The 62,031-nt window shown below is 40.4% G+C and overlaps 2 protein-coding genes across 2 annotated transcripts; both read left to right on the top strand.

The window, feature by feature from the left end:
- Positions 1-2,352: 2,352 nt before the first annotated feature.
- NUP107 (nucleoporin 107) lies at positions 2,353-35,650 on the top strand (the record flags this gene model as incomplete). The annotated part of the gene is made up of 28 exons (XM_082482063.1): positions 2,353-2,543; positions 3,037-3,122; positions 4,888-4,977; positions 9,309-9,424; positions 11,361-11,496; positions 12,040-12,143; positions 14,029-14,156; positions 14,483-14,531; positions 15,714-15,785; positions 16,341-16,429; positions 17,344-17,422; positions 18,402-18,515; positions 20,714-20,804; positions 21,940-22,016; positions 22,544-22,603; positions 24,000-24,145; positions 24,267-24,315; positions 25,401-25,470; positions 25,910-26,028; positions 27,716-27,754; positions 28,108-28,258; positions 31,200-31,306; positions 32,296-32,398; positions 32,577-32,737; positions 32,909-33,034; positions 33,776-33,889; positions 34,186-34,353; positions 35,318-35,650. The coding sequence occupies 28 exons, from the start codon at positions 2,353-2,355 to the stop codon at positions 35,423-35,425; spliced, it is 2,943 nt and encodes a 980-aa protein (XP_082338189.1). The 3' UTR covers positions 35,426-35,650.
- A 1,619-nt stretch (positions 35,651-37,269) lies between these two features.
- On the top strand, positions 37,270-41,627 carry SLC35E3 (solute carrier family 35 member E3; the record flags this gene model as incomplete). The annotated part of the gene is made up of 5 exons (XM_082484733.1): positions 37,270-37,659; positions 37,850-37,960; positions 39,572-39,730; positions 40,676-40,758; positions 41,231-41,627. 5 exons carry the CDS (start codon positions 37,270-37,272, stop codon positions 41,415-41,417), a joined length of 930 nt encoding a protein of 309 aa, XP_082340859.1. The 3' UTR covers positions 41,418-41,627.
- Positions 41,628-62,031: the final 20,404 nt, after the last annotated feature.

Genomic DNA, 62,031 nt, shown 5'->3' on the forward strand with positions numbered 1-62,031 from the left:
CATGGCACAAGAACTTTGGGCTCTTTCTTTTGATAGTTCCAAATTAAGCCTACAATTTTCTATATTCAGATGTCGTGTATGCAGCTTAGCAATGCATTAGGGAGATTTATTTATGAGATGTCTATATTAAAACAGATTTTCTAAAGTGTAATTGGAGTTTTGAGTTAGTTTACTTGTTTAATTTTAATCTAGTATATCCTGAACTTTAATCTAGTAGATCCTGTAAACCCCGCTAACTTCACAGAAAGCTAGTAGGAAGAAGAGGAATCTTAGGCGTTGGCGGTAAACTTGCCACATTTCTGTGTTAGTTGTGCTAGCTGCTGAATTGCCTTTGCTTGTCCTGCCTGCCTGTCCTGCGTTAGTACTCCTTGTGAGATTCTGGTATCATGGCTGTAGTTATGATCAGTGTTGATGCAAATGCGTGAAACTTAAAATGGGGTTACAAAATTTAAATTCAGACTCCTTTACATCATGCTAAAGGAACATTATATGTAAGAACTGACTGAAAAATTTGTGTTCCTTTCTGCTTCTTGGAAGTGTAGGATGCTTCCATGAGACTTCCAGTTCTTTTTTTCTCCTTTTTTTCCTCCTCTTTTCCCCCCTGCTGGATAAATATGAAGTAGGATGCTATTCAAAAAATACTGCCTGAAAACACACCTCAGGGTTTTTGCCCTGTTCTTCCCCTTTGTCCCCTTACTGGAGCCAATTTTTGAAGCCTCTAAGGTGCTCCCCCCCCCCCAGCCTGCATTTAAAGGAGTTGTATGTACCAAGGCAAGTTATCTTAAGGGCCTCAAATCCAGGTTTGTTGGTGTGGGGTTTTTGTTTGGGTTTGATTATTTTGAATTAAAAAAAAAACAACAGTATGTTGTCCTCTTAATTTCTCTTCAGCTTTATTTCTTTTGCTTTCTTCTCAACTGTCATTGCTTTGAATAAACTTGAGGCAGCACACAACGGAAGCATTTTGTCTGTCATTACATCTCTTTTGTTTATGCTTTTCTGCCCTGAGAAAGGGCTAGCCTGAGAGCGCGAGCTGTTGGCAAAGAATTGAATCGGGTATTAATTTGTGCATTACTCTGAATTTCCCACTGCACTAGACACGGAGACAGTAATGCTACACTGTTTTGTGAAGTTGTGTTGAGAGGTAAATTCTATTAAATATGTAGCAGTGAATTAGGATATAATAGTTCCTTTAACATTCTTTTAGTGTTTTGCTGTAATGGAGGTGGTTGCCTTCACTTGTGCTTTCATGATAGTCTATGTGATAGAAGGACAACTTTTGCTTTTTAATATTCCAAACTACGTTTCCTGAGTTGACTAATCTACTCTCTAAGGGCCTTCTGTGTACCTGTGTTCTTGCATACCTGCTCTTCATCAGGCTTCTCAGCTTTCCTCTTCTTAGGAAGCCTTCTCAGGTTAGGCTGTCCAACAGCTTCAGCGAGCCACCAAGGTTGGGTGCCATGGCATTTTATCAGCATCTTAAGCAGGCTATGGGACTCCAGAGGATGCCTTGCAATTCTGCTGCCTTTTGCAGCTGTATCCCTCTGCGTGAGGAATTTAAATGCCTAATTTGCTCAAAGCACCCTCTTGTAGCTGTAGCCCCAAATACACCCGAGTACTTGCAAGTGTTTTTCAGAATTTGCCTGTCTGTGCTAAAACTGCACTTTGGACAGTTTTCCTTGTGCTAGAGCACAAGTAAATGAACTGCTGCGGCTAGCACAGTCATTTGTCCTCGTAGGGTAGTAACAATATTTTCCTGTAGTTAAAAAGCGTGCAAAATCCATTTGGGGGAGGAAGAGTGGTAGCTTTGTAACATTTTTTTAAGTTTGTCCAGGGAGATAAGGACAGGCTCATCCTGCACGGCGGTTCCTACTTTACCTCCTGCTGCCGCACTCCGAGTCGCACCGAGAGCGACGGCAAAGGAAGAGAAACGGGCACGAATCTGCAAACTGCTGGAAACGGCCTCATCCCGGTAAAGCAAAGGGCAGGAGGCACGCTGATAAGAACGCATTCTGAGCACTGGGTTAGTTCTTCTCTGTGGAATGAGACAGCCTGAACAGCATCTGACAGGTTTAAACTACTTGATATATATAGGCGCTGTGTATATATATATATACGCTTTGCCGCTTCACGCGGGGTCGCTCGGCGGCGGCTGACAGAGGAGAGCGGCCTTCGGCCGGCGGCAGCTGCCGCCCGGGCAGAGGAGGGGGGGCAGGTCAGGCTCTTCCCCCCCATCATCGCCACCACGGCGGCCCTGGGTCTGCCTGCCCGGCCGCTACCTGTCCGTCCTTCCCCACGATCCGGTCCCGTCCCGGGGCCGTGCTACCGGCGCTTCCGGGTCGCCGCGCAGGCGCAATGCGGCGGCCCCGCCTGGGGCGGGCGGAAGTTCGCCCTTCTCCTTCCGGGTGGCGGGGCCGGGCACTGGCGGAGGCGGGAACACCTGAGCCTGGGCTGCGGCGGGCCGGAGGCCGCTATGGACAGGTGGGGGGCGGGCCGGCTGTCGCCGGTACTGGTGTGGTGTCCCGGGGGATCGCGGGCCTCCGCGGGTGTGATAGGATGTGACAGGTCCCCCTGTCGTGGCGGCGGAGCGGGCAGCGGTGTACTCGCGGTGCGGGCTGGAAACGGCAGCGAGGCTTGGAACGGCCTCTTGAGGGGTATCGGAGGCTTTTATGTCACCGGGAGCTTTAAATCTGTTTGATTTCTTCTGGAATATCATTATCATTTAAACTGAAGTTGTAAGTTACAGGGGAATCATTGAGCCGGGCCTTTGCGGGGTGCTGTGCGGACAGGCCTGCTCAGGCAGTCACAGCTGCGGCCTTCGCACTCCACCTGTAGCTTCTCCTGGGCCTCTTAGTAATTGTTAACGATTTTTTTTTTTTTTCGCCTTCTGCAAGACACGTGAACTTTCTCAATCTGTGTGGATTTAGTGTATCTGGGGCGAAATCACGTCATTCTTTCAATTGAATTTTTCTGTTCAAAATTGAATGTTCTGCTATGATTCACTTGCTTAGTTTGTGTCTCTCTGTTGCTGTTCTCTAGAAATGGTTTTGGAGACACGTCATCCCCCCGCAATCTAGAGATGGACAGACCTGGACGGAAGCAAAGCTCTCAGAAAAGAGTTTCTAGTATCCTTTCTGTTTGAAGACTTCATCTTCTCTTTAGTCATTGTTTGCTGTGTTCATAAGGTGTGTGTATTTTTACCACTGCTTTGATTTTGAGCATGTTGAGAATGGTTTTCAAACATATAGCAAGTTTCTCTTTGTTTTATATCTGTTCAAAGTGAAGACTGTATGAATATAATGTGAAATTGCTATCTGACGTGTGAGGTATTCTGCAGTCAAAATTTTCCTATTGAACTGTCTCATATTTTACCGTCCTGTAGTCTGTTTTCTTTTCTGTGTGGTATTTTCATGCATTAAGAAGGAGAAAAGTTCAAAAACAAAACTATGATTGGAGTATCTAAAAACTAGTAGGGAGGAATATTAGGGACTGACTAAAAGCATGACTATGAAATGATGAGTTTAATTTAGAAAAATACTGAGTTTTCAGCAACATGTTACATTACTTGGCCTTTACAGAAGAATTCAGGAGGGGTCAGCCAAAAGATGCAATTCTTTGCCTTTTCACAGAATAGTATTTCCTCTGAATGGAATTTTCTCTCTCCCCTCCTTTTCCCCCCGTTGTATTCTCAAACCATGTCAAAGCTGTTGATTGCTCAGAACGGATTATTCAGTAGGCTTCAGGAAAAGTAGGAGACTGTCACAAATCCTTCTATAGTCAGTTCTTGACTACATTTAGACTGATTATTTCAGTTGTGGATTCAGTGTGATTGCAGGGATGTTGCATTGCCTATCTCCTAAACTTATGCTGTCACGTTTGTGTACTGTGGTGTTTTACAGTTTTTCATGGGATTATGAACTCAGGTTGATGTCAACCCAGAGAACTATGTGAGCTATAGCTGACTCCATCTCAGTTTTTGAAAAAATAAAGTTTTCTTCACTACATTATATCTTAATTTGATGGGTTTGTGCTCTTTTGCTTATATTGTGTTATCAGAGTATTGTGATTATTCAGTGTATCTTAACTTCCCATCCACAGTAATAGAAAGAGGAGTACACGGACATACATTTATATTTCCACAGGATTTTCCCCCCTACTTATTTACAATAAGAAAAAAAATGCCATGTAATTTGACAGTTAATATAATGGTATTTTTCTGGTTTTGATAGCAAAGGAATCCAGTACATTTGCTCGTCCTTCTGGTTTTTTGCAAGCAGAAAAAAAGTAGTGAGATATTGGCCCTAATTATATTGTCCCTAAGAATCATGATGTTCTTGGACACTGACATGAGACACTGACATGACATAGGATACTGAAACTTTTACACAACTACTTCTTAGTAAACCTTACCTAGAGCACTGAACCTTGTTGCTGACAGTAAGAAGCAAAGTAGAGCAACAGAGACTATTTTGTTAGTCATCAGCATCCTGGAACTGAGAGATAGAGAAGTTGTTTTTTTTTTAAATGCATTCAGTCTCAGGTTTTCTTGTTATGGTTTATGTAGCATAAAGCAGCTCCTCATGGGGCAAAAGTATTCTCTTTGATCTGAGCAGTTATGAGGAGTCCCAGACCTGTCGTGCTCATGTTTCTAAACTTTACTTTGCAGTGTCCCTTTTACCCCTCCAGCTTTTAAGCTTCTGATGAAACGTTTTGTGACCTAACTCAGGCTTATGAATGGGACTTTCTGCTTTAATCTGAAAGACAAGATGTGTAATCTTCATAATATTTGAGCTACAGCAAAATATTTTTCCTTTCCAAGTATTCACAATCATTTTTAATAGAGCTGAAAGTGTGTTTAGGAGAGTGTTTCTTAACTTGTTTATTAATCAGTTCTTACATCCCTGGATGACACTATTGGAAACATGACGCCCAGAGGCCAGTTGATTTCCCGAACTCCTAGTTCATTGCTTCGCCAGCCAGGTAAGACTACTTTCTTTCTTTAGTATTTAGTTAAAGGAATAATAGGCTTGGACTTCATCATTTATAACAATTCATAAGGAGAAATACATGGATGCACTGTAGTGGGTCCAGCAAGGGGCTGCAGACTCAATTACGGTATTGGAGCATCTGACATGTGAGGGAGAGGCTGAGAAGAGCTGGGATTGTTTAGCCTGGGAAAGAGAAGGCTCAGTGGGATCTTGTCAAGGTATATAAATGCCTGACGGGAGGGAGTAAAAAGATAGCCAGGTTCTTCTTGGTGGTGCCCAGTGAAAAGACAAGAGGCAGTAGGCACAACAGGATATGCAGGGAATTCTGTTTAAAGAGAAGAAAAACTTTTTTACTGTAAGGGTGATTGAGTGCCAGAACTGGTTTCCCTGACGGTCTATGGAGTCTCCGTCCTTGGAGCTGACTGGACAAGGTCCTGAGCAACCTTTTCTAGTTGGCACTGCTTTGGGTAGGGTGATTGGAGCAGATGATCTCCACACCTTCCTTCCAGCCTCAACTGCTTGGTGATTCTGAAGTTAAACACAAATACAGGAAAAAAAAACTAGTAGCAGTCAACATATATGTTCCTGTGTTATATATTTATGCTATCGGTGAATGCCAATGGATTTTTGCCTTTCAGTTTTTAGAGGGTGTTTGAGCTTCATTTTCTTTCTTTGGTACAAGAGTACAGCCAGTATCATTTCAGTTTCTCTCAAGTACCACGTTGACACTGATTGTTGCCTTACTAGTCAGCAGTCTAGTTTGTTGTGTTTCCTTCTTTTTTGCAACCTTCTTTTGGTTTTGCAGTAGCTTTTAATTCTTCAAGGTTCTCTGTTGTGTAATGCCTCTTCAGGTATTTTTCCATGCTTGTTTTTGCAGCAGGTTAATTCTGTTGCTGATATTTCTACCAGGTGTATCTATTGGTTGTATCAGTAAAAGATTTCCCTCTCCACTAGCAGAAGAAGAAATTAGATGGCACACCTCACAGAAAGGCTGTGGAACTGCACATGGTGGCTAGGGTCAAGTTGCTCTGAAACCTCCCAATCTCAGCCCCAGCTTACTCATATTAGAGTGTGTTGGGGGTTATTCCCAAACTGGCACTGGTGCGGAGATACTAAGTTCCAGAGAGGCTGATTCTTCATGATTTCTCAGGGCTCCTGGCAAGTTCTCTGTGACCCCTGCTTGCTCTTGTTTAGTGTAATATCTCATGGCTTCTGTTTTGGCAGCCAGCAGCAAAGATAAATGCTGTTAGCATCAGACTTCTCAAGCACCAGCTACTTGTGTGTCAGCATTGACAGCTCTCACAATGGAACTGCAAGTTGTTCTTAGTGTTGACTTGACACTAAACATACTGTGAAAAGGTCTGTAATCCTCTTAGAGCCTCCCTCAGTAATTGCGGCTGAGATAAAGAAACATGCCCATTCCTCACATTTCTATGTCATCACTTGGGCTTGCCTACCTTTTCCTTGTTGGTCTCTTCCTGTAGTCTTTATTTTGTCATCATTCAGGCATTTATATAGGGGATTCCTCTTTTTCGTCATCATCTAGCTAGTGTGTTTTCCAGCAAGTTCCAAGAGGATGGTTGCACCTTTTGCTGCTCCACATCCTCCTTTCAGGACTGCTTGGAGATGGACTATGCGTTAGCTGTTTTAAGAGAGGTGTCGTGTGTCATCCTGTGATAATCAGAGAGCCCTTCAAAATCAAGTAGCTCTTTTCCTACTTGTCAAATCAGAGCATGTGTATACCATTGACCATTTATTTCGATTAGCATGTTGATTTAACAGCCTGCCGTGGTTTTGTCATTATGAAGTTTCTGTTTTATCTATTTTCAGAAAGTTCAACAGTACAGAATTTCAGTAAGAAGTTGTGTACAGTTAGCTTGTGCAACAGCTGCCCCCCAAAGATATAGAGAGTTGATGTCAGGTGAAAGTAGAAATCACAGATGCAAAATACTGTGATCAAGCAGATCAGGAGGTGTTACATCAGGAGATGTTACTAGGCAGCATACACTCCGTAAACCTATCATCTATTTTTTAACAAACTTCAGAAGGAGACTTTCTGGTTTCTGAATAATGATTCTCTCTACAAACTTCCCTAAACACAGCTGACAATTATCCACACGTGTGGTTATGATTTGTGATAAACTTTCTTCCAACAGCATCATGAGTGGGCAGGCAGTCCTTACAACAGGTTTGCTATTTGATGTTCCTGCACTATTTAATCCAAAGATTTTTGTGCTTCTTCATTGCAACCCTGCATTTCTCCTTGGCATCCTGGCTTTCTTCTGTTTTACCCCTCTGCCGCTGCATCGTAGAGATTTTCTGAGAGTCACGAGCATCATCTGCTACATAGGCTAGAGCTACTTCTCTTTCAAACTGTCTGAAGATTCTGCAGCAAACAAAGCATCATCATTTTCGCTCCTGTTTCTGTTCCCGTTGCACAGTCCCATTCCTACAGTGGAACATTTAAAGTGTTTTTAGGAAGTGCATACATTATCTCCTCTTCTGAGGACAAGGTTTTTTGCTTCCTTTGATGTCATTTGCTCCTAATTGTGGATTTGGGGGTATTTGAGGATTATTCAACGTAGTTCTTTTCTGCCACCCTGTAAATTCCTAATCTTGAGTGCACTGTATCTTATGTGGGGGGGGGCAGTTATAGCAGTTATTTTCTGGTACCATGAAGGAGAGAAGGATGAGCCATTAACAGTGTAAATGCTTTGATCTGCAACTTCAGAGTTAGACTGTTAATGTTAGTAGACATAATTCTAGTTCTACAGATTGAAAACTGATTTGTGTCTTTGATCTTCCGTATGCCTGACTTTCACATCTCAAGAGTTTAGGGAGAATTTGTGGTGATTCCAGATATGTGCTGATATAAGGACATAAACCTCGGCACAGAAACCTTTGATTCTTCCGCTTTCTTCATCTGTGTGGAATGATGCATGGCAAACCAAATCTACCTATTGATATGAAGCCTTCTAGAGTCCCTGTACCTGATTGCAATGACCTTGCCCCCTTATAATTTGAGGGTGTCAGGGATCTGATGAGATACACACTTGGCGATCTTCAGGACTGAGGACATTCCAAGAAAGTTCTATTTACCTCAGGTGCTGGAAGTGGGGTGGGGTGGGGGGTGCAAAAGGTGTTTGATCTTCTGCTTCCAAACTGGTTGGAGTCTGATGGAGACCCTAGACATGCTCTTTATTTTGTGGTTTTATATGCTGTTGTAGGCATCTTTGGTGCCTCTGATTCCAGCAGTCCTCAAGTCCAAAAGGAAACATTAATGATCTCAATACTGACTGAAGCTGTCTTGTTGTCAAGAACAGCTATTGAGGGTTGTACAAGCACTTCTCTCTTCAAATTTGCAAACAAAATTTAGGGGCTGTGTGTCATTTCCTCTTTACCTCTGGTGAAACAGCTCCTGATTTAGCTGTCACTGTCTTAATTCAGCCAATGTTTTTGGTGGCTTCCCAGGCTGTTTGTGATTGATAAGGGGACCAAAGCAGCAACTGTCTCAATGCAAATTCTGTGGTCTGTGGGCTGTATGAAGGTATGTTGTAGTGGAGCTCCCTGTTGTCGTAGGATGTGGCATTTATCATCTTACAAAGCAGTGTCTCCTTTTTTAATATGGGTCAGATATTCCTGGGAACACTAGCCACTGCACTAATGTGCAGGACTATCTGGAGCAGATGTAGTGCTTGGTAGAGCAGACTTGTGTTTGCCTTTTGCTTTAAGAGTTTGGAGAGCAATTTCCAGATCATTTATGCTCATAGTGTGTGTTTATCAATGAACTCTAGTAACTGAAGGTGTGTCACATATTTGGGGCATATATACACTTGCGTTCAACCTGGCTTCAGACTTCTATCTGGAATGCTGCTGGACTTGAGGAGGAACTGAAATGATAGTAGATAGGCTTTGTCTTTACATTTATATGTACCCTACTTGAAAAACTAGGGCTTGAGTATGCTCCAGACTTGGTTAACAGGGTGTTTGTATAACTCTAGTTATACAAACTAGATGTGTGGGTTATTAAGTTCCATTATTGATAGTAAACCTCCTTATTTCTAAGTGTTGTTTGGCCTAAGACTTGTTTTTCTTTTATAATTGGCATTTGTGGGTTTGGTACAAGCCTTCTGATGGAAGGAAAATGGAGATGGACAGGAGCAAGTTACTTCTGCATCAGTTTGGTTTATTTGTTTCTTGTGTGACTGAGCAGGATTTCATGAATACTTCTGTCTCTGTTATAAGAGTTCCTTTGGAGCTCCTTGATAAAGCATAGTGGCCTTAAATACTACTTCTTTTCAGAAAAGGCTCTCTGTCTTTCAGTTACTGCACTAACTCGAAGTTCCATGAAGCCATCAGATATGTCTGCCATTCTGGGAACAGGAGGAAAGTCTCCGCTGATTCTACCAACTCCTGGACTCTTCAGCCATCTGTCAATGGTAAGATGGTTAGAGCCCCTTCTTCTTTTTTGTTCCTGTGAAACTTATAAGAAACTCCAAGTTTACAGTGTTTCAGTGTTGTTTGCACCAAGGACAAACTGGGCAGTTTGCTAGTACTATTCCTGCTTGCTACTAGTATTATTTATACTGTGGTGGTCTTTGATATGAGGCAGTGAGGAATAATAGAGGGGTTTAAGGACTTGCTAAATACACCATGTGTGTTAAGCTAGTCCTTATAACACCAGCTTGTGACTACAAAAACCCTGACTTTGCTTGTTTACAAATTCTTCAAAGACAATTGTTCTATGTCAGCAAGTTAAACCTCCAGATTTTTTCTTATTTTATTAGTATTAGGCTTCACTTGGATATTAAAGTTTGGACTTCAAAGAACAAGGTTTTCGGATCTCTCTATCTTCTACTGTAATATCTTTAGAAAAACACTGATTAGAAAAGTTATCAGTAGAGATGTGTGAAGTATTTTATCTCCTTTTATTTTTAAATTAGCTCAAACGACTTGAAGATGTCTTTCTGTATGTGCATTTTAATTCATTCTCCCTTCTGGTCGTTTCTAAAGTTTGTTACAACCCATTTGTTTCTTTAAATTATCAGGTTCTGAGGTCTAGTTGATCAACATGTATACAACTCTTAGCAGTGCCACTTTTCCTCTGTTTCAGAGCCTCTTTTCATTCTGTAACTAGTGTTTTGTGAGTGGAGTCCATTTTAGGTTAGCATTTAGTGCTCTGACTTGAATCTAGTTTAGAGTAGCAAGGGAAAACTTGAGACTAGACAGAGGCTTTCACAGGAGGGTGATGGAAAAAGGACTTGAAATTATGTGTTGTGAAAATTTAGTAGCTGGTAGATAAGAACACTCATCAGCCTTTTTTGTATTTCCCACAGAGACCTGATATGATTTTATTGGAACCGAGTTTCTTGTTACTTTTACTCTGCAGTTGGAGAGCCATAGCATTCTGTTTTGGTTGGCTAGAGGGCAATAATGGCAAAGAGAAATCAGGCAGGAGGAATACTGTGGGTAGAAACTGGGGCATAAAAGGAAGAATAACAGGTATATGTCCACAGTTTTTGGATATGCTTAAGAGACTTCCACAGCAATGTCATCTGGTTCCCTGTTTGTACTTGTTTGGGTGGGACCATTTTAAGAGTCTGGAAAAGGAATGAACGAGTGGCACATCTTTAGGCCTTTGTATAGCAGTAATTACTGCTGAGAAAGCAATTCCTGTCATGGAAACAGCTATAGGAAGCTGTCCTGTCAGTGCAGTATATGTACAGTCTGTTTTCTGTTTTGGCCATTTTACTGCTCTGATGTCCCATATGCTGTCAAATACCTCCCCTGAAATGCCCCCAAAAGGTATAGGTATGTCTTTATTTCCCCCCTTAATATTCTGATACTTGCTATTATTTTAAACATGTATTGCTTCATTCGATCAAATGGGTTTGAACAATGCACCAAGAAGGTTGATAGACTGGTAAATGGTTCTGATTCAAATTTTAACTATTTAGCTTAACTTTTCACAGCTGCTTCACAAATTAGTCAATGTTATTCTGTCTCTTTTTACTTTGAATGACAGAATACTAAGTAAACATTTAGCATAATAGAATATGAAAGTTTAGAGTTATTTGTTTTAAGGTGAAAAGTGATACATGGTGTTCTAAAGTGGAAGGTTTTATTAGATTAGCTTCTACTTAAGTTATTTCCTGAAGAAAACATTGAGATTTTCCTTTTTGCAGGTTAAAATTTATCTTTCCAGAGCTGTTTGTTAAAGGCACAATTGCACCTTACCATATGGCAGTTATTTCACCATTGATTTTTAGAGTTGCTCTGTTTATACCATCCCTATAGAATGAAAAAACTTGGAGCTAGGCTTATAATAGTCTGATATTGCTATTTCTTTTCCTTATGTTCTTGTTATTATTTTAGTTGGATGAAAGTAGCTGGACAATGGCACTCTCACCTCAGCAGACAGGAACGTTGGTAAATCTTGACATGTCCAATATGACAGAAGATGTCACTATGAGCGCTGTACTGTTGCGTGAGGATGATCCTGGGGAAGCTGGTGAGACAATCTGAAGTTTTCATAATAACTGACTGTATTTTTTATTTGTGGGATATGAATATATGTGTCCTTTTTTTTTTTCCTGTGTTATTTGCTGAGATACTTCTTTGTCAAAAACAGTCTAGTTTAAAAGTTCAGAAAGTTAATCTCTTCCAGTTACTAGAGTTTTGAGAGTTTGTGTCTCTGGTGGAACCTGATGGCACAAATGCGATGCTCTAGTGATGTAAGATGCAAACTGGAGTAGTTTTGTGGAGATACACAAATGAGTTTCTTGTTAAAACTTTCTCAGATTACACATTTACAGCAAAAGTTTTGTCATTATTTGACTTACCTTGTAGCTTCTGTGTGTCTTACTGTCTCAGCTGATAAGTTCTTCTGACTTTATGGGATATAGATGGTTCATATCATCATTGTCCTTATTTAGATTTACAAAAGAGGAGATGTCTTGTCATCAGAAGGATCTTTTTGTAGTGTGTTGAGTTTTGCATTTTTTTTTTACCAAGTTGTGTCTAATATGACTGTTTCTTCTTAAATCCGTTCTAGCTACTATGAGCATGTACTCAGATTTTCTGCATTCCTTCCTGAAGCATACATCAACTACCATTTTTGATCTTGTGGATGAGTATGAAAGTATTTGTAACAGTCAGGTAAGTAGTTTGCTTGGTTTTTTATTTGCTGTATTTTGCAGTCCCTTCCCTAAGTAGTATTGCTATTTTTCTTTGAGTTGAGAAGTCACAGTGCTTAATAGAGATAATTTAAATCTTCCAGCTGGTTGCAGTCTTATGAGTCACTGAACACTAGCATTGAATAGCATCTCTCTCTCCTCATACACTACTTTGGCACAGGAATACCCATTGTGTAGCTTGCTGAATACTAAAAATGTCATCTGGCTGCCATTCCGCTGCAAGTGTCAAGGGACAATAAACATGAGCAGATGTATAGATTTTTTGTTAATGATAGTAAACTGAATTAAAAAGTACTTACTTCTCTTGGGTATAAATAGATAAAATAATTGTATTATGATGCTTTAAGAGTTTTCTGCTACATTATTAACAAGCTGGCAGTAGAGAGCTCAACATTAGATTTAAGGTGTCTCTGCTTTTAGACGTGTTTTTTTATTTGATTGGCTGTTGACTGACAGTTTAGGATCAGCAAGGCTTGACAGTTGGAAAGGAAAAAATTATCATGCTTCTGTCAATAAGTGTTGATCAAAAAAGAGGGAGGTGGCCAGGTAATTTTTTTAAGAGACTTCATACCTGTGTCTGTGTTGAGAAAATGTGTTCGTGGTAGAAGGTTGCTAGGCCTGTTTGGTGCAAATTTATTGTTGGGGCCGAGTTGGAGAATGCCGAGATCTTTGATGAGGTGTGTACCACAGTTGCATTCCCAAGTGGGAAACAGACAAGAGAAGGAAAATAAACTTGATTATTTTGTAAGATGGTGGAACTTCCAAGCTGAAATGGAAAAGAAAGTCTCTTCCACTCCTCCTGTTTGAGAATATGGATACCATCTACAAGATCATGGAATATAGAGTGGTTGTTTTAAGCAGTGTGGAACTGGGGGGAGTTAACTGTATGTTGCCAAGGACCTACAAAAGTAGAGTGAAGGATGCTGCTCCAAGGACTGGCTTGGATGTTGCTGACGGAGCTTGGGGTGGGGGTGGAGGGATGGCCCTGAGCTCTCATGCTGCCTCTCAGCTGTACCCTGAGATCAGTCCAGTGTGGCTCCTAGCAGCCATGAACTCTTTTCATATTTTTGGGGAGGTAATAGAAGGAAACAGAAGATCATGCTCCTCTCTTGCATCATGATGGTACACCTCATTCTTTGCTCCAAATCTGTTGTTCACCTCCCACTTGAAAACTGATGAATATAATGATGCCCGAGAAATTGGGTACTCCTAAATTGTAAAAGTTTGAGGCTGTTCTCAGAAGTAGTGGGAGCTCTGGAACTAGCTACTGATGGAGAAGACTTTATTGCCTATAAAGGAAGATATAATAAAATTTCTTTTTGGTGATACTGTAAATTATGTGGTAACTAACAGTTTGGGTTTCCTCATTTAACAGAGCTAGAAAGGAAAAGGGTATCTTTCAGGTACTGATAAATGCATAAATGCTGTCACAGATACCAACAGGGCTGACTTTATGTTTGATATTGATGTATATGGAAAACAAATTGGGGGGTTGGGTGGTTTTGGTTTTTGTTTGGGAGTTTGTGGGATTTTTTTTAGTGGTTGCCTTCTTTTCCAGTCTTTAAGTACTTTTTAATTGATCAACAGCTGTTTTTATCCTGGGTTTGTACAGTGCCTTGCAAAACAAAGCTACTCTCTTGGTTTATGGCCTCTAGGCTGTGTTAATATTATTTTTATTAATAGTTAAGGGAATTTATGGTGTGGAGTATCATTTACCTATTTTGAAGAGGTAGTAATCAAACTTGGTTGTTGAAAGCATTCAGGATAATGAAAAGATTGCTGTAATGGCTTAGAAAAAAAATTACAATGTTGGACAATATTAACTATGTATAAATTATTTACCTCAGGTGAATATACTAGGGAAAATAGTTTATCGGGCAACTCCTGGACAGCAAAAGTTTTCAAAAACTGCCAGTGTCTTGTGGCTTCTCAAGCAGGAGATGGTAACTTGGAGACTGTTGTCCTCGCTTTATAGGTAATTCCTTTGAAAAGCATGTTATGTTTTTGCACAGAGCTGACTTTCTTGGATATATTTTTATGAGTTTATAAATGTGGAGTAAAGTAATTAAGTGCCTATTAATAATCTGTTTATGGAACTAGGTGCTGATATATATGTCTATTTATTATCTGTTTACAGAAATGAAAGTTGTAAATGGGCCTATTCTTATTACCTTTGCAACTTCTAGTATTTTTTTAAAAGAACACTTTTGTAAAGGTATTTTAAAGTGCTTTCACTTATGCATTTTGCTGAATTTTCTTGGCTTAATTTTAATCGTTAACATTTTGCACTTTTATTTCTAGAGACAGAATACAATCTGCACTGGAAGATGAAGCTGCATTTGATATCACAGTAAGCTTGGGCTTTTGGGGGGAGTTAAGCTATATAATAAGTTAAATACAAACGAAATGCTCGTATTTTATTTTTACAGTCTCAATATTGCAGCTACTCAAAGTTCAAAGGTGAAAGAATGTGAACAATGAGACTGATTTGATTTTTATCAAGATAAACATTTCGTATATTGTGAAAAGTGAATTTAAATATTCAGTTCTAAAGAGAAAATGCTAGTGTAAAAAATATTATGAACTATACTTAATGTTTTATTTCCCAAAGTATTCAACATACACTTGGAAAATCCACTGGAAATAACTACTTCTTTTAAAAAGTTGCATCAGTAGTGCTAATGTTCCCATAGGCCAGAGATAATTTTGCTTTGTCTAAAAGAAGAACATGTGGTTTCAAGCTGTCTAGCCTTTGCAATCATGATTCAAATTTATCTCAAGAGAAATCCAAATCTTTTAGCATTCTTGTTTCAGCTGTAGTCTTCTTGTCTATGTCAATACAGTGCTTCCAGCCTTTGCTGCCAGAATATGCTTAGGAAGACAAAACAATAAGTGACATGACTCTGCCTTTGTAAAATTTATGATCGCAGTTGCTTTTTTTCTCAGTCATAAAATAGCTTCCTCTAGGATTCCCACTGCTAAGTTGTCACTATTAAACACTGTTGTGCCAAAAAACAATCCCCCCCTACCTGCATTTTTAGGAAAATGCATTTTCTATTCTCTTTTTGTTGCAAGCCTAATGAAAGCTAAATTAATTCAGGAGAGCAGATAGAAGGATCAGGGTTCTGCAGTTGGGTTTTGTTGTTTTTTTTTTCCACTTGTTCATGTTAAGTGTGCATATGGTCTTGGAAAATGTAATCCTATTTATGTATACAGTAATAAATGGGATTTAGGATGAGTGCAGCCAGTGGAATCAGTGGATCTACTATATAGAATCTTTCTGTGGTCATACATTTGTGAATTATGTTCTGAATCTCATTTTTTACAGTTTTCAGTGTAACTGGATGTAAAAGATCATCCAAATAAAACAAATGTGTAGTGTCATCTTTTTTTAAAAAAGGGGTAGGGGAGAGGTAGCATACTGAACTTGTAGAAAGTTTGTGAGTTAGTATGTGTTCAATTTGGTATTCATGGCTTTGTGTCAAGTTTTTTTTTTTTTCCATGAAGTAATAATCAGCTTTTTCTTAAATAGGTTTTAACTGCTAGTGAAAAGACAAATGTAGACAACTTGTTTCAGAAAGATTCACTTGTTCGACAAAGCCAGGTATGATGGATATTTTTTTAAGAATGAAAATAGATCAGTAGAGACTGAAATGTTTGTAACACTAATGCTCCATGCACTTGATTAAGCTGTTTCTAATACTATTTTCTTTATATTCACTGTTATTCTTTGTGTGCATAAAAATAATACTCTCTAAAGATGAGAAATTTCTAATACTTTTTTTTATACTCTCAGAAGTTTGTTATTCTTTGTATGTGTGAAAATAATGCTTTTTAGTTTCTAAAGATCAGAAATGTTTTTCAGGCTAGCTTGGAGAGTATGGAAGGCTGCGGGCTAGTCCCATTTAGAGCATCTCTCACTGTTGATGGTGATTAATAAACTATTAAGTAGCACTGTAGTAACTGCAGCATCTAGTGAGAAATAGAGATCAAGTGCCTAAACAACCTTTGTATTGGATACTTAAGATGAAAGTGGAATAGTCCTCAGGGTCTGTACGCCACGCCTTTGGTTACCAGTAGATGCAGAGATGATAGAAAGGCAGTTAAGGTATTATTTTTTACATGTTTGTTTTAAAAATGCAATTTAATTTTATTACAGCTGGTGGTAGATTGGCTAGAGAGCATTGCCAAGGATGAAATTGGGGACTTTTCCGATAATATTGAGTTTTATGCAAAATCTGTATACTGGTGAGTTCAGACTTTCTTTGATTGTATACATGCTCCTATCAAGTGTAAGATTCACAGACACAGAATCACTCTTAAAAAAAAATAGATTTTTAAAAATTTTTCCGTTCATTCACTTCTTTTCTTAAAATTCTCAGATGTAAAAATTGAGATCTCCTATCAGTTACTGCTTTTTGGGAGGTGAGGGTAGAAGGAAAACCATCCAAGCAACTTAGTTTAATCTTAACCTGAATGAAGATTTGATTTTGATTTTTCATAATAAGGCACAATAAGAGATGGTCACCTGCTGATCAGCCTGTTAGTTGTGCTGAGTAAACCCATTTTTATTACATGTTTCCCAGGTGGTCACTTCTTTGTGTGGCTTTAATTTTTGCCTGTTTTAAGTTCTTGACATCGCTTTGTGCCATTGACCCTTCACCAGAAGCCACTATTGTCATCTTTATTATCAGTGATGATGGGTTTTACAGCAGAAAAGACCAAAGACTACCTTTGATGCTAGATGCCTAGAATACGTCTGTTTTTAATGGCCAGTGAATACAGGCTTTTGGACACACACATGTGTTCATCCTAATTTGAATTTAGTCTCCTAGGCTGACTCTATAGTGATTGCTAATGGGATATTTTGCTCATGCAGAAATAAATTCATAGTTAAATACATGAATAATTGGATGATTTTGAAAGAAATCAAAGATATGTGAATTGATTATATTGCATTTTCACAACAGTAGTGCAGTCCATTGATAAACCAACCAAACCAAGTGTGTCCCTTCTGTAACCATATTCCACGTAACAAAAAATATCTTTCAATATTTATGTCTTATTAAAAGGTGCTTGCTAAAAAAACAAACAAACAAATAAACAAAAATAAAAAAAAAAAAACCAACACATTTTTCTCAGAAACATTTCACTGCTTTCAGGGAGAACACACTACATATCCTGAAGCAGCGACAGTTGAGTACATACACTGGAAGTTCTCGAGCTCTGGTAACAGAGTTGGTAAGTATTATTTAAAAATAAGCTTTGGTTTTAGAATAGGTCAGAGAGAGTATATATGCTATTTTCACAGCCTTCCACAATTTTTTAGGTAGTTGTACTGTCCAAAAGTAGTTGTATTATCTAAAATTGCAAAACATTTAAGTTGGAAAAGATGAAAATTAGTACAGAAATTGCGAGGCAGGGCACCTCTGGAGTTTTTTTTGGGATATGTGGACTTCTGTTTTCTTTCAGCCATCACTTCCATACCTCCATCATCACCCCGACCCCCATCTCAAGTACCTGTGGTCTATTTGGTGAAGTAAATTACTTTATTAGTACTTTTCATGTCTGAAACAAACTTACGTTCCTAACCAGAAAAGCTTATAAAACTATTTGGAAGCCCTTGTAGATAAGGGCATGCTGTCTTTATGCAGTAACTGCTACAATGAAACCAAGTCCTGATGTGATTCCTTGAGAGCTACTGCAGTAAAAGCTAATAAGAGGGTAGTCAAGAAAAGAAAGGACTGTACAATGGAAGGAGGTAATGAACTGTCTCAGTGACAGCAAAGCAGTTGTAGAAGTTAAATTCAATTGGAGAGTGACCTGAGGTATTGATTGGCTTGAGAAAATCTGTTTGGATTAACTAGAAGCAAGTGCAGCTGTTGTGAAAAGCCACCTCAGAAGGTTGAGGAGGAGAAACAGTCTGGTACGTAGAGAGGCAGAAGGGGAAAGGATGTTTGAAGGTGAGAAGAGTTGGAAGATGAGAAGTTTGGAGCAAAAAACAAGGTGGTGGAGTAAATAAAGAAATAGCAAGGTGTCCTTCTGATAGGAACATTGACAGAGGAGGAATAAAAGAAATGAGAGAGGTGATATTACATGGGTTGGACAGATTGTTGTGCCAACATAAAAAAGTGACTTCAAATTATAAAACAGGGCAGGAAATCATCAGAAGCAGCATATAGACATTGTGTGGATGGATGATGACTTTCTTTCCTTGCAGGATCCAGATGCTCCTATAAGACAGAAACTGCCACTTGATGATTTGGACCGAGAAGATGATGCAAGGTTATTGAAGTATCTCTTCACTCTCATCAGAGCAGGAATGACAGATGAGGTAAGCTGCAGAAAGTTGTAGGATCTTCTTGGTTAACTAGTTTAGCTTTTCATTAGCTTTAATAATATTTAAAATAAGTTATGTACTAAGATGTCTGTTTAAATTTGGCTCGTAGTGATTTAATTTTCAATTTATTATCAATACTGACAGTGATGAATTGCTAAATTAGTATTTTAATAAAATCTTGCATTTAATTAAGTAATTTTGGGTGTAGAATAGATGTTGTGGAAAAAAATGTTGTATCCTTGGTTTTTTTGGTTGTTTCACAATATTTTTTTTACTGTAGTGGCTTGATACTAAATACTGCCAGACAAACACGCAGAATGTTTCAAAGAACTTCCTAACTGCATCTCTAATAATCAGCGGATTATCATACAGGCTTCCTTCTGGGTATATTAGAGTGGAACATGCTTTCAATTTTAACTAGAGAGAGTTTGATGTATGCTTTTCTTAGAAATAGCATTAAATTAAGTAAACTTTACTTGCTCTGCTCCTTTAACATTCCCTAGAGTATATGATCCGAGTGGAATTGAGGGAGAGAGTCAGGCCTATTTTTATCACCTTGTTGTACAAACAGTTGCAATGACACATTTGGAGGTGTGTTCTAGGACTGACAACTGGGAACCAGTGCACCAACTCCATAGGCTAGTACTGCCATCAAGAAACTTAGTTATTTACAGTGGTTACTCTTATTAGTTAAAGTAGCTTTTCTTTCTTGCTTTCTACCTTTCATTTTCTTACCTTTATTGTTTGGCAGGGTCTTCAGCAGTGAAAACTCTGATAGACTTTATCTGAGTGTTCTAGAAAGCATGTTATTATCCTCCATTAACTCTTTTGCTATAAGTCTGCTTGTTCCCCCAGCTTAGGGAGTATATGATGTGTATACTTTGCAATTATCCTTAGCTGAGTAACATCCAGGCAATTTTGGTCCTAAAGCTGTTCTGAGTATCGATTCCCGGTTGTGAAGCGGCTTTCATGATTTAATCATGTAAATACTTGTATTGTGATGTTGTCTAAAGACCTCAGCTGGAAACTGATTCCCTTACAACTGAGCTCTGTGTGTATATATAATGACATCTGAGTAAGGGGCAGGGGAAAGGGACATGAGATTCTTGTGCCCTAGACCTTAGACTTGGGAATATGGTTACTTGCTAGTATTTTGTTCCACTGTGGTGCACATCTATTCATTTGCTGATAGTATGAGCACATGAGTATGTTGCTGCAGGGCAACACGAATATAAATTTGCAGCATCAGTTGTTCTGCAGTCACTGCGATGATGTTCCTACTGTCTGAGAAGCGTGAAATGGGTTATTCACTACTGAAAGAATACGTTAAAATACCTTGAGTTTACTCTGAATTGAGAATGAACCACTGTTCATTTACTGTACAATAGGTAATACACAGCAAGTAAGCTAGAACAACTTGCTTGTCTGTTCTTTAAATTCACTGTTTGTCACTGTTCCCAAAATGGTGGAATGTCTGCAGTCTTCCAGTGTGAAAAGAACAGAATTTGGCTAAACAAACCGAGACCGCATATTGCAATTTCTCTCACTGTTCATACTGCTTTGTCAGTCCTGGAACAGTACCAGTCAGACTAATTAGATAATCTTTAGCTGACTTTTTTTTTTTTTTTTTTCCCAGGGGTGTAGATTGGAAGAATTGTAGGCAATCTTTTTTGTATGGTTTCTGTTCTACTTTCCATGCTATTCAAAATAGCTTTGAATCAAACCTGTTTGCGCTAGTGCATAGGCTATTGAATATCATTATTGGAAAGGTGGGATTGCTATTTTTAGAAGTGCATGAGGGGTTTAGAAAGCAAAGTCATAAGGAAAAGTATATGCTTGCATGAAGAGATGGATTATACATCTAAGCAACAAGACGACACCTTATACTAAACTTATCAGAAGGATGCATAACATCTGTTTAAGCTAGTAAAGATGAGACTGTAGCATATTGCTCACATTGCTATAAATACTGACAGAAAACCTAAAATGTTTAGTGAAAAAAAACACTGATGACATTTTATTTACTTTGACATCTTTCCGTTGTTTTGAATTTAAGGTTCTTTGTGCTTATTTTTTGCATAGTAGAATCTCTACACAAATTAACTGTTTTAATAATGTTCAGATTTTTAAAGGAGAAGCTGGTGGTTTTCCTACCCTGAAGTTTGTTGCTGAGAAAATCCATTATTTTTCAGGCACAGCGGTTATGCAAACGATGCGGTCAGGCCTGGAGAGCTGCAACTTTGGAAGGATGGAAATTGTATCATGATCCTAACGTAAATGGAGGTACCTGCTTCAAAGTGTATTTGAGACAGATGTAAAAATAGGGCAGAGGGCTTTTTCTTAATACCTGTCTGTGGCAAAGAGAAATAGCTCTTTCTTTTCACCTTAGGAGCCTATTTTGTATTTTGCCATCTCTGTTGGACATGTAAAAACTAGTGTGAAATTATTTTAGTTGAAGGTATGAGTTCACTGAATCCAATTAACATGCAGTCACTTTCTTTTTGAAAATCAAGTGTAATCACGAGGAAATAGATGTCTCGGAGTTCTGGACAGATCTTCTCCACCTCCATATAATATTTCAGTCTGTATGTTCTCAGCATCTGACTTGTACCACCTAGCAAACATTTTCTTGCTTACAAAAGTTGGACTCTATATCCAGTTTCAGAAAGGTATAGTAGGACTAGGGCTCAGCTAAGTATATGCAGGAAAAAGAGATGCTTTTAAAATATTTGAAAATTGTTAAATTACCTTTCTCCTTGAGTTCCTTGCAGATGGTCCTATTTATAAGACAGTACCTTTCTTCTCTTTATGCCCAGGACATTGCAGAATTTAGGAAAGATTGTAAGAACATGTCTAAGTGTTGTGCATAGCCAGGTCTGGAAGGCATAATACTTTCCTACTTTTCAAATCCTGGTAGCCTGTTAGTTTTATCTGCATGCTTCACCAGTGTCCTAGCCTTGTTTTTAGCGTACCTACCTTGCTTGGTCTTACATGAGTTTTAATTCCACGGTGCATGCCCTCATGCAGATGCATGCAGAACAGCAGCAGGGACATTTTTTAGAAGTTTTAATTCCTTAAGATATAAAAATTTCTTTTCTCCTTAAATTTGTGTTTTCCAAATGTAAATATTGTAGAAATCTTATGGTAAAAAACATTAGTTTCTTCAAAGCTAGATAGCAGCTAAGTTTTCAAAAAACTGTAACTTTAAGGTGTGTATTTACCAGACTTCCCAGAAAAGCCACCTTTCAGTCCAGTTGAAAGCATCAAAATGCTTTGGGAAGAGTTCCAAAGGGATTGAAATTGGGTTAACAGCAGAAAAGAGACTTTACCTTGTTTACTGGTTTCTCTTTTTTTAATAGCACCTTTTTCTTCTCTTTCTTTTTTTCTTTTTTTTTTTTTAATTGTCCATTGCATGTAGGAAAAGAGCTGGAGCCTGTTCAAGGGAATCCATATAGGTGCATTTGGAAAATAAGTTGTTGGCGTATGGCTGAAGAGGTAAGATAATGCTGATGTGCTTGATATGTTACAGCATTCAGAAAAGTTTAACTAATGATTTTAAGTAAACTTACCCCCTCTGTGTTTGCTGCTTATAGGATTTGCAATTAGTGTTTCTAAGAGAACTTCTGAAATAACATATTTATGTCCTGTAGTGAGAAGTCTACATAAACAGCACCAATTTTTCAGGCTTAGGAAATGTCTGACTTACTTTATTTGGTTGAAAGTGAAACCGCTGACACTAACTATTACTTTCATCTTGACTTAGTTGAATGGGAAAGGAAAAACATTACTTTCTTTCCAGGTCAATATAAATTTTTCACATAAGTTACAAGGGGATGCCAGTGAAGGGGAAGTCACTTGCTATTCTTATTTTGGCTCCTGATATGTCCTGTGATATTCCAGCTTTTCCTGGAAACTGTTAGATGGAACATTTTGTAATGGACTGATCTCTAATAAAATGTAAAGTCACTAGAAAACATATGCTCTCTAATTAAAAGTTGTATTTCTTTTACTGTTTATTTTAGGAGCAGTTTAATAGATATGAGAGAGCAATCTATGCAGCACTGAGTGGAAACCTCAAACAGGTATGTCAAGCCTCCTAGTTAAGTGATGTTTGGTAGTTGTGCATTTTATGTCTCATATGTGACAGCGATAGTATCAGAAATACTGCAATTACTGGTTACTGTACTTTCAAAAATCTAGTAAATAGGACAATAAACATTGCTGCTTTAGTTGACATGTTCTTTGTAGGATTGACATGCCTTAATTAAATATACTTGATAGTCTTTTCTTAGTATTATTCCTGCTGACTTTTCGGTACAAGCAGTTCTCATGTTGCCATTTCAGTTCTTTTCTAATTTAGTATCATTTAAGAGCTTATATAGTCACCTTCCTGCTCATGCACAGTATTCTTATAGACAAGGTGATGTATCCAAAGATATTCTATACCTGAATTTCATTATTAATAGGTTTTATACTATGTACGATGCTCACTTTTGTCTTTAAATCCAATGAGAGAACTACTTAATCCTCCACATGTTTTTGTGCTCTCCCATTCCTAACTAGTGATTTTAATTTTTTTTTTATTTTTAAGAATAATGAGGAATGTTGCAGATGATCATAGAAGTTTCCTTGCTGTTATAGTAATCAGTGGTAAGCTCCTGCTTGAGGAGCTTAATTTCCCCCCCCCCCCCCCCCCCCCCCCATCTTGGCATGATGTAGTAACAATAATTCAGAAAATAAAAAGAGGGAGAATAGAGAATGTTTTCACATTTTATTCATTGAAATTTAAAATTAGTTCTTTTACAGGAAAAAAGGCACTGTAAAATTATACAGACTTACAGAACAAAAGATATTTACTTTTTTTGTGACAGAGCAAAGAGACATTTAATGACATTAAATTTCAGTAATTTAAAAATTCCAGTAAGAGAGCAGTGTTTCACGAAATGCAGCATTTTCTCTGCAAATTGTCCCAGGGTTTCGCTGTTGAAAGAGCCTAGCAAGATTCAGAGAACTGGATATAAAGTTCTTTATATCACCAGAGCAGCGGTACCCCCTTTCTCCTACCCTTCACCACTCAGGACTGCACTGCGACTTTTGCAACCATGACATAAACTAGTAAGGCAAAGTGATCCTGCTGAAACATGATTGGGCAGAAAAGTGGATAGTCTTCATCTGCGTTGGTTTTCTGAAGTGGTGGTATGCAGGAGGAGGAATGGTGTCAGAGTAGTGCTGCCTCTGGAAGGAGGATCGCACGATTTCTTTTGACTACCTTTTGATATAAGATAACCAAGGAACTAGAGCATTATTCAGTGAAAGGATTTTTTTGTATCCTGCTTTGATGAAGGAAAGGCTGCTGTTCAAGATGATTATTAGTCTGCTTTGGTGCCTGGAAATCTGATCCTAAATTACAGTTGCTCTGTTCAGATTCTGATAGTTCTCCGTCTCTGACAATTTTTGCTCTGTTTCTTTAATATGTAGCTTCTTCCAGTTTGTGATACCTGGGAAGACACCGTTTGGGCATATTTCAGGGTCATGGTGGACACTCTTGTTGAGCAGGAAATACGAACCTCAGTAATAACTGCAGAGGAGATGGAAGAGCTCCCTAGAGATTATTTAGAAACAAAGTGAGTTTTAAGTAAAATTATGCTCCTACACTCAACAAAGCATAGGAGTATATGTGTAGTATATGATCTGTTTGGAATACTCAAGATAATGTTTTTTTGCCTTTTCTCTCCTACATTGAAGCTGGACTTCAGAAAAAGTTTTTGAAGAACTTCAGGCAACAGACAAAAAGGTACCTGTTAATTACAGTGTTTGTCCTCACTGTTTACCATTTTTAACTATTCACTAGGTTGTACTTTTACTGCACTATTTAACAAAATGCTCAAATACGCACAGTGACTCATTTATTGTAGGTTTTCTACCTCTGTAACGTGTAATTTCTCAATTCAAATAGATTTTTCTATATGCCACCACGTTTTAATGATGAAAAAGATACGGTTTTGTTTTGCCCCATATCTGCCAAACTAGCTGGGTGTGCTAAAGAAACAGCTGACTGTCAGGTGTTGCCAGACATACAAAGCAGATAGAATAAATCGAGTATTTAACACTTTGATAAAATGTGCAAAGATTGATTACATGCCATTTTCTTTATAGGAGGTTTGTGTACGTATTTCAAAACAGGCCTTTCAAATTTTAAAAGCATATTTGCTTAGACAGACTCTGTTTCTTTGTTACTTTTAGCACCGAGGATACTTATTTCATTTAAGATGGAATATATAACTTCTAGGTTAGTTTTGTAAAGATGAAATTGAAACTACACTTACTTTTATTTGATGAATAGACATACAGCATTTATCATATTGCTAAGAAAAAAAAACATGTTGAAAGACATCTTACAGCCAGCTGCCTTTGCCTTTCTAGTGCCATCCTCACCATATAGCAACTTTACAGGTGCACTTGAATTGTATTTCATGCATTAATTCCTCTACTGGAAAAAAAATAAATCTCTTCCTTCTCAAGTAAGTTTTGCAGGCCTTTTCTTTAAGAATTTAGACACATTGTTGCTTCTTCTGTGACTTTGTAAAATCTGTTCTCTGTAACATCATTATTTATTCTCCTCTTCAGCCTTGGATCTCTTCCATGGAAGTATTAACTCTACAGATCTATATTCTGCTTCGTTCTTTCAGTTTGTCAATATTCTTGTAATTTGACATTGACGTACAAGTGCCTTTTCTCCTGCTCTTTATGCAGAATACTCTTTGAAATAGGATAGCTTTTTTCCCTAAGGAACCTTTGCTTTATTTATAAGTTTGCTTTCTTTATACATTATGCTATAAGATTTTATTCAAAGTTTGAACTTTCTTTTTCTATCCCTAGAGGGTTATAGAAGAGAATCAAGAACACTATCATGTGATTCAAAAATTCATTATACTGGGAGATGTGGATGGTGAGCTTTTCTCTAAGTGATTTTTAAATGTCAACTGACTACATTATTTCTAGTGACCTTTCCAGAAACTTATATGTGAATGGATTTTAGAAGCGCACAGTAGGAGAATCCCACCTAAAAGCTCAGTTGCTTCTTTAATCAGGAACTGTAGGGACTTTCTGCAGTTTGACATACAAGGTAGTTTCCAAAGAAGTAATGAAGTCATGTAAATGGGTCAGAATGTATGTGAGACTGGTGTTATAACTTTTTCTGAGAAACGACAAAATACATACGGCAGATATTTAAGCCAAACACCTATAATTTTTCCAGAACTGTTGCGGTTTGTTGGACTTTTGAGGCTAAATTATGTTTGCTGAATAAATGCATAATTTTGAAATATTTCTTAAGTGTTTTTTTCCCTGTGATATGGGTAATACCGACATTTCCTTGGTGGCTATAGGTTTGATGGAAGAATTCAGCAGATGGCTTTCCAAAGACAGAAGCGTGCTCCCAGGACACCTCCTTCGTTTCATGACGCACCTTATTCTGTTTTTCCGCACTTTGGGTCTGCAGACTAAGGTAAGTTCCCCTGTATTTGATTTGTTGTCATAGCAATAGCTAGTCTTCGAAGTAGAAATGATCGTGTGTAAATATATTAACTACATACAATGATGGTGAATTACTACCAGGCTGATGAGAAGGTGCATGCTTAAATAGTGTATTTGTTGATCTTGGAGCCTAAATACAACAGTCAAAATTAGAACAGATCATCCTCCTCCCCTCCAGTTCAGCTTGAAAATTATTTTTTGAGGATGATGGATTCTACTCATAAGCCCTTTATTGAGAAGGACCTGACTCAAACGTCAATGTTAGGTTTATTCATAGCAGCCAAGATGCTTTGAATATAATAACCTGACCTTATACACAGTCCTTGGAATTGTACCTATTGCTGTAAACTCATAATTGTTTTTGCTTGAGGTAGTTGGTGCTAGCTGAAACTTTCATATTTTCCCCAAATATACCCTATGTATAGCCTACTAGCTACCTAGCCTATTTATGCTAAATATGCAGATGGATCGCACAGTCTGCAATTACTCTTTTCTGAGGCAATCGCAAGTAATTAGAAGCTCTCCTTTTCTACTGTTTTAAAAATGAGAAGCGCTTATGTATCAAGTAAGTTTCTGAATGTAACCTGTTTTGGCAAAAGACAAATGTGTGTTTTCATTAGATGATTTAAATACAGCTCTGAGTTATTATGGTTTTTTTTCATGCCTCTAATCATTGCTTCATTCCCTTGTTGAAGTTTATTTTGAAGTCAGTTAACATTTAGCTAATTAAGGGGAACTTGTGTGTGTGTATACACATAAGTTTTTTTAGCCAGACTCAAAGTTTCATAGAGTAGTTCTTTAGGCTAAAGTATGGGAGAATAGTCATTAGCATATATTTAACAGAGGGGACAAAAAGGGTGCAATTCCCTACATAAATTCCATTGTGGGATTGTGAGTAACTGTTGATTATTGTCTCTACAATTTTGGAGTAGGTGAATTTACTGGAAGATTACTTCATCAGCCCTCAGTAGACCTCAGAGGGAAGAGGCAGTTGTGCAAGCTTTTATGATGTTCCTTATTTGATGTTTGAGTACAATTCATATATGTATATACTTAGATGAAAATCTCTAATTTCATTTACACATATCAAACTAAAGTGATAGTTCTTCACAATAACACACACTTGAATCTTAGCTAAAGCAGTCTCAGGTGCTCAGACTATACTTTGGTTGTTTAGTATAGGCTATTACAGATGAGCCAGGTGATATTTATACTCTGTACATGGGAACAATTGAATTTTCTATAATACAACAGTGCATGTAGCACACTGCAATAGTCATCTGTTCGCCTGACATTTTACTTACTAATTTAAAAAATATGGTAAAATGAAGAGATTTGAAAAACAATTTTAAAAGTATCTTTCTAGTTAGACAAAAACTATATTGTGCAGTTGCTGAAAAAGAAAATCCTGGGAACACTAAATCTTTGAATCAGAAGATGTATTTTTTAATCACTCTCCAAGAGAAACAGTTCTTCCAGCTGACCCTGTTTTAATGTGTAGATTACTGAAGCAGGGATAAGCAAAATAACCTTGTGTCTGTGTAACAGTGATAGCCTGTAAAGGTTTTTTTGTTTGTTTGGGGTTTTGGATTTTTTTTGTGTTTTTGTTTTTCCACATTATCTGATTTAAAGTTTAATTTATATTTATTTGCAATAAGGAGGAAGTTTCTGTTGAAGTCCTAAAGACCTACATTCAGGTAAGCTTTCAAAAATATAGTTTGCTTTCTCTGATGTAATTTAGATATAAAGGAGGAAGAAAAGGAGACTTAAGGTTACAGGATGGAAAGAGCTATGACGCAGTTAATGCTCTGTTCTCAAGAGGTACATGGAAACTTGCCTAATATGCAGAGTTTCTGTCAGCAGTGCTTAAATAAGAGACAGTTTTATTGATCCTTGTTTAGAAGCCGAGAAGTGGAATTTTATTGTATCAGAACAAAATAATCAGAAATTCGTTACACATTTATGTTTTTACATAAAAAATACTTTTACATACGTGTTTACACAGAGGAGTACAGTATGTTTTTCTAAATATCTGCTTCTTATTCTGCAGCGGATGATATCTGAGAAGCATACAGATTTAATAGCATTTTATGTTAGCCACTTACCCTCAGAGCTAGCTGTAGCTCAGTATGCTTTATTTCTCGAAGATGTTACTGAAAGTGATCAACGCCACCACTGCCTTGAATTAGCAAAAGATGCAGGTGAGATATGCTGACATTCGAGTTATCAATTTATATCCTGGGTTATTTTGTCTTTCAGTACTTTTTAATGCAAAACCTAGTGCCCTGGTTTGAGGTAAAACAGAACCAATTTTCTGTTCAGTAATGTTACTTTGCAGTTAAGCTTCTTCTAACTAACTGAACTCTCTGAAATTAACGGTGTATTTTTAAGACTGTAGTCCATTCCCAGAGACTGATAAGACCAAGAAATGGTATGCAGAGAGGCTCCTGCTTATCCTTATTGCTATAACAACCAAGGTCAGCTAACTTTGTTATGTACCAATTTGAAGGATTGGAAGCAGAACAGTGTAGAGTGGGTCCCACCTGCAGGGAGGAGCAGACAAGACAGGTGACCCAAAACTGACCAACAGGGTATTCCATCCCATCTGCCTCGTGCTCAGTATAAAAGCTGAGGGATCAAAGGGGCAGCCCTCTTTTATCAATGGCCAATGTCCAAGGAGGACTCTGTCTGTTTGTCTGCTTTTGATCTCGATCCATGCATTCCTGAATCCAGTTCCCGTCCATTGCTGAGTCCAATCTGGGGCTTTCCCAGTGCCTGCCAGTGACGTGATTATCATTCTGGGAGCTGGATACTGGGTTTGTATATATTGTATATATTTCATTCTTTTCTTTTTATTATTTTATTAATATTTCATTAAAATAGTTTAGCTCATAAGTCTCTTTCTCTCTTTTCCTTCTCTCTCTGAAGGGAGAGAGGTCAGAGAGCATGTCATTCATTTCAGTGGCCAGTCCAGCCCAAACCACAGCACCTAGCTATGAGGATGATACAATTTCCTTCCTGTGTATTTTTTCAATTAAATAAAATTAATTTGCTGCTCACTCCTTCAAGTAGATATATTGTGACTAGATGGGTGGATGAGGGGAGGGCAGTGGATGTTGTCTACCTTGACTTTGGCAAGGCTTTCGACACTGTCTCCCACATCATCCTCACATGCAAGCTTAGGAAGTGCGGTCTAGATGAACGGACAGTGGGGTGGATTGAGAACTGGCTGACAGATAGAGCTCAGAGGGTTGTGGTTAGTGGTGCAGAGTCTAGTTGGAGGTCAGTAGCGAGTGGTGTCCCTCAAGGGTCAGTACTGGGTCCAGTCCTGTTCAATATATTCATCGATGATCTGGATGAAGGGATAGAGTGTACCATCAGCAAGTTTGCTGATGACACTAAACTGGGAGGAGTGGCTGACACACCAGAAGGCTGTGCGGCTTTACAGTGTGACCTGTACAGGCTGGAGAGTTGGGCAGGGAGATACCTAATGAAATTCAACAGGGGTAAATGTAGGGTACTGCATCTGGGGACGAATAACCCCATGCATCAGTACAGGTTGGGGGCTGACCTCCTGGAAACCAGCTCTGTGGAAACGGACCTGGGAGTCCTGGTGGACAACAGGATGACCATGAGCCAGCAATGTGCCCTAGCGGCCAAGAGGGCCAATGGCATCCTGGGGTGCATCAAAAAGAGTGTGGCCAGCAGGTCGAGGGAGGTCATCCTTCCCCTCTACTCTGCCCTGGTGAGGCCGCATCTGGAGTACTGCATCCAGTTCTGGGCTCCCCAGTTCAAGAAAGACAGGGATCTGCTGGAGAGGGTCCAGCAAAGGGCTACGAAGATGATTAGGGGACTAGAACATCTTTCATATGAGGAAAGGCTGAGGGACTTGGGTCTCTTTAGTTTAGAGAAAAGAAGACTGAGGGGGGATCTTATTAATACTTTCAAATACTTAAAGGGAGGATGCCAAAGGGATGGGAGGAGTCTTTTTTCAGTGGTGCCCATTGATAGGACGAGAGGTAACGGGCACAAGCTTGAACATAGGAAGTTCCATCTTAACATGAGGAGGAACTTCTTCACTTTGAGGGTAGTGGAGCACTGGAACAGGCTGCCCAGAGAGGTTGTGGAGTCTCCCACTCTGGAGACGTTCAAAACCCGCCTGGACGCTGTCCTGTGCAACCTGTTGTAGATGACCCTGCTCTGGCAGGGGGGTTGGACTAGATGATCTCCAGAGGTCCCTTCCAACCCTGACTATTCTGTGATTCTGTGATATTGTGGTTTTTAACAAACTGGAGTTGCAATTCTTTTTCTGAATTAAATAAATACCACTTTTGCTTCTGGATTATGTCCAAACACAGCAGGAAAGTAAATGTCAGCTGTCTGTCTCAAATATATGCTCTGAAGCTTGACATGATCGTATTATTTCAGAAGACTAATTATGAAAGTACATACCTGCTTGTGGATGTAGGACGGTTATGAGTATCTTTATTTTTTTGTCTATTTATAGTGCCCTTTCTTAGCCATGATGGGTTGCCTGCATTAATTTGTAAGCTTCCTTCCAGGCCTGTATATCAAACTAAAAGGGACTATAGTGAAGCAGCGTACTGTTCATTGTTTGACAATGCCTCTGTGCCACTCAGAATTCACAAAGAAATAGATTTACAGCAGAATTCAGTGTCTACCTTTTCTTCAAACATTTTTTAGTCATTTTCTTTGAAAAACTTGGCTAAGATTTCAAAAATAGAATGTCCTGCTTCAGCTTCTGTAAAAGAACTATTCTGAGCTTTTCCTGGCACATCCTATCAAATCATAGTCTTGCCGTCAGAATTGTAGGAATCAGTGGTCTTAGCAAATATATCTACATGCTGGTCCGCAGCACAGACTGAAAAACTTGTTAATTGTCTTACTCTTTTTTTTTTTCCCATATTTGATGTTCTCTGTTATCTCAAATATCATTCTTCTAAAATACCTACAATAAATTACGTATCTCAAAAGCTTATAATTTAGTCTGACAATGTGAGTGTGAACAGACTGGCGGGAATTACTAGTATTAAGGAATAAGGTCAACAACTGGAGTCTCAAATTCATATTGTGGCAAGTTTGAATTCATGATCACTGTTACATAGTTCTCCCTTAACCTAGGTCTGGACGTTGCAACCATAACAAAAACTGTTGTTGAAAACATTCGCAAGAAGGATGCTGGTGAATTCAGTCACCATGACCATATATTAGATACAGGCACAACGGAGGTGAGTATACTTTGCAGGGCAGATATTCCGGTTTGCAATCAGCTAGAGTCTTTTACCATATATGATTCTATTTCTCTTTCAACAATGGTGGAAACTGCCTTGAAAAAGCCTGTGAGCGAAATGCGCTTTCGATGTGACCACGTGAGGAGTTGAATTGCACAAATTCGTAACCTCTGTTTCTGCATCCCCTTGATCTTCTGGGCTGCGGTGTGTGTTGCTCGGCAGCATGTCTGTAGGCAAACAATAAGTGAAGATAAAGCCTGTGAAATGACTATAACAAAATGCATTGCAGCCGAGAGTAGGATATTATTGTAACTTCTAAGAATTAGGAGGATTAATACTTTGGATCTCAGAGGTACCTTATGACATGCTCAAGTGACACATTCTACCTACGACAGACATTACCTTTACTGACAGTTTCCTTGTCATCACTATTGAGTGTCAGTTGGATCCAACTCAGTACTTTAGTGACAGTGCGGTGCTGACAGCTTGCATTCAAAGTACTGTTTAGAAAGCAACTGATAGTTTGCAAACTTGTGGCAATTTTTTGCTGTTCGGTACAAAGTTTAAACTGTCTAAGCCAAATAGGTAGTTTATGTAATGCAAGAGCTGGAAAATTGTGGTTGCAGGCTGATGGCACCCTTGAAGATGATAGCAAGGGCTCCATAAACCATATTTGTACAGTGATTCATATTAAAGTTTGAGGAAGATGCATGGTAATCCATAAAAATTTGTGAGAGCTGATGCTCATCCATTGGTCTGAATAGCTTGGGAATACTTCGAAATGGATTTATCAGTGATTCTGGATTGCAGAGGTTGTTGTCTATGCTTTTGGTGCTGAAGCTGTGAATAGAGTGGTCCTTGTTAGTATGTCGTAATGCTATTCAAAGATCTCTAGAAACTTGTGTATTTCGTTGACCAGACTTGATGTGTCTAACATCAGCTGTATGCTTGAAATGTTACTGAGTCTATATGTTGTTTTTTTACAGGCCGACCGGCTGAAAATAGATGTAATTGACTGGCTTGTATTTGATCCCGCACAGAGGGCAGAAGCACTTAAGCAAAGCAACGCAATCATGAGGAAGTTCTTGGGTACTAAACTTCACAAATATTGTAGACTTTTTAAATGTTGGCTTTTGTTCTCATTGGCTCTTGGCACTACATTTGATACAACTTTGAATCTAGTCTAATAAAAAGCATGGGTTTGTCTTTTATAAAAATAAAGTATGGAAATTGCAAAGCTGTTGATACTCGGTTCTCATTCTCATAGCATCCAATAAACACGAAGCTGCAAAAGATGTGTTTGTGAAGATTCCCCAAGACTCTATAGCAGAAATATATAACCAATGGGAAGAACAGGGAATGGATACTCCACTTCCAGCTGAAGACGACAATGCTATACGGGAACATTTATGTATTCGGGCATATTTGGTGAGTTTCAACTATGCTGTATTCCCAGTCGTTATTTAGAAATAATGGTAGCTTTGCCTTGGTGGTGAAACTTTAAGCTTTGTCCGTTAGATTTAAGTTCTGTGCTTTTAATTACATTCTTGTAATATTAAGAGTCAAAAATGTCCAAACGCTGTTTCCAATGCAATCCAGGAAGCCCACGAAACCTTTAACGAATGGTTTAAACACATGAACTCGGCTCCACAGAAGCCTTCTTTGTTACCACAAGCAAGTTTCACTGAAAAAGTGGCCCATGAACATAAACAAAAGAAGTATGAGGTAGGTAAAAGTCCAAGTTGTTATTTGCTATAATCATTTCTATTCTTGCTTAGGGGGCAGTCTTAGTTTAATGAAGCAGAGTACAAGACTGCTAATTCATATTGCTTGAGAGTTCTATTATAGATTATTCTGGTTTTATGTTGAAAAGAGGGAGTTAGAATAGTGATGCCGCTGAACAACAAATTTTCATGCTTTTTTCTTATATGACTCAGCTTTACATATAGCATTGTATAATGTAATAGTCGATATTCATTATAATGTGTTGATTATCACTGTCATTAATAAATCTGAGTACTTGATTTTGCTCTTAACTCTTCCCTGGAAATGGGGGATGAAGGCTGTTTTGTTTTCTTGCATTTGTCATGTTTTTTTTCCTCTAAAAGATGCTGCAGTTCTGTTTGTTTTGCCAAAAGTTCTTTTTGCATGTCTGGCCAGTATGAGTATACTGTGTTCAGTTTGTACAAGTATTTCTTATATAAGCGTGGCAGAACAAGTTGTTTAAAATTATCTTCCTCTAGTGGCTTCAACTGCTTCTGAACAACCTGTCTGACTCTCTGGACTGGGAATTAAGCAAGGATGGAAATAGTTGTTAGCAGCAGGCTTTTAGATTTTGGCAACTGGCTGAAGATTCTAATTTGAATTGGAGCTGTGCTGGCTGTTGCATGCTAGGTGAAGAGTGTATTAAAATAGCTTTGGGAATTGTCCTGATCTGCAGTAGTTTATTTTTTGTTTCTTTGCCAGATGGACTATGGTATTTGGAAAGGCCTCTTGGATGCTCTTACAGCTGATGTGAAAGAGAAAATGTACAATGTGTTGCTCTTTGTTGATGGAGGATGGATGGTTGACGTTAGAGAGGTAAAATGAATTTTTATATCATGGCGTAGACCACAAAGTGCAGATAGTACCCAGTTGTACCTTTGTCAACTTTAGTTTGATGTGCGTCTGTTTACTCAGTTATCATTTACTCTGGCCTTGCTGTGACCAGTTACAGATTGCTTCCCCTTCAGTTACCATATAAATTGGATCTGTCAGTCCAGTCGAGGCTGGTTAGTCCAGTTTTTTGCCTCTGATGCTACCAATTATGTGGTTATGCTGAGTTGCCTTTTAAAGGTAAATGTTCATATACTAATATACTATTTTGTTATGGCAAGGATGCCGAGGATGACCCTGAACGAACACACCAGATGATTTTATTGCGAAAACTGTGTCTGCCGATGATGTGCTTTTTACTGCACACAGTGTTACATAGTACTGGACAGTATCAGGAGTGCCTACGACTGGCTGACATGGTTGCTTCTGAGCGACACAAGCTTTACATGGTGAGTTATTGAGAGCTGCAGGCAGCTTAACTTCCATTTAAAAGTTCTGTGGGTTGACCGTGGAGACAGCTTCTATATAGAGAGGAATACGCCATATGTTCCTTAACATCATGAGTCTCTCTCTCTTCCCATTCACTGCAGTAGTTCAGGGTTTCCTTGTATGCTGACTTAAGAAATCAAAGAGTTAACTTCATAACACTGAAGATGATGCCAATGTTTTGACAAGCAGTTCTTCTGAGTAGTGCAATTACTAATTTTTGGATGGGGGCTACTGACTTAAGTTTAATATTTGGACTTGATGATCTTAAAGGTCTTTTCCAACCCCAACAATTCTATTATTCTAAATTGAACTGTAGAATTGTAACTGATTTTAATTTCCATTACATTTCAGCACATTGTAGAAGCAGCTTTTGTTTTAGAGTACTTGGTTTACCTAACCTTCTTTCTCTCCAAAAGCCTGAAAAACAACCCCAAAAACTTTATCACTTACAAAAATCCAAACCCAGTAACAACAACAAAAGAAAACCTAAACCACAACACTCCCCCCCAAAAAAAAAACCCCAAGGATTAGAAATCTGAAAAGAAACATCAAGGCTGAGAAAAATAATGCTATGCATTCACCTGGATTGTCTCAAGATCTCTGCCAGCAATAACAGGAAAATTAAACTTGGCTGTTTACCAGTAATCTCTGTAGTAGTTATGAGACAGAGCTATCTTGAGACTACCTTCAGGTTTTGGATACTGCTACTAGCTTCCAGTCCTTTACTAAACACCATTCTGAAATGTCTGATGTTTGCACGGTCTTAAATAGAAAGAAAGAGGGAGAGAAAGAAAAAAAGAAGGAAGGAAGAAGTAATTTAATTAACCACTATTTACTTTTATATCAGTGCTATTCATTGCAAATAAATATAACTTCATTATGTGGTTGTTTTTGTGTTGTTTGTTTGTTTGTTTTTAATTCTAGGTGTTTTCAAAAGAAGAACTCCGAAAGCTGCTACAGAAGCTGAGGGAATCCTCTCTGATGCTTCTGGACCAGGATCTTGATCCTTTGGGATATGAAATTCAGTCATAGGATTTCATGTAGATACTTGCAAGAACTTCTGAACATGGACATTCTGGTTATAAAAATGAACAAAACCATGACTCAGATAAGCTCTTCTGACCTTTAGGGAAAAAAACCCAGCCCTTAGATTTCAATTGCAACTTGAAAAATTCTGACCAACTTCAGAGACGATATTTGTTATACACAACCTTTTTCACAGTATTTTTTTTTTCTAATAAAAGTGCTTCACAAGCAGAAAAAGTTTGTTCATTCTAAACTAAAATGTTGTATAAATATGTTGAGCGTATGAACCTCCCTAATCTCTTTGCTGCATGCCAAAGAGCTGCCTGTAGACTGGAAACATTACTCGGCAGGAGAAGAACGCACAAGGGTACAGCGGATGGAAAAGTGAGACTGCAGGAGGATGTATGTGGAAAGCAGGGGAGAAGGCAGCAGATGCTGGGGGCTAGAGGAAAGGAATGTCAAAGGAAGAGCGAAAGTGAAGGGATGAAGGGCTTCTGTCAGTCAGGACTTGTACTGGTCTCGTGCTAAAATGCTCATGTAATCCTGAACCAGAGGAAAGGTGATTGTACTTTCAAATTCCCAAGTTTGAGATTTTGTAATTTACTTAGAAACCTTGTTCTGCTCCTGTTTAGGTGTGTAAACACACATTTAACTGCTTTTCCCTTAACTGGAGAGTGCAGAGGCTGAAGTTGTTGTAGCACCAAGTATGCAAGGGTTTTGGTACCTTCACCTGGTCTTGACAACTTTCTGTAATGTGTGCTCTCTATAGATAATGGAATCATAGAATGGTTTAGGTTGGAAGATAACCGAGTTCCAATGCCCCTGCCATGCACCTTCCACTAGACTTGGTTACTCAAAGCCCCATCCAGCCTGGCCTTGAACACTTCCAGGGATTGGGCATCCACAACTTCTCTGGGAAACCTGTTCCAGTGTCTCACCACCCTCATAATGAAAAATTTCTTCCTGATACCTAATCTAAAACTACCCTCTTCCAGTTTGAAACCTTGTCCTATCACTACATGCCCTTGTAAAAAGTCCCTTCCCATCTTTCCTGTAGGCCCCCTTTAGGTACTGGAAGGCTGCTGTAAGGTCTCCCTGGAGCCTTCTCTTCTCCAGGCTGAACAACCCCAATGCTCTCAGCATGTCTTCATAGGAGAGGTGCTCCAGCCCTTTGATCATCTTCGTGGCCTCCTCTGGACCTGCTCTAACAAGTCTATGTCCTTCTTATGTTGGGGAGCCCAGAGCTGGATGCAGTACTCCAGGTGGGGTCTCACCAAAGTGGAGCAGAGGGGTGAAATCACCTCCCTTGATGCGCTGGCCACGCTGCTTTTGATGCAGCCCAGGATGCGGTTGGCTTCCTGGGCTGCGAGCACACGTTGCCCTATGTACATTTTTATGCGTGCACCTATAGAAATGACCGGTCCGGTTGTTGGGAGGTACTGATACCTGGCAGAGGTGGTGTGTTTCAGCCCATCGCTGCTGTCCGGCGGGGCAGGAGGTGGGGGTACGCCTGCGGGGGAGGGGGGGAGTGGGGCGGGGAGAGGTCCTGCACCTTTCCCTGGGCGTCCTTGGGGCCGCGTTTTCTGAAGCCCTCGCTCCTGTCAGTGGCTCCCCGCCGGCTGCGGACCTCCCTCTCTCCCCCCGGCGCCGCGTCTCCCCGGTTCTCGGCGCGGCAGCTCCGCCCGCGGGGCCGCGCCGGGGCGGGCGGGGCCACCGGAAGGCGCGAGCCCACGTGTCCCGGCGGGGGCGGTGCCGGTGGTGGCGGCGGCGGCGGGGGACCGGCCGGTGCGCTTGGCGGCCGGCGGTGCTGCCTCAGGCGCTGCTGTCCCCCGTCCCCGCGGGGACGCGCCATGGGGTGGATGCCGGCGCAGGGTCGCCTGGCGGCGGGGCTGCTGGTGAACCTGGCCGCTTCCATCTGCATCGTCTTCCTGAACAAGTGGCTGTACGTGCGGCTGGGCTTCCCCAACCTCAGCCTCACCCTGGTCCACTTCGCCATCACCTGGCTCGGCCTCTACCTCTGCCAGGCGCTCGGCGCCTTCTCCCCCAAGAGCCTGCAGCCCTCCCAGGTGCTGCCGTTGGCCCTCAGCTTCTGCGGCTTCGTCGTCTTCACCAACCTCTCCTTGCAGAGCAACACCATCGGCACCTACCAGCTGGCCAAGGCCATGACCACGCCGGTCATCGTGGTCATCCAGAGCTTGGCCTACGGAAAGACCTTCCCTCTCCGGATCAAGCTTACCCTGGTGAGGAGGCGGCGGGGCTGAGGGGAGCGGCGTCGCCTCAGGACGGGCGGGCGGAGGGAGGGAGGGGGGCGCGGGGGTTCCCCGCGCCCCCCTCCCTCCCTCCCTCCGCCCGCCCGTCCTGAGGCGACGCCTGAGGCGAACCAGCCCGGCCTAACCCCCCCCCCTCCCCCGCTTCTGTCCACCTCCACAGGTCCCCATCACGCTGGGCGTCTTCCTCAACTCTTACTACGACGTCAAGTTCAGCGTCCTCGGCATGGCCTTCGCCACCATGGGCGTCCTGGTGACTTCCCTCTACCAAGTGGTGGGTAATGGGCCGGGGGGGGGGGGGGGCGGGGAAGGGCGGGAGCGTGTGTGGTGGAGTTGATCTTCAGGCTGCTGGCCCTCGGTTAGATCACCGTAGAGCACCCTGCCTCCCAGGAAACCCTCTGTGCTTCATTATTTATTTAAAAATAAGCCCCCAAATTGTCATGATCCTCCACGACCCCTGGTGTGTCGTATAAGGAGTTGGTCGTCCTCGCTGCTAAAAAATTAGGGGTGTCATCTTTAACGTGGTCGTGAGAATCTTTTCAAGGGGTGAAGGTGGCTTTATGGGTAAAGCTCCGTTTTGCTGAAGAGCAGAGATTTTCTCCTTGCTGAAGCAAGTGCTTTGCATTTGAGCTTTTCCCTAGAAAGGATATTTTCCAGTCCTTCAGTTAATCCCGTGGTTTATCCTTGAGCTATTTACATTTTATCAGCATCCTTCTTCAATTTCGACTATACACAGTCTAAAGTGTTTTTGTAGGGGATGCGTTAATACATACGCACAACGTAACCTTTCTGGCTGCTTATGGTTGAAAAAATAGATGTGTCCAAGGACTGCCTTAGCCCTTTCTGCTGTAACATTGTACTAACAGCTCAGGACCACTTCATTATCGGCCATGACTGTAAAAGCCTCACAAATTAGAGGCCCCTGTCATGTGGATATTATAGCCATCATCAATTTGAATGTGAATTTCTTTGTAACAGACGTACCATGCCTCCAAAATAAGTGAGGCTCTTTGACCCGTAGTGTACAAGATAATAAATAATGATCTCTTGTCCTGTCCTGGGGCAGGAGGAGGAGAGAGATGCTGCATAATAACTTTAAGTGGTGGTATGTGTACTGGAGAAATGGCAGTAGCTGAGTGAAAGTGTTTTGTAATTTTTAAAAAAACCTCACCAAGTTTATATGCTGGAATCCATGTTACTGATTAATGTGATTTATGAAGTATTAAAGTAAACATCATTCTTCAGTACGATATAAAGATGCGTCTTTTTGCCTGTAACACCTGTCTTCATAACCATAGATAACTAATGTTGTCTCTTAAAGCATGCTACATTGAAAATGTAAGTTATAGTCAATCATAGTCAATATTGAAATGAAATCCAGTAAATTTGGCATAAACTGGCAAAAGAAAGCCAAACACTTACTGATATTTTTTTTTAGCTTGTGTGTGGAGGAAAATGAGAAGAAAGGAGCAAAAGCAGATCTCTGCTTAGGCAAAGGTGCTCAGCTCCATCACAGACAGGATCTGGAATTTGTGTTGAGAATAAAAGAGAGCTGGCATTTTCTTTCCAGCTCTGCTATTTTTTTTTGTTCTTCCTCAAGTATAATAGTTTACCCCCAGGCTATGGGAAAAGGAAGGTTTAGCCACTCAGGGGTTTTTCACTGCCCCTGCATATGATTTTCTCCTTGCATGGCTTGTGTGCTCAAAAGAGACAAACATATGGGCCTCCAATTAGGCAAAGGTAGAAGATGATGCTTAGCAATCTGTTTGTGTAGTTTTGTCTGCAGGAGACTCCCTCTGTGTTAGTAGCCAGTTGACTTTTGCTCAGAGTTTTCCATTTATGTTTTTTTCCCTCATATTTAACAGCTTTCTCTTTCTGGTTTTAGTGGGTAGGAGCTAAGCAGCATGAGTTGCAGGTAAACTCTATGCAGTTGCTGTACTATCAGGCACCAATGTCCTCCGCTATGTTGTTGTTCATCATACCCTTCTTTGAGCCAGTCTTTGGAGAAGGAGGAATATTTGGGCCCTGGACACTTTCTGCTGTGGTAAGGCTTTTATTGACTGTGTTTAAATAAATAATCATCATTGATGTAGTTAAATTTGGTAGTAAGGTCTGTTTCTTTGTGAAGCAGATTTTTGTACAGTTATTTGTGATGATGAGATGAGAGGGGCATATGCAAAAGAAAAAAAGAAACAACCTTGTTGTGTCTGCCCCACTTCCTCCCGGAGGAGTCTGTCTGTCAATTGATTTACCTCCTTATTCTTGTTTCTGTTTAGAGGGCATCTGAACAACAGGAAAATCTGACAAAATCCAGAAGCTTCCCCTAGTGTATTAAATTAAAAATATGTAAGTGCCCTAGTTCCAGCTCTTACTGTCCACTTAGAAAAGAGATAAGCATGCTCACTTTTGACACTCTCAACTCCTCTTCTGTGGAAGGATGTCAACATTGGTTGTTCTCTAGAATTGCTAGTTTATTTTCACTAAGAAAGCTATAATTTCTCTATCCTTCTGTCCAAAAAAAAGAGCCAGTGGCATATTCGTATCACTGCTGATTGTGTCACTCAGTGATGGGTCATTTCTTGTAGCGCTGAGTTTATGAATGGGATAGCAAGTATTCACAATAATAAAATCAGATATTTTTCCAAACTAGTTTTTGGTGTGGCCATAAAGAAGACTTCGTCTCAAAGGTAAAGATTATGATCTCTATCTGTATGAGTAGCCAGATTTTCCAAATCACTCTTAAATCTTCACTGAGAGAAAAGGCTTGTGGTTATATCAGCATATATTTATGGACATCATAGCCTGAGCTACTTCTACGCATCAGTGTCTGTACTGATTAGAAGCTGTTTCTATTTTTGTTCTCCATATGTTTTTATTGCCTGATATTTTGCATTTGAAAGTAAAGGAAACTAACTAAATAACCTGAAATATATCTACAAATGGCCAAAAGCATGTCAGATGATTACTGACCGTGTTCATTAATTCACAGATAATGGTACTGCTGTCTGGAGTAATAGCCTTTATGGTAAACTTGTCTATTTACTGGATCATTGGAAATACATCACCTGTCACGTATCCTTTGTAACGTTAGCTGTTTCTCCGGTTTCCAGATGAATTATGTTAGCATTAATTCAGGAGGATTTACCATGGGAAAATTGTTTGGTAACCTGCCTGCTTTATCTTAAACGATGAGGCTGGAAAAGCACGTTCATGTTTTAGTGTATTATGTTTCTTTGTTCAGGATTTATATAGATAACAGTGGTTCGCTTAACTGACGTGACCTTTATACCTGTAAAGAATATTTACCCATACTTGCACTACTTTGAGGAAGAGTCGGCGTGTCGGTTAGTTTGTAGTGTACAGTGGGTGAAAGGCTTTAGGTGGAGGTTAATTCTCATAGCTGCAAAGATGCAGGAAAGTTGCGTGAGTTGCAGTCAGTGTGACATACCATTGCATGCTTTGCCTGTAATTAATGAAGTTCCCAGGTGTTTCTGTTTACAAATAAGAATACGGATATTTGCTGTTATCCTTAACAGATGTCTAGGTATAACATGTTTGGACACTTCAAGTTCTGCATCACCCTCCTGGGAGGGTGCCTCTTATTTAAGGATCCACTGTCTGTTAATCAAGGCCTTGGGATTCTGTGCACATTGTTGGGCATTTTAGCTTACACCCACTTCAAGCTTAGCGAGCAGGAAAGCAATAAGAGTAAATTGGTTCAGCGTCCCTAAAGCAAGGGGTTCTGGAAATTAGTAATATTGTGAAGGAAAACAAGTATTTAAATATGCATTGATTCTAGAATGCACAAAAATGCCTCGTTCATTTAGATCTGTGGTTTTAGTTTAACTGCCAGGATCGTTATTCTGTAACTAAACTGAACAAACTGAATTATGTAAAATGCTGGGGTTTGACATCTCAGTCTGTCCTATCGTTTTCATAAAATTTAAATGGTAACTTAAAAGAGAAAAAGGCACACTTCAAATTGCTGTGGAAATTGTACTGAAGTAATTATATTTTTTTGCATACCAAATGAGATCATGATGGCTACATTTATAATACAGAGAAAGAGAAAGAAAAGGAATCTGGTCTTTGTGATCGTGCCAGTATTACTGTTGTGAAGAAACTTGGAGGCACTTTTATGCAGATGTTCTGGTATGTAACGATGCTTCCTCCTTTTTGTCTGGTGAACGATGAAGAGGAAACATACTTTGTTCAGTGGGTTTAAAAAGGGCTGCCAAGATCAATCCTATTTCTTGTATGCTTTCTTATGTATGTTTTGGCTTCAACAGACTAATACATTTTTGGCTGAAGAAAGTAGATAAAAGTACAGGTGGAGAGAGACTAGAGGAGACACTGGAAAACTTGAAGCCACAGTCCAAGCTATAGGAAAGCAGGAAATCAGATCTGAACAGTTAATCTTTAATTTTTCTTTTGGTCCATCAGGACATTCATGAAGTCATTCGTGTTTTAGAAAATTCTGTTACTGCTTTATGATTTTCTCTATGCCAAAACCAAGGCTTTACATGAGATCATGTAAGTACTCTCGAGCCTAATAAAATCTCTGGGTTTGTGGTAATAGCCAAATATTTTGCAGCCCGTGCACACAGACACCCATGCTAAAAATACTCTTGGAGAAATCTTCAGAAAGGTCACCATCTGTAATGGACATGAAGGTTGCCCAGTTCTCTCTCCCTACCTTCAGCCCCACCTCCCTCACTCCCACACCTTCCCCAGGAGTTAAGTTTGGTGGGATCTGCGGATTTGTCTGCTTTGTTCCTGGGGGAGCCCAGGGGCTGTCTGGGCAGTGCTGGGTAGGCAGCGTTTCTGCAGCAGAGACGGTCTCTGGAAACTTATCGAAGTGACTGAAGAGTGTGAGGTGGGACCTGCTTCTGCTCTAATTCAGGAACGCTTTGAAAATTATTTTATGCCGGTATCAAGCGCTGGTTTTGACAACGTGGAAGGAAGTTGAGTGCTGTTCTATCTAAAAAAAGAAAGAAAAAATAACTGCTTTCAGTAAATCTGGTGAGGACATATGTTCACTAGATTTGCTGGGTTAGAATTTATTTGCAGTATCTTAATCCTTACATTTTGGGGTTTATTTTATTTTCATCTACCTCTAGCAGATTTTAAGAGGGAAATTATGTGAACAAAACCAGGTATTTAAGTTTTACAGCCACCGACAGAAATGATACTTAGTTCCTCTAAGTGTTTTTTACAATAGAGATAACGAGTCTTTGTGTAAGAAATGATGCAGATCTTCTCAAGCTTGTAAATTATTTATTCTGTTACAGAGTTCTTGATTTAAGAAAAAGTTATTTCTCTGTGTAACCTAAGTTTACACCATAATACTCTCTATTATTTCACAGTTAGAGATACCTGAATAATTTTACATCTTTACCAACTGTGTCTTAGACATTGTATTGGTCCAAGGATAATTTTTTGTACACGTTTTTATAAATCTATAATTAGTTTGAAAGTTTGGCCTGGACTACTGAAAGATGTGTTCAGACAGGACAATCTCTGGATGCATATCCTTCAGTACGTCCACTGAGAAAGCCATTTGCATTAATTTGTGCTGTGCACAAGTTCTTCTAAAATGTAGCTAGACTGCAAAGACTCATACAGTTAGAAAACAACTGAATTCGAAGTTTGTATGACAACAAAATTTGGGATGAGACTGATGTAAGTACAAAGTGGTGGAATGAACAAAACAACCATGTCTGAAAATACAAAAGATTCCTTAAGGAGAGAAGCAGATCTGCGAGAGAAGGTTAACAGTATCATTAAAACAATACATTATAAATACAGTCTGCTGCTGGAATGTGTAAGTCGTGGAGGTCACTTAAGTGACGTGGTTTTTTTCATATGTTCAAGAGCTCTCCTTTGAGATTTACCTGTTGTATCTAACAAATGAAGTATCTTGAACTTTGTCATATGGTGCAAAATACTGAATCCAGGAGGCTTGTGTAATCGTGGGATGAATAGATCTTTGTATGTATTGTTTCTTTGGATACCATGTGTAGGGTGGGAATAAATTTTTAATCACTTGACTGATACCTGCTTATTGCAGGGGAGAACAGTTGTTCCTGTCTTTTTTCAACCTCTGCTTGAATCGCATACGCTTTAGGGGTCTAAATGTGTACCAGACAAAATGTTGCCACTTGGATTTCTGTCTGTGCAACTATTGCAAGGAGTTTGCATGTTTTGGGGCTGAATTCCTGACACAAATGAGGGAGGCTGCATGCCTCCCCTGGGCAGATATAGGGACCTGCACGTGTGTACGCATACACTTGCCCACTGACAAGCCGCCTGTGAGCTTTTCTTCACCATTTCTTTCCCCCACCTAAGCCCTTCCTGAATGCTCCAGTCTCCGAGCGTTCTCAAATTCCTTCTCAATCCTGCCGAGGTTCCTTGGTCTCGCTTTTTCCCTGTGCTAAGGCTGTGCACGATTCCCTCGCTGCTCAGACCTCTCCCTCCACCCCTTCACGGAGAAGTCCCAGTGCTCTCCCAGTGGTACTGAGGAGGAGGGCAGGAGGAAAACAAAGTTAACAACTATTATGATGCCAGAGTAGGGTAACTGGCACCAGCCCACTCCTTCCTTCACAGGCAAGTATAGGTCGAGTTATGTGTTAGGGGGACTGTATCTTTCTAGAGGATATTCTAAAACAACAAAGAGAAGGAATGGTAAACTTTCAGTTCAGATGGTTTTGCTGCAGGCAGTGTGATAATTTACTTAGTTAAACTTTTAAATCCCGAGGTAAAAGTAGAGTTTAATAAACATTACTGATACTTACTTGGTGGGAAATTCGCTTATTCTAGTTTTTACTATATTACTTAAATATGTTTTCCTGCTAATTATATGTATTTCATTCAGGCTTGGCTTTCCTGAAAGAGGAATCGGAGACTTGGCATCCTTAACAATATGTAGTCATCACCCTGTATGTGCTGTTGCAATTAGAGTTGTACTGTACAAACCCCGGTGTTTGCTTTCAGCTTTTCGTTTTACTTCATAGTCTACATATGGCTAAACCATGGTAACAAGATGGACCTTGGTCCTTTTCTGCCATCAAGTGCTTTCCTGCTTAGATTAGCATTCGTTACTTAAAAAGGCTAACGTTAATGCAGTTCCAGTGAAAAGCTAGTGTAGATACAAGGGTGGTATTTAACAATTAGAGCAAATCCAGACGGTTCTGATTAAAATATGAGTGACTGGTGGTAAGTTACCTTTGCTAGCCTTGTCCCCGCAAATGCTTCAGAACAACATACACGAGTTTTTTCTCATTTTCCCCAAAGGAATAGGAAGTATGCCTTCACTGACCGATTCTCAGTTGAAAGCTTTGTGTTACCTTTAACTTTGGTAAGTCAGCACTTGTTTGACAGATTTTGCATCTGGTTTTGCACAACTTAACTAAGTCCTTGCAGGCTCTGGGGGCACTGTGCCGCAGGAGTTTTCCTGTCGGTGGGTGAACAGCTAACCTACTCTCTCAGGCTCAAGGCTGAAGGAGAGTGGTTTGCTGCTCTTACATGTATGAAAAGGAGGTTTGTCTTGCAGGAAGTCTACCTTCAAGACAGAGCTGCAATTCAGCAGGAATGTATCCTCTCTCTGTCTAATTTCATGAAATGAATGCCCAGTGATGGCCTGGGGCTAAAGCAACATTAAAGCCTTGTTTGGGCTACCCATAATTTTGATTAAGCATTTTTTTTAATTATTAGTGAGAGTCAATGCTGATGTAGTATTAAGATAAAAATCTCATTTTTGTAATGTCTTGCACAATAGGAGCTTCAGAAGAGTGTTTTATAACATTTTGGAGTACAGCTGATGTCTAATCCCTGTCTAGTTTGTCACATCTGCAAAATCTATCAAAAGGTAAGGATGGATTTTGTAGCTGGCTGTATATATTTATACAGCTGGGCTGCTGAGACAGGCTTGGTCTTGTGCTGCTAAACACTGGCATGCTGTGAATGTATTTAGCAGTGATTTAGAAATATCTAGCCTGAACTTCACCAAGGTGCTTAGGAAGGGAAAAAGGTGGCTTATTCTGATAGATGAGAGGGTTTTATCTTCTTGGTTTTAACAAAAAACGTGAGGCTTGTGGTTTAAGAGAATTCAGAGAACAGGCCTTAGTGTCCCTCAAATCACCTTTCATAATAAGATTTTTCTCCCAAGATGCTGTTTTGCTCCCAGTTATATAGTTGGTTTAAAAAAAAAAATAGAGCTTAGATTACAGAGTTGTAGGTGTTTGCTTGTGCTGTGGGTTTTTTCCTCTTAAAATTTTACATTAGCTATTCACAACCCAACTTCCCTGTTTAATGAGAAAACAAAAAAGAAAGGACTGTTGAATAAACGAAAGGTAGACTGGATATATAGTGAAGCTATGTTTTGTTTTTCACAAGAATTTCACTCTTCTAATTAATTAAAGATGCAGGTCTTTCTGTTGTGTGTTGTTTGTTTTTTTTTCCTACTGTTATGAACAGGGAGGTGTTCAAAAGCACCGGCTTTCTGCTCCATACAAATTCACTCTTCCTGCTGGTGCTCTCTCTGATTGCAGTCTCAGCCTTCCATTTGACAGCTCAGTTGCTGCAAAGATGATTGGGATGTCAGCCACAGAAGGTTAAGGACATGAAGTGAAAAACTATCAGCAGGAGCTGATATAATCTTGGGTAATGAGAAATCCTATTCTAAGACACAGAGACATCTTACCAAAAAGACGCGCGCTAAGCAGCAGGGAGAGGTGTGGATTTATCTCTAGGCAGGTACTGCAAAGAATGCAAGAGCCAAATTGTTTGAATTCTTGCTGTGCCACAGTAGCTGGCAAATTTAGTTGAAACTAGCCTTAAATAATATAAAAATTGAAAATATAAATGCCACGGGGGGGCGGGGGAGATAAAAGAGCTGGATTAAGGCAGTATGAAATCTTTGCCAGACTCATCCCACAGCGATGGTTAACCTTCATGAGAGAAGGGAGCTATTGTTCCACCTCCCCTTCGCCAAGTGATGCTGGGCTTACTGAAGGAGGGTTTGTGTTCCTGAAAACTGGTCTGCTTTTTTTCAACTGTATCAGTTGGTCCAATGAAAACACATCAATCACCTCTCCCTACAGAGCTTGTCTCACTGCATTTACTGTTTCTGCTTTCACCTAGCTTACCTGGATCGCGCTCCTGTCTTCCTCCAGTAGCTGAAAGGTCTAATGGACCTCAGAGAGTAGAACGTAGCCCATCTCTTGGGGTAACTGCAGTCAGCCCTGCTGTAGGGAATCCAACCCAGCCCAGAGGGTCATAGTTACAATCCACAGTACAAGGAGAACTAAAGAAAGGGGAAATGTGATCCCTTTTCATTGTTTTAGTTGCAAGGCAGTTACTAATCCTTTCAAATTTTAATCTTTGTCATTTCCCTTCGGTAGGTGCATGAGAAAGCTGCCTTTCCTGTTTCAGTCAGCCCTTTCTGTATAATTATGCCGTATTTTAGGGAATTCTGGAATTGAGACAGAAATTGTATTCACTGCTCACATAAATATATTGACCTTACCCAGTGTTGCTTTTTTTTTTTTTTTATCTAGAGACCCTTGACTGTCTTCCAATACAGAAAAAAAAAAAATTGCTTAAAATACAGGATGAGTCAGGTTAACCTGAATCAAGAGGTAATTTGCCAGCTCGGGAGTTACATGTGTCTTCCCAGCTGCTGTGGCTCAGTACCTAATAGGCACAATATGCTGCCTTTAGAATGGAAAGGCAGGAACAGACATGGACAGATTAAACGTAATGTAATGAAAGTAAATTATGTATTTAGAAACAAGAAGTGGGGATGATCTAAAGGTTGCATGGAGATTAGCGTTGCAAAGATATATTCTGATTTGTTAGTGGCTTCACAAGAGTATGAATACAAGCCTTTTATTTGAAGGCACATGGTTATGTTTAAGGAGCTCCAAGAAGTCCAGCGCAGACGTGTGGGTAACTGGCACATGCAGGATGCACATGCAGGCTAGCAGCGTGTCAGAAATGAGATGGATTATTTTTAGAACCGCAGACGGCTGTGTCACATCCAGGAAGTGCAGGGAGGAGATCTCTGGTTGAAGCACAGCATAAGGATGTAATTTTTAATGACCTTGGCACAGAAAACAGCTGCATTTTTTACCTTCTTACAAAGCAGAGGCTGAGAAGCAAACTTGTTTAAAGAAGCTGTGTTCCGATCAGGTGAAGCACACGGAGTAATCATGGCTGCTGGGACCACAGAACAGACATGTTCTCTGAAAAAAAAAAAAAAAAAAAAAAGAGTGGATTAAGAGACAACTGAGAGGAGTATACAGCACGTATACATCTAGGCAGGTTTTTAAATGTAAGGTCTCGGTTTAGATGCTTAACTCCGCAATTGGGCATCTGAATAGCGCGGCCAGATTTGTCAGTGCGAACTTCTTCCCTTTCAGTTGTACTTAATGGAGAATGGCATGTGTTCAACACTTCCAGAAATGAAGCTGCATAGTTGACAAGTTTGACATTTTTTTTGGTCTCCAACTAAATTAGGTATGCTGTTTAACAAAGAAACAGAGTCCTTGTTCTGCTGCTTTACTCTTTCCATAATGTTTTTAATCCTCCTTACTCTTTGGGGAAAAAGAAACTATTTGCACACTTTTATTTTCTGTTGTGTAACTAACTGCAGTGACTGAATAGGTTTTGTTGTACAATATACTGGAGTTGCATATTAAATTTTTTGATTAAGATCTTGTAATTTTTCTACATGTGCACATGGGGATTCCACTCAGGTTTCTGTCTCTGAGCTGAATGAAAAGAGCCACTGGTATTATACAGCATCAACTGTTGTGAAATAAAGTGCTTCTCTCCAAGGAGTGGAAAGGGAACATTAAGGTCTTCTGGAATCCAAAGTGGTTTACTCGTTAAATGCATTTCTTGTGGTGGTTAGTCAAAAAGTGTTTTACTATTTGTTAATCCAGTTGAGAGGAGAAACCGACAGTGGTAGTCATATGTCCTTCAGGCAATTACGATACATATCTGAAAATACACAATCTCACTTTTCTGAGTGGTAAGGCAATTCTGATCAGGATTAACAAGGTACCAATGTTTTTTAGCTATTAACATTCCCCAGAGACCCACTTCTTCAGCTTTTCTTCAGGTGCAGTTTTACATAAGACTTTGGTCTACAGGTAGAAAAAAAGAGGGAGAGAGATGTAGTAGATTAGTTTCCCAAACAAAACCTTTCTGTAAAGGCTATTTTGATTCATGGATAGCTTTGCCTTTATCAGGGGTGGACATGTAAAACGTAATTCTGTACCCCTAAACCTACAGTCTCAATGAGATCCAGCCAACAGCAGAGTGTATGGACACATGGGTGGATGGCACGAGATGGAAGGTTACAGAACCAGCTGTACTTGGGTGTCATTCAAACCCCATCTTGGATCCTGAAGAGAGAAATTAAAATGCAGGTAGTTTGAAAATCAGAAACTTTGGGAAACTAGCAGATAAAGTGTAAGACATACTCTTGGCACACAATGCATGAGATGGCAGAGTCAATAGAATGGCATGTTACTGCTTAAAGGTACATGTCCTGCTCCTCCCTATGAAAACAGCTTGGGCACTTGCTTCTGCCCCTTGGTCTGACTGAGCTGGGAGATTCCTCTGACCCTCTGCTAGGCAGAATAGCCATCGCTGGTTGGAACAGCAGGCTGATGCCTCTCTGTGCAGGCAAGCACGTTTCAGTGCTGGGACAAGGGAAAAGAGTGACACCACACGGCTAGAAACAGGATTGAGGGAAGCGGGGCAGGGTGGGAGGCACCTCTTTCGGTAGTCCTCATGTAATATCCTCATGCCCTGCCTCAGAAGGCAGGTTTCAAAGGAGAAGGTTTCACACCTAAACAAAATGTCGAGAAAGACCTATTCTGATGTAGAGCTACCAACCTCTCAGCCAGAAGCCCTCAAAGAGTTTGTCAAGCACTCCACAGCGTATTTGTGTCTATAAGTGGTCTTGAAGTCTTTGGGAGACTGACTGGCTCTGAGCCTCCGTGGCTTGCTGCCACCCTCCCGTAGACCAGCAACTCTCTGTTCTCCTCGTCCCCTGCATAAAGGGAAGATCTTCAGCAGGTTTGTATGTTGGTCCCATTTTTCAGTGTGCTCTATTTAGCTGAACCAGTCTGTGCTACACCAGCTGTTTCTGCTTCCGTGAAGACAGCTTTACTCATTTAAGAGCCTATAATAATTCACAGAGTGTCACACAAATCAGAAATCATTGGGATATTATTTTTAAAGGCTTGTTTCTAATCAGTTACTTGTCCCTAAGCAAGCCAGGATTTAAATATCTCGTAGTTAACTATTCTCGGTGTTTTCATTGAGTGTAAAAGTAAGATAAATAGTCCCCTGATCTCCGGAGTTTCCTTTTAAAAATCAATGTAAATCAAGGGCATACAAAGATATCCAAAGAAATTATTTTAGGATGTGACGTCCTTATTGACTTATGGGATTTAACATTTTGGGGCTAGGAATGACTGAAAGGAAACAAACTTCTGGAAAGACTTTTCTGCAAAAGTGGCTTGACAGGTCTGGGTTGTAGCAGAAGAAGAAGCCAGAAACACTGGGCTGCAAAGAGGCATTGCTTGCACTGAAAACTGGAACCAAAACCTAGTAAAAATGGAGAGCTGATATGCATATATAAAGCGTAGATAAAAGCATAAATTTTCCTTACTTTTACTGCAGTCATCTTTTTGGTCTTGTGTGACATAATTGTATGGCTGCAGGGACCAAAAAGGGGCCCTTAACTCTCATTCTGCTGACAGTGCTGACATTCTCATGCTGACAGTGATGTGAGACAGTACTGCTCCCCAGCAGCGTGCAGCTTCTCCTCTCCCAGAGACGGTTGTCCTTTCCCATCTGTGTCAGCAAAGAGGAATGTGTGCCCATGCTGTGGTCTTCCTTGGATGCGATCATTTGAGTAACAGTTTAACGTGCCAGATTGTGAACTCAACCCACTCAGATCCCTTCGACTTACTGTTTTGCAAAGGCAGTAACTTTTGCTAAGAAAGTACAGTCGACAGCAGAGGGAGGTGATGTCTTGAGCTGGAGCAGTTTATTTGCTAGAGCTGCTTGATCAAAGCTGTAATAACAACAGCAAATCATGCCTGGTAGTAGGCAAGGAAATATCAAGATCACAATTTTGGAACTGTGTGGGGAAAAAGCTTTGAAAGTGATGGAAAGATTAGCCACAAGATGAACGAGGGTCTCACTTCTCAGTCTTTTATCAAAAAGAGTTGCCACAGTAAAATGTGTGTATTTGCTACCGCAAAGGAAATTCCCTTAATATCTGCACAAGCGGAATGCAAAATACACAGCTGAAACATGCTCTCTACAGATGTCAAGATGTACATTTCCAAAGAAGCTTTCACAGAGGAGAACAAGGTTCAGCTTGAAGTACAGTGCAAATGAGCTATAAAACAGAAAGACCTGCAAATTACCATCAGAAGTGTCTTCATCACCCAACTCACCTTGCAAAGAGAGCTTTCAGCTCCCTAGCAGCATAGGAAAAGCTGGTTAGCACTAGCTGACGCAATTATCAGTGGCAGCATGTACTCTTTACATGTCCCTAAGTAACACCTGAGGGAAACTTCTAGGAATTTGGACCCAGTTCTACCCCAGGAGATACTGCAGGGGCTTATCAGCCCAGGTGACTGATACCAAAGGTAACTGCAGGACATTCAAGGTGAGGTTAGATGATAAGGGAAAGACCACTGAATGGCTCCTTGCCTTCAGAAGGGGTTAATTCCCCATTTCCATCTCCAGTTCTCTGCTTCAAGTGGTGTGTTCCTGCTTCCTTCCTTGTGATGTCTCATGTGCTCACCTGGCTGCATGATAAAACAAGCTGACGTACTAGCAGCAAATAAAAGTAAATATCCTGCTGTTGAATCAGCTAGATCTGTCCTCAAATGAGACAAAGCCAGCACAAAGAAAGATTGGGCTGGGAATGCACAGCCGGTGGCAAGGCCATTGTTTCAATAAGGTATTAGATGGGCTCAGGACATTATTTCAGTGAGAGATTTGGTGGGCCCAGCTGCATCACCCAACCATGCAAGGTGGCCAAATCAATCCAACACCACACTGCTTCCAGAAAAGGTCTCACCATCAGAGCTTGCAGCCAGCAGAGTGGAGAAGAGGAGGGGAATGGGACACCTCTCTTTCACCGTGGTGTGCTCTGGAATCAGCCCAGCTTTCTGTAAACTTCAGCTTCAGTAGTGCTGCTGCCTAAGCTAGCTGAAGCAGATCCCGCTTTTTCCCCTGCCTACCTGTCTTGCTACCATAGCTGTGTAGTGACTCGGGACTTCCTCAGGGAACTGATTGGGCTGAAAAATAACCTGCAGGAAAAAAAAAAAAAAAGCATTATTTCTCAGGTGTGCCAGATCACTTTATCCAATTTATGCCATAGCTGCACAAATATTTGTGCTAGTGTAAGAGAAGTGGCAGCAAGAGGATGGAAGAGGTGGATGGGACAGATCTCTGTGAAAAAGCATGCCTACCAAAGAAATGCGTGCTGAATCTTCACTATCTCACCATTAAACACAACACCATTAAACACAACCCTTTTAGTGTGGTTGTGCAGCTCAGTATGCCCCAGCACTTAATAAGTTTCTTTAAGCAGAGCAGGTATGTTAGATCATGTGGCTGGTTAGGGCTCAGGAAGAGGGTGAGACAGGCCCAAGTTGATGATTCTTTGCAGCTTTACTTACATCCCATCTAGTAAGAAAGACGAAATTAGATAGTGTGGCATCTCCTGCATCACATGAGTTAAAGTTCAGGATAGGCAATTATCTGCCGAAAGGGATGGTCTGTATTCTACCAGACCACCTTAGTAGATATTGGGGAAAACAAGTATTCTCATGAACCTTCTTGGAACTCTGTATTTTGGTGCAGAAAGCCAGATCTGTGCTCTTAAATACCTCATTGCAGAGCATTTCTGGATATGGTTGTGTGAGGCTTGTTTCACTTATATGAGGAAACTGCAGCCTGTCTCCTGGCAGCCAAAGTCACGATGCAGCAGTATCTTACAGACCCATAAAGGCAGATTTGGGAGTAACACTACCGTGGTGTATTTCTCTCAAAGTGTCCTACCATGCTGTGTCCCCTCTGGCCTTGGCTCATATCTGAACAACATGGTGTTAAGATACACAAGGTGGGTCAGAAGTCAAAGCCCAGTGCCCGCTTATCTCTCCAGGTACACAGAGAGAGGCAGAAGAAACTGCCAATAAAATGCACGGAATCAAAGCTATGGCAGCTAAAAAGATTATTTTTAAATGACAGGGGTGATCTAAACTAAGATGGACCCTGCGAACCTAGCTGAATGAAGGAATGCCAAAAAGTCTGTGCACTTGCTTTCTCTGGAGGCAGGCGAGAACTGAGATATGAATACTTCGATGGAACCAAACAAAGCACGGAACAATAGTCTGCATGGCTTTTTCATCTGCAGTCAGAGTTTAGCCTGTGTCCTGCTTTTCCAGTGGCATCAATGGGTTTGTGTAAGTTTTCTCCTTTTACTTCCAAGAACCTTTCTTTGCGTGCTGGAGAGGCAAGAAAAAAATTTTGTCCACCAGATGGCACAACCACCAACAAACGGCCACTGACAAACCTCTTTAGAAAGCCAGCGTGGCCTCAGGCTGAAGGCCTGTGAACGGAGGTAATGTCTGTCAGCCCAGCTAATGGAGCCGGGGGAGGGGGCAGAAAAACAAGCTTAATGGCATACACATCCTTCAAAAATTCATATACTGTTTGGATTAATACTTCCTCTCTCTCTCTCCGAACCTTGCTTTCCCGATAAAGACTGTGGATGTTATCCTGATCTGTATTGCCCACCTGTACTTAGAGGTTTCAGTTTGTAGGGCAGCTGGGGTGGGGAATTCCCCTTGCTTTTCCTGTTTCATATTTAGTTAAAAAAAAATAAATCTTCTGGTAACAACAATAAGTCATGTACAAGAACTACCTATCTTGTTCAAGTTTCTCCAGTACAGCTGGACCTGTATCAGACTCCTCCTCAGGCTAAAACATGCCATGTACTGGAAACCAGTACCATCTGGCTTTCAGGTGGAAGCTATGAAAAACGGAAACTCTACAATAAAAGAAGAAAGGCAGAGTATAAAATATATGGATATCAAAACACTTTAAAAAAGGAATAAACCCTCTTGCTATATGCTTCTTTATTGGTGCAATTCTACAAACATTTTCACATGTAATTACCAAAAATTAGGACACGTAAGAGTATTTGCAGAATAGTTTGCAAGCTCTTTGTATGAAACTATTTTTTATATGTCTAGAGAGTATATATATTAAAGATAATGTGGAAATTGTAACACAATCTGAAAAGCAGCAATGACATGGAGGGGAGAAGGAGACAAAGAATATGGAGGTACTGGGAGAAAAACATCATAGGGAGCAAAGTGGAGAAATTCAGAGGTCAATGTATAAAAGAAACTCAAGACAGTGCTGGTCATCCCAACCAGTGCCTGGCACCTGAACTCTAGAAAGCAAAAAGCCACTTTATTAGTGTTTCGTGAGAGTGGAAAACATGTATGAGAGCTTTTCCCTTGATTCAGGAGGAAAAGACGAATGAGAGCTTTTCCCTTGATTTCTGTGACTGTCATGTTCCAAGGCCTTGGCACCCAGCTTGGGACACGCAGATTAATCATCCAGGCTGCTGCAGCAGAACTGCCCGCTGCATCTCTGTGGGTCACAGAAGTCCCCCCCCAGGAACACCCAGCTATCTTCTTAGCCAGCTCAGCTCCCTAAAGTTGTCTGGACCTTTGGAAGAGTCTGGGTACCCATGCTTAACTGCACCTGGTCTTATAATCTTCCACAGAAAAAGGGTTTTCTCTATGGTAGATTGCCATTCAAGGACAAATGATTTTTGCAGAGATCTTTAGATCTCCGACATCTTGAGGGACATTTGCCTGTTCTGTTAAAAGCACAGAAATATCTCCTGCTTTAGTCCCCTTGACAGGAGTAGTCCATTAATTCTGGGAGATGAGGCTTAGTCCCTACTTTCCTAGCCCTTTCTTACCAGACATTTGAATAGGAAAAAGGGGCTGTGAGACTGCAGGTAGCTGAAGAATGGGAAATTGATACAATCGATGCACAGATGGAGCCTAAATGCTGAGCCTAAATAGCTGCTTTCCATGTTTCAGGTAGCCTTTGTGAGAGCAAGGATCAAACCCTGAGGATCAATGGAAGGAAAAGGTCAAACAGCCATTAAGAACATCAGTGAATAAACAGCATTTATCACATCCTTATCATTCATTAATATGATTACGTCACATTGATAAGGTACTTGGACAATCCTGCCAAGAGAGCAAGATGACCAGTTCTTTGTAGAGATGCAAGTACAGAAGAACTATACATGTGGAGTGGAGGAAATCAGCCACACAATCAGCTGTACGTAAATATGAAGGATGCAAGTTCCGAGAGATTTCAGAAATCTAAACCCTCCAATTCCAACTATTGCTAGAAGAAGAATCTGGGAAAAGATCACTCAAGATGAAAGTATAATATGTGGCCCACTACAATTATATCACAACTAGGTTGGCTGGATGTTAGGGCAGTTAAAGAACTTCTGTATGTCATGTGTAAACCCCCTTCCCTTCGTATCTTTTTAAAATCAGAACACTAATATACTATTGCAAACATAACAAATAATTAAAAAAAAAAAACCAAAACAAACCAAACAACACTTTACTGCATATTCATTATGGTATGCAAACTTAAAAGATCACAAGACCATATGCTTCAAGAAGACTGCTCTTCCAGTATAGCCTGCTTTCTGTGTAAAGCTCAATATGCTTGAGATGTAAAGCACTGTCTCGCAGACTACTTTGCCAGCTAGGTAAAAGGAAAACTTGGTCCAAGTTTGTCTGTAGCTATCTGGGATTCATCAGTGAATTTACTTTCTACACTGCCAGCCTGTCATTCTTGTACATATACGCACAGGCTCTTGATCTAGAAAACCTGTCTTTGTATTCTGTGTCTTTCCCGTAAGAAAGTCTTTCAGTCAGACCAAATACAGCCACCGTTTTGAAGTGGGAACGGCAAGAGGACTGAATAACCACTGTCTGGACATAAAGTTACGCAGTGATTTGGGTTTGCTTGTTTACACAGAAAGCAATGTAGTGTGTACAAACTCACTACTAGGAGCCCATGGATTCAGTCCTCCGCTTGGTTTGGGTCTCAAGCGGAGTTTGGGTTGATTTGCTGACTGTCACTCAGGATGCTGCAGGCTCTCTGTGCACGTCAGAGTTTATGGGCTTTACAGATGGACAAAACGTCAGTTTTGTGTATCCATCAGAAAAGTCCATTGTGGCCACTGAAAGATGAGAGAACTAGCACAGGTATAGCTCCCCTCTGAGTAAAACTGCACCAGTTCCCTCCCATACATTGTGCTGATGTTACTACTATTTCCTTGGTCCACAGAGAGAACCTTTCTGTTTCGGTGGCACAAATGTGTTCCTTACTAAAATGCTGTTGTTTCATGTTTGTGTTTAAACAAGTGCTGATGCACAGGCACGCAACTGGACACTATACAAAGCTTCTTGCTTGGCAACAAGTAGTTGCATGCCAGCAATCAGATGGTGAAGTGACATTTGATCGGGATCCACCTAAATCAAGAGAGGGTGTATAGATAAAGAAAAATGCAGACTGGGTAGCCAGGAAAGCATGTGACTTAGCAAGGTACAACAGTTTACTTCAGGAGGAATATGCATCCATGCCTGATTTGGGGGAGATTTAATCTCAAGGAAACCCTAGGAAATTCCTCAGTAAATCCACTTCCAAAGTGGGCGTTGGAATACACATCCAAGATTGATAAAATAGCCCTGTTTGTGATGGCAAGGGACTCCTGGAGGGACACTACTCAAATTAACCTTTAAAGTTTCAAGTTGAGGCTACCCCAGACACTTGTAATGCCTCTAGTAAACGCTCCAAACTACTTGCCTGGCTACTGGCATTGCTGTTTAACTGTACATGCTGCAAGCTGTATATTAAAAGCTGTATTGCCAAAGCTATGCTCTCAAAAGTAGAGAGCCATTTGACACCAGCAGAAAGGTGACTTTGTAATTCACAAGTAAAATCAATATTATTGGCAACAGGAGAGTGCTGAGGCTTTTCTCAGGAACGGATGGCTCTTTCTGCATAAAGTAAAATCATGCACCAGTCAGTAAGGCTGCACCAACCAATATTAAATTGTGGAGCAGACCACAAGAATGGCAGCAATGGAGGATAGTATAGCAACTCCGTGGTCTAAAATAAAGGATATTATTCCTCGCACAGCAGGCAGCTAGAAAGCAAGCCTGGGAGCTGGGAGCGTGCAGGGGAGATGTGGACAAATGGGTTAGCAAGGCTGCGACAATTCTAGGAGACACATGATCAGATGCATAGAATGGGTCTGAGTTAAGAAGCTGCTTGTGTAATGTAACACCCTGCTGTGTTTTGTTGTTAGTAACAAACAGTTCAAATAACAGCCAGTTAAAATCAATTTTTTGCCTTCTTCTGCTCTAACCCAAACTGCAGTCTGACTGTAATAGTACTTTCAGGCCTGACCTCATCAGCAACTGTAGTTCTGTCCATACATGGCATCCCAAACAGGCTGGATTTCGCTCGCGTGCTACATTTGCGCTTGGCCTCTCCTAGATCTAGGTTGTCCCTGAATACATTTCAGAATGTTTCCTTGGGAGTTTCTGAAAGACATCTCAGTCTTTCATGTGAGTCCTATTAGCCCGTGCACCCCCCCACACACCCTTCTGGGCCACTCCCTTCAACAGAAACAGTGTTTTGTGCTGGACTGAATAGTACATTTGAATGACAAATGAACACTGAAATTAATAGAACAGTTCTAAACTGAACTGGGGTCATCCTAGTTTGCTTAAACAAGGCAGATGACCATTGTGAAACTGAGGCTTTCTCTGATCTAATTACATGCAATCAAGTACTCCCACAGAAGGAAAGATTACTGGATTATTTAATTTTCACAGCTACAGATTAGTAAAGAGGGAAATGGTCACAATCTAGCCACATACTTCACCCCTGCTTAACAAGAATAGAAGAAAAACACATTTCTTCATTCAGTGATGTTCCTAACCAAAATTATTGGGAGTAAGAAGAGCCTTTTCGTGAGATTTTCCCCTTTCGGTTCTTTAGAATCGCTACATAAGCTCCAAAAGCGAGGACTAAACAGAAAACTAGAGGGGAAAAAAAAACACCCAAACCTTTCATTCTGTGTTAGATATTGAGCACTTCTAAGCAGAAGTTCAAGATAATTGGTTTATATTTTTTGCCAGCTGGCCTCCCTTCAGAAGGCGTACACTATTGTTTTGTTCAATTTTGCTTGCGGCTGATTGAGCTGCTACCAAATAGGAATCAGATTTGAGCAGACAGACCACCAATGTCTCCCAGATGCACGAAGGAATGCATACACCAACTAAATAAAAGCAGAAGAACTTCTGTCTTCTGATGTGGGATTGTTCCAGCTCCAGGTGGTTTTAAAGCAGCTCATACTTAAGGCTCACAAAAGGAGGGCACACCTGAACAGAGTGCCTGCGGGAGGGAGGTAAGAGCTCGTGAACAGCTGCTAGAAAAACATTTTGTTTGAGACCATCTTTGCCATTCCACCTGAAGTAATTTTACATTTTTCAAAATCAACAACGTTGAACCTACAGTTATGGAAATGTAAGAAACTGCCAATCTCGTATCCAAAGCACCCGTAAAATACTGCAGGTAGCTGAGCCCAGGTTACACACAGAGGTTGATGTACACCAGGTAAATAACCCCACTTGGGGACAACAAGGTGAAGCTGCAGAATGCCTGCCATGCCACCTAGTCCGCAGAGCAGCTGGGGTTGTTGGGAAGGGCAGTGCAGCCCTGGGCAGCTTGAAGACACAGCTCCTGCGCACCAGAAAAACCCAAGTTTAACAGCAAAGTACAGCCTAGTGTTCCCTGCTAAACAGCTGCAATAGCATCGCATGTGGTCTTTGGGTATCCACTGCTGCTACGGGCCTTGCTCTTGGTTCCTGCTTGTCATTACTGTGTGTTCAAAATTGCCCCCAGGAAGGCTGCATCCCCTTTTCATTTAGTAGAATTTGGGTGTCATTTATAGTAAGAAGTTTCTGTTGGTGGCACTGACAGACCCTCTCCATTGGGATAGGTCTTAGCACTTATGAAGTGTAAGTTCTCTGAACTGAATGTGCTATGACTGGCATGAGGGCTTCTTATCAAATGTGCTTTTTCTTACACCACAAAACAGGAATGTCAAGAAAAGAACAAAATTTTTGCTCTTTTATTTGTACAGAAGTGTACTGACCCAGCGCCTGGCACGGAGGGTCACGGCTGCAGCAGACAGGCCTGGCAGGAAGCCCTGTTCAGCTGCAGGTGCCCCAGCTGCATTTCAACATCCGTTTTCCTCTGTCCTTTTACCTTTCCCGGCCTGGCAATCTGCAGATCGCAGCTTTGTGTCACACTAACAGAGATGCAGCCTAAGGCCTCAGAAAGGATACATCAGCACAAGGGAAGGCCCCAGGGGCTTATTTTGAATTTTTTTTTTTTTTTTTTTTTTTGGCTAGGAGCAGTTGATAGACAGCACGGGAGGTTAACGCATCTGATAGCCAAGAAGCAGCAAATGGGTTGGAGATGAGACCTGACCACCCGTGCCTCTGATCAGCATCAGGGAGCTTTGGACCATTTCAGGTATATGCTGGATGCTGACCAGGCAGCAGAAAGAATTATGGTGAGGAACAAAAATCTGAAATTGAAGTCTTTAATGGTCCACCCGTGCACTTGAGTTGGGCAAGCTGCAGCACAGCGACCCATTTTTGCTCTGGCACATACGCCTATAGGTAGAGCAGATCCACATCAGAAAAGAATTTAGCTTGCAAGCATTGAATAATTAAATGTCTACAGTTAGAATCTGACTTCATATTAAAAAGGGTCTCATGCATGTTAGTTAATAACAATGTAAAGTGGGTATCCCCAGTTAAGGCAGCTGGACTACATCTGCTCTAGATATTTTCTGTAGCATTATAAAAAAAAATACCCAGGTGAGGCCTTGCCGTAGCGATGTCTCCTCTTCTTTTTACAACCTTGAAATAGTGGGGAAATCAGCTCTCATAACTATACAAGCTTATTACTCAGCCTTCAAGTAAAACTTTTTAATTATACTTGTCCAGAATTATCAAGCATAAGAAAAGAATTATGCATGTTGATGACCTAGCATGTGCTGTATTAATGAAAAACTAGTGACAAACAGGACAGAAGTGGTGCAGCACTGCATGTCACAAAATATCTCCCCTGTCATCCCTAAGCAAGCACAGACAGCATGTTTTGCCTACCCGCAGCCTTCCCTTACTTGAGATTATTCTGTCTGAGAAAAGAGATAAGGTTGTCCTTGAAGACTGATAAAAATTCGAGGCAGAAACTGGTTGTTTTTTTTATCCTTAGCAGTTAATGAATCAGTACGGGAAGTTATTATTTAAAGAATCCCAATTTAATCTCAAAGTCATTGGTCACGAGATGTTTATTGCTTGAGAAGTGGAAAAAAAAGTCACAGTTACCAGTCTGGTAAGTCTTGGACTGTAGAAAATTTATTGCTAATTTTAAAAGCACCTTAATTTCCACACAGCCTTAGAAAATGATACTGTGCTTAAGACAAGGCTCAGTAATGTGATGTATTTTGGGAAGAACTACACAGACACTCTATTTTTGTTTTGCTTCGGTTCAGTAAAATGCATTTTGTATAGGAACTAAATAGTTTTCATGCCACATCAGGACAAGATTGAACATTGATAATACCGCTGTTCAGTGTTACAGCCACTTGGCTCCATCCTCTCGCATTTTTGTGTAGACATAATTGTCTCCTAATGATGAAGCTAGCTAGCTTAGGATCTCAGGAACTGGGGCGCTGGGTAGAAATTAGCAGATATTCTTTGCCAGTGGCAGAATACTCAATTAAACCAGATTTCTGTTTGCTTTGAAACTCCGGTGCTAACAGGAGGCGAGCACGCCTTGCAAAATTATGGCAGCTCCTCACTCGACCTTGAGCTTTATGCTCTAGAGGGATAACAAGCTCGTCTTGAAAATCCATCATCACACAAACATCTAGGTTTAAACCACTGTTGGAATTTTTACAAGGTGCCATGGTTGCTGAGAATCTATATTTGGCCAACAGACAAGTCCAGGCAGTTATCCACTGCTTGTTTGGACAAGTCAGTTGTCATGGAAAATTAGCATTATGCTTACTCTGCTCTAGCGTATCTTTAAACACTATCTGCAGTGCTCATGTTCTCTAACAAATCTTTTCACTATTCAAATATAATTTTAAAATGTCACAATGGGCAAAGAAAAAACCTGAGAATTAGAAAAGGAAGTCAGACTGAAAACTAACCAGTTTTATTTGAAGTGTAGCAATTAATAAGTACCTATCAAAATAACATACTTCCAAATACCCTGCACTTAGAAGATACTAAAAATTATAGAATGGGAGATGACAGGAATATGGGACAATATGACGGCATCCAATTCTCTTTAGAAGTTGATGGCATCCAATTCTCTTTAGAAGTAATCTCCTAGTTTCCTATCCTAAATACCAGTGAAACAAACAACTTAAAAGGCAGAAATATGCATTGCAAATCAAACTAGTATCCAAAGGTGTCATTACCTGTTAGCCAGGCAACCAACACTCCTATTATTGTGTTCCTGAATTTATGTGGACTCTAAGCAAGAGTCTCTGCCTTTATTAACCTTGAAATAAATTGACGTAATGAAGTTTTCTGTCACTAATATATGCTGCAGCTGAATTGACGTAAGTACAAGGTTGCCATTTTGCAGTGTCTTACAGTGGTTTATCCCCAAACAATGTCTGATGGTTCAGAACTGGAGGTCGCAAAGTGGGGGTCCAGAGGGCTGCCACCGGTGGGGGCTGCACGGCCTTGCCCCGAGCAGGCAGGGCTGCGCCTTAAAACTGCTGGATGTCTCTGAGGGGAAGCCAGGGAGATGTTCAACATCTGCCTGCAAACGAAGATTTTTTTGATTTTTTGGTAAAAGTGAGGATTTGTAGGGAACATTCCTACTCTTTTAGGCTTGCTGCTAAGCAACAAGCCCACTCTTCCGTCTCCTCAATACTTCATGTCCTCAAGCCACAACATGTTTTTTTTTACCACAACCCAACGGTTTTCGTGGAGTGGCTGTAAACACAGTCGGGATAAGAGAGACGATGGACATTAGAGGAGGGATGCAGACGAGAAAAGAAAAAGTCACCGGCAAGGCACAGCCCTAACCCCCTGCTTCCCGCAGCCCCTCAGACGCAGCTCTCACGGCGCCTACTGTCGC

Source organism: Vanellus vanellus (genome assembly GCF_965231255.1).
Source record: "Vanellus vanellus genome assembly, chromosome: 1".
Classification (NCBI taxonomy): Eukaryota; Metazoa; Chordata; class Aves; order Charadriiformes; family Charadriidae; genus Vanellus; species Vanellus vanellus.